The sequence below is a fragment of the Benincasa hispida genome, chromosome 1 (genome assembly GCF_027475165.1).
Source record: "Benincasa hispida cultivar pf3 chromosome 1, pf3_genome.v1.1, whole genome shotgun sequence".
In the NCBI taxonomy this organism is placed as follows: Eukaryota; Viridiplantae; Streptophyta; class Magnoliopsida; order Cucurbitales; family Cucurbitaceae; genus Benincasa; species Benincasa hispida.
The window spans coordinates 67163741-67235829 of record NC_143478.1 but is presented as its reverse complement, the minus strand read 5'-3'; the positions used below and the strand labels follow the sequence as shown (position 1 = coordinate 67235829).

Genomic DNA, 72089 nt, shown 5'->3' with positions numbered 1-72089 from the left:
AGTATGGAGGCTTTGTAATGCCATCTTCATGCTCAAAGTCGTGAAGTCGAGCTCAATGCGAAGATTCATTGATGCTTCGTCAAACTCAAGTACGGAGGATTTGCCGATGCTTCAAGCTTAAGTGCGGAGGATTCACCGATGCTTCGTCAAGCACAAATGTGGAGGATTCATCGATATTTCAAACTCAAATGCAGAGGATTCACCGATTCTTCAAGCTTAAGTGCAGAGGATTCATCAATTTTTCGTCAAACTTAAATGCGGAGGATTTGCCAATGCTTTGTCAAACTCAAACGCGAAGGTCTCGTCGATGCTTCTCCATCTTCAAGTTCAGAGGCTCCATCGATGCTGCTCCATTTTCAAGTTCAAGATCGCCGTGCATAGCCCCACTCCCAAATCTAAATCACTAAATCACCAAACTTTTATCCTGAAGCCAAATTATTAACGATAAAATCTCAAATTAAAATTTGGGCATATTCCAAATTTTATCCCAAATCCAAATCATCGAAATTTTATCCTCAAGCCAAATTGTTAAGGATAAAATCTCATATTAAAATTTGGAATATATTACTAAATCACCATACTTTTATCCTCAAGCCAAATTATTAAGGATAAAATCTCAAATTAAAATTTGGGCTTCTTTTAAATTTTATATCAAATTCATCTAAATTTAGGTTCTTATCTCTATTTCCAAATCAAGTTGTGGGCGAGATCTAAAATTCATCCCAAGTTTAAATTTGGCCATATTCCAAATTCAAGTATCCTATTGAGTTTTTATCAAAATAAATTGTGGATAAGAAAAAAAATATCAATTGATCTTTTATTAAAATTTGGGCATATCCCAAATTTTATCTTAAATCCAAATCAAAGCTCAAATTTTTTCGTAAATTTGGCGATATTTCAAATTTTATCATAAATTCAAGTTAAACTTATGTACTAAATTCATAGTTTGATTGACACATCAATTTAGGTCAAATTCAAGAACAAATATATTTGGATTTTCATTCCAACTTTATATTTTTCGAGATTCATCCACCCATATATGTGCATAAATCTCGGAAGGGGCATTTGTTGAATGAGAAATTTTAGACCAATCACAAGTTGCCACGTCATTTACTAAATTAATGACGAAATTCCAAATCATTAAATTTGGGCTCAATTAGGAGTTGACATATGTTCTGAATTGAAGTTGAAGAGAAATTTCGATGACGCCATGTGGTTTTATCATGATCGTTGAATAAGATAAAATTAATTTGGCTCAATTTGATATTATTATTTGGATTGTCATTAGAGAAAATTCCTTGTTTGAAAACTATGCTTTTGCTACTGATCTATCAGAGAAAGAATCACATTTTGATGTAGTGTCTATCATGATGATTGACGTAATGACTGAGTCAACCATGGCAGAGATGGAGGTAAAGATAAATCTCCTAATGAAAGCTGTAGAGGAGCGAGATCATGAAATCGTTGCTTTAAGAGATTAGATACAGGCTCGAGACACTGCTGAGTCAAGTCAATCCCCAACTACAAAGCCAATGACAAAGAAAAGATTGTCTTGCAGGAAAGTCGGCCACCACAATCCACCTCTGTTGCCTCCCTGTCAGTCCAACTCCAGGATATGATCACAAACTCCATAAGAGCTCAGTACGGAGGACCGCTGCAAACTTCCTTTTATGTACTCCAAGCCATACACCAAGAAAATTGATAATCTGAGAATACCAGTTAGGTATCAACCTCCAAAGTTCCAGCAGTTTGATGGAAAGGAAAATCCAAAACAACATGTTGCACACTTCATTGAAACCTGCGAAAATGCAGGAACCAAAGGAGACTAGCTAGTCAAGCAGTTCGTCCGTACCTTAAAAGGAAATGCTTTCGATTGGTATATTGATTTGGAGCCAGAAGTGATTGACAGTTGGGAACAACTAGAAAGGGAGTTCCAGAACTGCTTCTACAGTATAAGGCGCATTGTTAGCATGATGGAGCTGACGAACACCAAACAGTGGAAGGGAGAGACAGTCATCGATTACATCAACCGATGGAGAGCTTTAAGTCTGGATTGCAAAGATAGACTCACTGAATTATCTATAGTGGAGATGTGCACTCAAGACATGCACTAGGAGCTTCTCTACATCCTATAAGGGATAAAACCTCGTACGTTTGAGGAGCTGAAAACACACGCTCATGATATAGAGTTGAGCATCGCCAACAGGGGAACTAAAGATTTCCTAGTCCCTGAAGGGAGAAAATACAAGAATGAAACCAAGGGCACTGAAAAAGATCGTGGATAGTGCCACAAAAGAATCTATGGTTGTTCATGTGACCCCCACTAAGATTTTCCTCCAAAGGAAAACAAACAAAATTTGAAAGAAGGCACAATGAGGGCGAGAAGTGTCGTCCAACTCTTAAAGAAAGACAAGAGAAGATTTATCCATTCCCTGATTCTGATGTGGCAGATATGTTGGAGCAACTACTAGAGAAGCAACTTATTCAGCTGTCGAAATGCAAGTGACCAGAAAAAGAAGGAAAAATAGATGATCCTAACTACTGTAAGTATCATCGAGTCATTAGTCACCCAATTGAAAGGTGCTTCGTGCTGAAGGAACAAATTCTGAATTTGGCTCGTGAAAAGAAGATTGAGCTAGATTTGGATGAAGTAGCTCAGACAAATCACGCTATAGTAGCGGCGACTTCAAGTGTTCCAACACTGTCTGTGTCCCATGCTCAAAGACAAAGCTTGATTCAGTTTGGAGCATTCGAGCCTATAGTTGTTTGTTTACAACAAGAGATTTAAACAACAAATTCCAAAAAGAAATATGAGCTCGTTGAAGATGACAACGAAGGGTGGATAGTTGTGACTTATTGAAAAAGAAGATAGCCAAACTCCACCCAAAAAGAGTCGCGTTTCTATCGAAGCTATAGAAGAAGGAACAAGACTCATAAAAAGAAAGGCAAAAAGATGACATGGAAGCCTAAGCCTGCTAAGAAAGAAGACAAGTACTTCCCTCAATTCCAATGGCCAGCAACTTTGATAGAAGTTATCCCAAGAAGCTTTCTCAATAATCATCTAGAGAAAGTATCAGAAGTTATTACATGTCACACTGTCGGCATAGTGGAAGTCAACAACAATCATATAACTACGGAAGAAGTCAACGACTCAGAAGAAATGAAGCAAAAAACTTCTATCTTCGATCGTATTAAACCTTTAAGTGCTCGATCTTTAGTCTTTCAAAGATTGAGTATGGCCATGGTAGGAGAAGAAGACCAATGTCCAATAACTACTGCTACTCGAACTTCAGCCTCCAAAAGGCTAAGTATATCCACATCAAAGAAAGATCGATCTTCAGCATCTGCTTTTGATCGTCTCAAGACAACAAGCGATCAACATAAAGGAAGGATGAAAATCTTGAAGGCGGCGTCATTCCGTGAAGAAAACAACGGCGAAAAGATTCACAGTCGTGTCTCTTCATGCATGAAGAGGAAATTTTCTGTTGACATAAGTACATAAGGTTCCTTGATAGTGAAGCCAAAACTCATCATATTGACGAATTCTACAAATGAAGAAGATGATCAAAACCATGATGAAATAAGAGCTTCTGAAGTTTAAATGTAGAAGCTCCTCATCACAAGAGCCTAAACTGCATGATGCTCCTGGCCCGCATGAGCTTAAAATGTGAATGGCTCCCAAAAAAAAAAAAAACTTTGTACGAACTACATTACGACTTGATCTCTGTGATTATAAAGGGTACGTAGGCAACTTAAAGAAATTTAAGTTCAGTCATGCATAAAAAAAACATTCTTTTTGAACTACATTATGACTTGATCCCTATCATTATGAAGGGTATATAGGCAACTTGAAAGAAACTCTAAGTTCAGTCTAGTTAAAAAAAATACTTGAACTATATCATGATTTGATCCCTTTCTTTAAGAGTACGAAGGCAACTTAAAGAAATTTAAGTTTAGTCCATCAGAAAAGGTACCACAACCACCTAAGTATGATACTATAAGATTGATGTTGATCATCCCCGTTAAAGAATGACACTCCAGATTGAAGAAGTTCATCCCTATTTGGGGCAACAAAATAAATTGAAGATGTTCATCTCTTTAAAGAGCTAACACAGTAAACTAAAAACACACACTTGGAATGGCACTTCGATTCCTCTTCAGAGTCAAGTTTGGAGGCTTCGCCGCTTCATCTTTGAAGTCAAATTTGGATGTTTCATTTCTCCCTCTTTGAAGTTCAAGTTTGGTGTGACTTCCCTTGCTTCCCCTTAAAAAAATATATTATTACCTGCAGCTTCGCTCCTTTTCTAAAAGTTGTTGCAGTTTTGCCTCATCTACAAAGATGTTGGCGCTGCTGTTTCTTCATTTTCAAGTTCGAGGATCAGACTGCTGCTTTGATGGTTGCACCGCTATTTCTCCATCTCTGAATTTGATGGTCGCACTGCTGCTTCCCCGTTCCAAGTTCAAGGGTTGCACTATTGCTTCTACAACTCTAATTTTGATGGTTTCATTGATACCTCTCCATCTCCAAATTCGATGTTTGCATTGTTGCTTCTTCGTCTCCAAGTTCAACGGTTGGATCACATGCCCCTCCATCTTCAAGTTCAAAGGTTTCATCGATGCTCCATCTTCATGCTCAAGTTTGGAGGCTTCGCAATGCCATCTTCATGCTCAAAGTCGCAAAGTCAAGCCTACTGCCAAAGATTCATTGGTGCTTTGTCAAACTTAATTGCGAAGAATTTGTCAATGCTTTGTCAAATTCAAGTGCGAAAGTCTCGTCGATGCTTCTCTATCTTCAAGTTTAAAGGCTCTGTCGATGCTCGTCCATCTTCAAGTTCAAGATCAGTGTATAGGGCCCACTTCCATCTTCAAGTTCAAGATCAGTGTGCATGGCTTCGCTTCCATCTTCAAGTTTAAGATCGGTGTGCATGGCTCCACTTCCATCTTCAAGTTTAAGGTCAATGTGTCTGGCTTCACTCCATCTTCAAGTTCAAGGTCGGTGTGCATGGCTCCACTCCATCTTCAAGTTCAAGATCGGTGTGCATGGTTCGACTCCATCTTCAAGTTCATGGTCGGTGTGCATGGATCGACTCCATCTTCAAGTTCATGGTTAGTGTGCATGGATCGACTTCATCTTCAAGTTCATGGTCGGTGTGCATGGTTCGCCTCCATCTTCAAGTTCAAGGTCGATGTGTGTGGCTCTACTCCATCTTCAAGTTCAAGGTCAGTGTGCATGGCTCGACTCCATCTTCAAGTTCATGGTCGGTGTGCATGGATCGACTCCATCTTCAAGTTCATGGTCGATGTGCATGGATCGACTCCATCTTCAAGTTTATGGTCGGTGTGCATGGCTTAACTCCATCTTCAAGTTCATGGTTGGTGTGCATGGCTCAACTTCATCTTCAAATGTCTCCATCTCCAAAGTATGGCGTGGCTCACTTCATCTCTAAAGTCTTGCGTGGCCTACTTTATCTCCAAAGTCTTACATGGCCTGCTTCATCTCCAAAGTCTGGCGTGACCCGCTTCATCTTCAAAGTCTGGTGTGGCTTCATCTTCAAAGTCTGGCGTGGCTCGCTTCACCTCCAAAGTCTGACGTGGCTCGCTTCACCTCTAAAGTTTGATGTGGCTCGCTTCACCTTCAAAGTCTGGCGTGGCTCGCTTCATCTCCATAGTCTGGTGTGGCTCGCTTCTTCTCGATAGTATGGCGTGGCTCCGCTTCATCTCCATAGTAAGGCGCAGCTTCGCTTCACCTTCACAAGTCAAAGCGTGGCTTCTCTTCAACATCACAAGTCAAGGCACGACTTCGCTTCATCTTCACAAGTCAAGGCGCGACTTCGCTTCATCTTCACAAGTCAAGGCACGGCTTCGCTTATCTCCACAAGTCTGGCGTGACTTCACTTCATCTCCACAAGTCAAGTACAGCTTCACTTATCTCCAAAAGTCAAGTGCCGCTTCACTTCATCTTTAAAAGTCAAGTGCGGCTTCGTTTCATCTCCAAAATTCAAGTGCAACTTCACTTCATCTCCAAAATTCAAGTGCGACTTCACTTGATTTCCAAAATTCAAATGTGGCTTCGCTTTGGAAGAAAAAAAAAGAAGAAAAAAAGGTGAAAAAATAAATAAATAAAGATTAAAAAAAAACGTTGGAAGAAGAAGAAAAAAAGGAGAGAAATGAAAGTGTAGAAGAAGATGAGGGGATGAAGATAATGGAGGGGTTTAGGGTCCTATTTATAGAGGTCCCTATCCTAACAAGTTAGGAAATCTAAATCAAATTAATATGTTTTAAAATATTAGATTTCCTAATTTGATTCTATCCTAATTTCAAATTAAAATAATAAAAAAATTAAACAAATTCCCTATTTAATTTGATTTTGTCCTCGGATTTATCTTCAACTAAGATTTGGACATATTCCAAATTTTATTTAAAATCAAATTTAAATGGTGGATAAAATCATGAATTAAAATTTGGCCATATTCCAAATTTTATTCAAAATCAAATTGTTCATTATTGAGAGTAAATGGTAAATAAAATCTCAAATTAAAATTTGGGCATATTCCAAATTTTATCCCAAAATCCAAATCATCCGATTTTTATCCTCAAGTCAAATTATTAAAGATAAAATCTCAAATTAAAATTTGGACATATTCCAAATTTTATCCTAAATCTAAATCACTAAATCATCAGACATTTATCCTCAAGCCAAATTATTAAGATAAAATCTCAAATTAAAATTTGGGCATATTCCAAATTTTATCCCAAATTCAAGTTAAACTTATATACCAAATTCATAGTTTGACTGACACATTCAAATTGAAGAACAAATATATTTGGATTTTAATTCCAACTTTATATTTTTCGAGATTTATCCACCCATATATTGCATAAATCTCGAAAGGGGTATTTGTTAAATGAGAAATTTTGGATCAATCACAAGTTGCCACGTCGTTTACTAAATTAATGATGAAATTCTAAATCATTAAATTTGGGCTTAACTAGGAGTTGACATTTGTCCTGAATTGAAGTTGAAGACAAATTTCGATGACGCCATGGTTTTATCATGACCGTTGAATCAAATAAGATTAATTTGACCCAATTTGATATTATTATTTGGGTCAAAGTCCAACTAAGCCCAAAACTAGGTTGAATTTGACCCCAATGTCAAATTAGGCCTAAATCCGATTAATTGGGCCCAAAGGCCAGACCTATGGACCAATCAAGCTTAAGTCCAACTAATTGGGCCCAAAGGCCAGACCCATGGATCAACCAAGCCCAAGCCCACCTGTGAACTCTATAAATAGAGAAGCTCTCCTCATTTGGAGGGGTCAACAATTCTATAAGCTTATATGGAATTCTCTACAATCAGAAGACTTTTTGACTCCTGAAGCTGACCACATCTGAAGGCTGAAGTCCTTTGAAGATACAAGCCTTCTGAAGACTGAAGTCCTTTGAAGATACAAGCATTTTCTACATTCAGAGAGCCCAAAAAGAATTCATCAACAAGTAGAAGACTCCCAAGACTCCTGAAGCTGCACTCCTAGAAGACAGAAGATCCTTGAAGATCCAAAGACTCTCCTAAGACTTCTACTTCAAGAACGTTCGGTGTTTTTCTTCTTCAAGTCAAGCACATTCACCCAACCGAGAGAGAATCAGAGGATCAAGTACTAGAGATCGAACCACATCGCATCAAATCAACTTCAATATCAACAACAACTTAAGTTCAACTCCACGAAACAAGTTTCTCCAGAAGCCTCGTGCGAACACTAACCCTCCAAGAAGATCAACAAGCCTAAAGGCCGATCATCCAAAAAGATCATCAAGCCCAAAGGCCGATTACCAAAGAAGATCAAAAAGCCCAAAGGCCGATCGTTCAAGAAGATCAACCAGTTTAAAGTTTATAGTTTATTTTGAAAGCATCAAAATACTATGTATTAGAGATTGTATTCACTTTCCACAAAATTAATACAAATACAAAGTTCAAGTTCCACAAAATAAATTTCTCTTGAAATCTCATGCCAACAAATTGGCACGCTCGGTGGGACCTCTCTACCTCTCATCTCTCTCTCGTCATCCGAGTCAACAAATCTACAAATGGCACCAAAGAAAGTTATATCCAAAGCTACCGTCGCAAGCGATACTTACATAAGCTCTGTCATCACGGAACAACTAATGGAATCTACTAAAGGCGAGATCGTTATTAGAGAAAATCCCTTTTTCAACGACTATGTTTCTGCTACTGATCCATCAGATAAAGAATCTCACTTTGAAGTAGTATCTGTCATGGTGACTGACGTAACGATTGAGTTAACCATGATAGAGATGGAAAGGAAGATAAATTTCCAAAGTCTATCACCTGAACTTATGCCTAAATACAAAGCCCATACTAAATTAACTTAGAGATCGAACCACATCACATCAAATCAACTTCAACATCAACACCAACTTAAGTTCAACTCCACGAAACAAGTTTCTCCAGAAGCCTCGTGCGAACACTAACCCTCCAAGAAGATCAACAAGCCTAAAGGCCGATCATCCAAAAAGATCATCAAGCCCAAAGGTCGATCATCCAAGAAGATCAACAAGCCCAAAGACCGATCGTCCAAGAAGATCAACAAGCCCAAAGGCCGATCGTCCAAGAAGATCAACAAGCTCAAAGGTCGATCGTTCAAGAAGATCAACAAGCCCAAAGGCCGATCGTTCAGGAAGATCAACCAGCTTAAAGTTTATAGTTTATTTTGAAAGCACCAAAATACTATGTATTAAAGATTATATTCACTTTCCATAAAATTAATACAAATACAAAGTTCAAGTTCCACGAAATAAATTTCTCTTGAAATCTCGTGCCAACAAATTAGCACGGCCGGTGGGACCTCTCTACATCTCATCTCTCTTTCGTCATCCGAGTCAACAAATCTACAAATGGCACCAAAGAAAGTTACATTCAAAGCTACTGTCGCAAGCAACACTTACATAAGTTCTATCATCACGGAGGAAAACTGGGACTAACTAATGGAATTTCCTAAAGGCGAGATCGTCATCAGAGAAAACCCTTATTTGAAAACTATGCTTCTGCTACTGATCTATTAGAGAAAGAATTACATTTTGATGTAGTGTCTGTCATGATGACTGACGTAACGACTAAGTCGACCATGACAGAGATGGAGGTAAAGATAAATCTCCTAATGAAGGCTGTAGAGGAGTGAGATCATGAAATCATTGCTTTAAGAGATCAGATACAGACTCGAGATACTGCTGAGTCAAGTCAATCTCCAGCTATAAAAGCCAATGACAAAGGAAAGACTGTCTTGCGGGAAAGTCAGCCACCACAATCCACCTCTGTTGTCTCCCTTCTGTTGTCTCCCTGTCAGTTCAACAGCTCTAGGATATGATCACAAACTCCATAAGAGCTCAGTATGGAAGACTGTTGCAAGCTTTCTTTATGTACTCCAAGCCATATACCAAGAGAATCGACAACCTAAGAATGTCAGGGTATCAACCTCCAAAGTTCCAGCAGTTCGATGGAAAGGGTAATCCAAAACAACATGTTGCACACTTCATTGAAACCTGCGAAAATGCAGGAACCAGAGGAGATCAGTTAGTCAAGCAGTTCGTTTGTACCTTGAAAGGAAATGCTTTCGATTGACATTGCATCAAATCAACATCAACATCAACACCAACTTAAGTTCAACTCCACGAAACAAGTTTCTCCGGAAGCCTCGTGTGAACACTAATCCTCCAAGAAGATAAACAAGCCCAAAGGCCGATCATCGAAGAAGATCAACAAGCCCAAAGGCCGATCGTCCAAGAAAATCAACAAGCCCAAAGGCCGATAGTCCAAGAAGATCAACAAGCCCAAAGGACGATCGTTCAAAAAGATCATCAAACCCAAAAGTCGATCATCCAAGAAGATCAATAAGCCCAAAAGCAGATCATCCAAGAAGATCAACAAACCGAAAGGCCAATCACCTAAGGAGATCAACAAGCCCAAAGACCGATCGTTCAAGAAGATCAACCAGCTTAAAGATTATAATTTATTTTGAAAGCATCAAAATACTATATATTAGAGATTGTACTCACATTCCACAAAATTAATACGAATACAAAGTTCAAGTTCCACGAAATAAATTTCTCTTGAAATCTCGTGCGAACACTCTTCATTTATCAAACTCCATCTCTACACCTAAAGTACTTTCTTTCCCCTTTTTTATGAGTTTTTGTTTTTTCTCATCTTCTTAAGCTTCTTGACATACTCTTTCTTTCTTTTAAAAACACACTTCTTTAACAAAAAGAAGGGGAAAAAGTTTCTCATCAAGGGTATGTGAATTTTTTTCTCAGTTCTAGTACAAACATTTTTTTTTATCTTCTTTTTAAACAATATTACAAAATTAAAAGAAAAACAAATAGAGAAGGAGATAAACATAGAAGAAGACAATAAAAATATCAAAAATAAAATAGCACAAATAGAAAAATAAAGCAAATGCATATAAAATTAGATGAATGTTATATGATAAAAAAAAAGAACAAAACAAAATAAATGAAAATAAACCATAACATTTAAGGGGAAAAAAAAAATACCTCTATTCTCCTCTTTTTATGGTGCACAAGAAAGAGGAAAAGAAAAAGAAAAAGAAAGGTAGGAGATGGAATGAAGAATACGAAACCCACTAGTTATTTGAGATGCGGATCCTCGGGATCAAGTTCTACCAATTGCAATCTCCAACTAAATTTGGGTTTTCATTGTGCTTTCTCTAGGGTTTTGTTAAGAAAATGAGACTTTAGAAGAGGGGAGGTGGAGGCTAGCTAGTTTTTTTTTTTTTTTTTTTTTTAATTTTTAAAGAGAAAAGAAAAAAAGAAAAAGGAAAGTTTGTTGTCTCCTTAAGTCTAGTGTTTATGGAAGAAAAAGAATGGGTTTATAAAACCCAAAATATTTCCATATTTGTAAATTTTCTTTCTAGTGGCTTAAAAGTCAATTTGTAATTATGCAAAAGTTAGCTAATGTTAAAAAAAAGGTTGGAGCCTTTTTGGGAATCAAATCTCAAATTGAAATTCGGCCTCTTTTGCTTTTTTTTTTTTTCATTTATTTTACCTAACTAAGTTACTTCAAAATGAAATCACCAAAATTTACAAAAGAAATCAATCTAATTAATAAATATTAAACATCTAAGAATATACAAATTCACATGTTAATTCAAATTCACTAAAACAAGGTTGAACAACATTAAGTGACTACAATGATGTTAAATTTGTCTTATACATTTTACATTTACAAAGTTGTTGTTGAATGTTCGATGCAATAGCTTCAGATGGAATGATAATGTATCATTCTACAGTGAAGTCGATATGTCTAAGGAAAAGTTTCTTAAGACACCTCAACTGTTGACGAGATGTAATTACATGAGAATTAATTATTATTTAACATACAATTGGTTAATTATATTAGTTAAATCAATAGTATAATCAAAGAGTTTGAAAATTAAAACTTATGAATAGTGAGACATTGATGTATAAAGTTTAAGATTTATCTTTTACAAGATATCTCATGAAGAATTTAAAGAAATCTATGTTTTATCCTAAGTGGTGCAAATTGTACTACAAGGCAATATTTTTGCTTGTGAAACAATAATTTGCATAGTCATGTATATCCTAAAATATTTGAAAGTTGTTTCAAATATGAATTAGTCTATCAACTTTATGAGATAATGTGGTGTAAGGACTAAGTATGATGATATTTATAAACACTACGTTGTAGGTATAAAAACAGAATGAGAGAAACATCATAGTGGTGATCTGATGGTATTTATTGGCATAACGATTTTGAATTATATAAAAGGATTCTCTAGACTAAAGTGTGAGAGGATCTCCTAGAATGTCTAGGACTACGAGACATGTCTCTAGTGCGCTAGGACAAGTAGGCGAGCATGTTAGGTATATAGTATGCCCTAGGATACATGTCTCATCAACTTTAGAAATGGGAGATTGTTGGGATGTATGCCCTAAAGACTTCATAGTTAATATGTTATTGAAATAATGATTGATTATTTTATATGTGCAAGTATCCATTTAAGAAAGATCCAAGGTTATTTTATGAAACTTGAACAGTATGTAGTAAACATACAAGTGGATTATGTTCAAGTGATAACCTAAATGGTTTGTAGTATACGGATAAGATTAGGTGTCTTATCCTGGTGACACTATGGATACAACTCATTTTGTAATTATTTCAAGAGTTGTAAAATGTTACAAAAAATTTGATCCTGATCATTCATGTGGAGACATGTGAGTGAAAGTATCCTATACAAAGAGTTTGTATAAGACCAGACTATGAAATGATTAGTCTCTCTCTTTATGACATCGTTAATTGAAGATATTAACATTTCATAGAATGACCGTAGGTGACTCGATCTCAATTCTGAATGAGTTATGAATTCTTGTCTATGAAGACGGTCCTTTAATTTGTATGAGTGAGAGTGGCCAAATTCGCCAACTTAATATGCCTATCATTTTAGGGATTTGTTCGAGTAGTGAGATTAGAACATGGCTACAGAAGATAGAATTCTCTCTTTCCCATTTTTAGGTAAGTAGATGAATTGCTCCCTTAAATGTTGACTCCGAGTCTTGAACAATAAGGCACATCCCTTTGACTGGCACGAAAGGGTTTTGTTCATAGTAGGACTATAAACAGGTTGTTCATTAGAGGATCGGTGAGACTTAAGAAGTTAGATGTAATTATAGGGATAAAACGGTAATTTTGACCCAGCTGTAATTACGAATTGTGAAGAGTTGACTTACTGTTGATTGGTTATATTCGTGGACATAAAAATATATCTATAGTATGAAGAGTGCAAATGCGGGTTTTTAGTGGAGTGACTTGTTGTTAATGAATGCTGATTAATTTAATTCAAGAATTTAATTAATTAATCTCTATAATTGAAGCTTCTAATATGTAGGTCCATTAGGTCCCCTTGCTACCTCATTAAGGGAATTAGATTAATTTAAATTAATTTAAATTGTTCAAATTAAATAAAAAAATTAATTATATGAGATACAATTAATATAATGTATATAGATACATTATGATATAAAGTTAATTTTGAACAAAATTCAAAATTATACTTTATTTTATCCAAGAGATAAATGTTTGGATAAATAGCCTCCATTTGGTTCAATTTTGATTGATTTTTTCACTAAAAAATCGGTTCAAACCAATACTTTTTTGTTTTCTCCAAATACAAACCAACATTCCCAATTTTATACTAAAAAACAAACCAAACGTGAATCGTTTTGAATAGGTTCGATTTTTCCGTTTTTTGGTTTTTTTTGTTGCACTCCTATGAATAACTAACTTTTACACATATACTTCTCCTATAATAATAGTAACATCTGATAAACTTAAATCAAACTTGTGAGGACGATAAACAAAAATTTTAACATACATCAACCTAAAAAAAAAAAAAACAAAACTATATTTATATGATCACAGACTGGCCATTAACTACCCGACAGTTCCTTCTTACTTCCCCTGGGCGGCCAGACTGCAAGTCACCCATCTTCAACATACCCTCCACAAACGCCCTGAAAAATGCCTTTTGATTTTTGCTAAAGAATCTCACATACCTTCTAGTTTCAGCAAATGTATAAAGAGTTTCATCAGAATTCAAGAACCCTCTCCCACCAACCAAGTCCTTGAAGTACTGATTGTCAAAAACATAAGGTGTGGAATCAAGGTTGACTGTGACATTTTCATCCCCACCTTGAGGGCATCGCTTGAAGAGCTCTTCTCTGAAGCTCGGCTCGATGGCTGGGTCCGGCTGCCCCGTGCCTGACTGGTTGTAGAGTCTAAACATGACAGAGAAACACCGGCCTTGGCCGATCGAGTGTGAACCCGAAAGAGAGACCAAATCTTTAACAGAGAGATTGTATTTGTTGAAAAGGTCAATGAGATAAGTTGCATTGGCTCTTGGACTTGGCATGATATTGTTCGAGTCCTCTTGGCTTGCTGTTAAGCTATCCAGCCGCCCCAATCGCACTGCCCAGTTGGGCCCGCCCGTCTGAATAGATGCAAGAAAAGATGTCATTATAAAATAAAAATATATTTGATAAGATAGGATTTAATCTCAAAACCAACTTACGATAATTTTTAGAGCAGATTCCAATTTTTGTTTTTCAATCAAAGACTTGTTTAGATTTAACGGGCTCTATCCCATATTTGATAAGATAATTGCTTTGATAAGATAATTGCATTGAAGAGAAATTTTAAGGAATTGCAAATATAACAACATGTATCTCCTTCTAGCGATATAGTCTATCATTAACATACCCCTACTAGCGACATGTCTATCACCAATAGATTCTCAAAACTGAATCTAAATTTTGTTATATCTACAAATTCTTTTGCATTGTGCTATATGTACTAATACTTTATGCCTGATTGCTATATTTAAAATTGATATCATTTGATAACTTGGGGTTCCATCTCAAAACTAATTGATAATGAGAGAAGTAGTCCATCTATTATCTTATACAATCTATGAAGTCTTTATTTTTTCAATATAGGATCTTCAACCAAATGAATAAGAGGATGAAATTTGGAAAGTAGTTGAGCTGGTGGACAAGAAGGGACCAATTTGTTATGAATTTTTGGCAGCATTGTTGGTGGAGCTTTTAAACCATGGAAGTTGCTTCCTTATGTAAGGGTTACTGTCCAGCTCTGCTTTAATAATAAGCTACTATATATTGCGTACGTTACTAATTCAGTACAAGGTGCACAATAACTCTCTAGAATCAATTTATGAACCATACAAATATTATAAATTAAATCATCTATTTTGATTGATTTTTACGTGTTCATAAACCTTTCTTTTACGTCAAAACATTTTTCTAATTATTTAGGCTTTATTTGAGTTTTGGTTTTTGAAAATTAAGCTTATAAACATCATTTACACCTATTGTTTATATGTTGTCTAAGTTTTAAGAGTGTTTTCAAAATTGAAGCCAAATTTTGAAAACTAAGGCCCCATTCATAACCATTTCGTTTTTTCATTTTTTGTTTTTGAAAATAAGTCTATTTTCTCCTTATTTCTTACAATGATTTGCATTTTTCTTAAGTACACTGGTTGAATTCTTAGCCAAATTTTAAAAACAAAAACAAGTTTTTAAAAGTTTTTTTTTGTTTTCAAAATTTGGTTATGTTTTTTAAAACTATTGATAAAAAGTAGGTTACTAACAAATAAATTTAGAGGTATAAATAGTGTCTATATGCTTAATTTTCAAAAACAAAACATCAAAATTGAAATAATTATCAAATGAGGATAAAAATAGTTTTCAAAAGCTTGTTTTTGTTTTTTTAAAATCGGGTAAGAATTCAAATGTTTAATATAGAAAAAAATAGCACAAATTTCAAAACCTTATAAATAAAAAATAAAATGATCACCATCCGAGCTTTAAAAAATCAATTCAGATAGGCCTTAAACCAAGATATGTAGTTTGAATAGTAATTCTACCTAATTTTGATTGACTGGATGAGGAAACATGCAGATTTGATTTCTCGTTCGAAGAATAAAAGCCCTACATGTCTTCTAATAATATTCTCTAATATATTTTAGCTTGAAAAATCGCTGCAGCTCTGTGCCGGTCTCATTTGCTATATTTAAAAATCACCATCGTAGTCATATTGTGCCGACTTGAATGAAAACAAATTCCATATCAAATCGTTATTAAAAATACCAATCCGCTCTAATTTCAACTGTAATTTGTTTGGGCAGACAAACTAAATTAGCAAATGTTTACTCGGAGTTAACAAAGATTACAAACGATTAAGTGTAAGACTGGAATTGAAAAGTTAAATTTCAGGACTAAATTTATAATTGAAAGGTAGTGTTGGATCATTCTTTTTTCTGAAAATTTTTTATTGTGATGTTTGTTCTGTTTTCAGATTTCGATTGGGGATTTTAGCAGAAGGATCGACAGTGAAAAATGAATCAAAGAAGATAAAAATCAGGAAAAACAAATCTCAGCTCCAAAGAAAATTTCCTATCCATCCAAAACAGAGCTAGAAGAAACGGAAGTACTAACCAGAGCAACGGCGTCTCTAGATGCCATAATTATGATATCTGCACAAGAGACGATTCCAGGACAGACTTTCTCCAAGGCCGCTTTCACTTCATCGACGACTTCGTAAGATCTAAGCGAATTTATGTTAGAAAGAGCAAGTTTCTCTCCGAGCATCGTCGGCGTATCATCTAGCAACATAGAAGCATCACAGCCCTGAATTTACACAAAGGAAACGCCGATTCAGAAGCCAGACAGGAAAAAGGAACAGAGAGAGAAGGGAGTTGAAGATCGATTACATCAACGAAGCAATCGTGAAACTGGAAGCGCATAACGGAGGCGACGCTGCGAGGCTCTCTGATGAAAGCTTTGTGCATCACAGAACGGACGATGGATTCCGCCTGAGGGCATGAGTTGGAGTAGAAATCGGGGCGGAGTTTGGCCGGAGAAAGGGATGGAAAGTGGAAGAAGAGGAAGAGGAGGAAGAGAGGGAAGATGCTATTGGCCATTGGTTGCGCGTTGGGAATATAATTCATTCAATTTTCACCAAAAAAAAGCTGTTTGGCTTTCGGAAGCTTTTTGTAGCAGCACAATCGCATTCGGAAATTCTAGACGACAGCTCAGTGGGCTAAGGGTCGCCAATAATGGCGATATTTTGGTCCTTGCTCCTTTTATGAGCTAATTCCACTCTCCATAACCAATGGGAAAATTTCCAACACCGCAGCACGAAAATTCCATACTACACTCAATGAGTGCACTGTATCAAATTGTTCTATCATAATTTATCATTCTAAAAAAATTTGTTATATCATATTTTAATTATTATTTTTGTAGTTAGAGTGAGATGTATAAATATAAGTGCACCTTGAACTAGATTTGTATTGCTCTTTATTTATTGTGTGTCACTCTGATACGTTTTTAACAGTAAGGTAGATCTATAGATAATAATGTAGGTCTACTAGTATTTATGAATGTGTGAACATAGGGAATATGATATTTTCATAGTACTATAAATTTTTGTTGGAATTGCTACCCTCCGATGGACAGAAGATGACAGCAACGAACAGTCACGAATGACAGTCGTCATAAAATAGAGCCTGCAAAAAAAACTCATTTCAGGTTGGGTCACGGATCTCACTCTCTTTAAAACGTTTCGCGACTTTGCCCAAATATGCAAGTAGTTCTACAGAGTTGTCATGTCGTCCCCAAAATAAAATAGCCTAAAAGAAAAAAATTATCTCGATCGGAGTTGCACAGTAACCGATCGGAAAACTCACACCCTTCAGGACTGATATGCTCAGAAAACTACACACGTGAAGGAAGGAGGAATTGAGAGAGAAAAAGGATTTTGTGAAAATGTGTTGTGAAAAACTGATGAAAAGTTCGCACCTTTTATAGGTCTCGAGGACCAACTGCAGTGCGAAACTAATGTGGAGAGAAGTGCGCACAGCCGTGGAACGTGCGCGAGGACCACGCGTGAGACGTGGGAAGTTCCATGGATCACGAAAAACTGGAACAGTTGAAGGACCTTTTCTTATATTTATAAAAAAAAAATAAAATAAAATAATTATTATTTTTATAAAAAATAATCACGCTACACTCGACCGGATGGTAGCACTTGGGATGTCCACCGTATCCACATTAGCATATCTCCTCACTCCCTCTAAAACATGGGTACCCCTTAGGGTCCAAACCCATAACTCAAAATGGAAATGGGAGTATATAAATGAGGTCTCATTTCCCAATCTTAGCAATGTGGGATTTTCAAACAAGCTTTTTTTTTTCATTTAAAACTTAAATTTTTACTACAATCCCTCACTTGAAAATTTAAAATCATAAAAAAGTTATTTTCCATCAAGCAATATCAGTCTGTACAATACTGTGCATAAGCAAAGATTTCTTACGACTTAACCTATAGTGTAGATAATTCAGAATATATTAGAGTAGCTCTTGGTTTTTAACTCTATTTCTAACATCTCATTGTAACATCCCGCGCCTTTTTATTTAATAATAATGTAATTTTTCCCTTTTCAGTAATTATCCTTAGTGGAAGGGCACATTTGGAATTTTTGAATTTAAAGTATAAGTGCGAGGATTTAAGTGTTGGCGTGGAAATTATTCAAATTCTTTTCAATTGTCAAACTCAATTTGAAAATTTATGGCAAGAAATTTTTTTTCTTGGAAAAGGAAAGAAATTTAAATGGTATAAGGTGGAATAAGGAAATGATTTAATTGTACTATTTTCCTTTTATTATTATTATTATTATTATTATTATAAAAAAAAAAAAGAATAACCCTCTCCCTCATGCCTCACTTTCATGCGAAACCCCCCCTCGTTTTTCTTCCTCCTTCAGCCGCCACCGCCCAGATCGGACGCTAAACATCCGCCGCCAGCCACGAATCCCAACCGCTCGCCGATCACCTCCACCGCCCGCCTCTCTCTCTCTGACCCACGAATCTGTAGCTTTCCGCCTCTAGTTGCGAGTCGCTGCTGCCTAGGTTGTGCGACTCCACTCCGACACCACCGTTAAGTAGGATGTCGTCACCACTCATTGGATCTACTAGTTTAGGTGAGTTTTGTTGGGAATTTGAGGATTTATGGTTCAGGTTTTGAATAACCAACCAATTATGGGCCTAATTACTGGATTAATTGTGATTTTGGATTTTAGATACAAAGTTTGGAGGCATTTTAAAGTCTTTTGGGTGCTACCGACAAGATTATGAGTTCCGTCAATTTTGGTAAGTTTTGGGTGAGTAGTTGGTTTGGTTCCCTTTTTTATTAAGGGTAATCGTTGAAAATTTAGTTATTATACTTTGGTTTTGATTTAGGTTCAGTTTGGACAAATAATAGAACTTTGGAACTGGCCTCGAACCAAGCCGCGACTTCGGTAAGTTAAATTTGTGGTCATTTGATTTAATTTGGTTAATTGGATTTAAACCCCAAAGATGAGTTTAAAACTTTGGATTTATTATTTTTGGACTAGGGGTGCTAAATTAATATTTGTAATGTATGTTATAGGGTGGATTCAAAGTCGTCCAAAAGTTGTAAAAAGGTTAATTACTTGGGTTAATTTGGGACCAAATTTGAGGTAAGTAATCTTACCACTGGAACTGCCCAGGGGTCACGCTCTAGTTGTATGCTAGCATGATAAGTGTATGTTATGGTCAATGTTAGCATGTTGATTGATAGTATGACCTGAATCAAAGTATGTTCTAGCACGAATTCTGATTTGTTTACATACACACCTAAGTACTTGATCGTTAGTATGTGATAGTATGTGTTTTCATATGTCGATGTCTGATCTGCTGGTGTTGAGGTATACTTGCATGTCGTGGATTTATGATGTAAGTTATACATGGATGATGTATAATATGTTATTAAGAATTATGTGTATGTGATGAAGTCATGGTATCAAGGATTTTTATGTATGTTTTAGAACTGTACAATGTTGAATCTTAGCACGTTAAGACTGTGTGAATATCCTCATTGATTAGTTAGATGCTCACCAATTTGTGTTTCCTTCGGGATTCACTAGTTGTGTTTCCTTCGAGATCCACCAGTTTTGTGTTTCCTTTGGGATTCACCAGTTTGTGTTTCCTTCAGAATTCACCAGTTTGTGTTCCTTCGGGATTCACCAGTTTTGTGTTTCCTTCAGGATTCACCAGTTTGTGTCCTTTGGGATTCACCAGTTTTGTGTTTCCTTCGGGATTCACCAGTTTGTGGTTCCTTCGGGATTCACCAGTTTTGTGTTTCCTTTGGGATTCACTAGTTTTGTGGGCATACTTAACTACAATAGGATAGGACTCAGTCTCTTGTCTGTTACATGTATTTATGTGCCATATGCGGGTATCTAGAGGACATAGATGTCTAGCTTGATCCCAGTGGTGGGGCTACTTACTGAGTATTTCATACTCATTTTTTCTTATGTTGATGTTTCAGGTAAGGATAGAGATGCACCGGCGATGGCGTAGCAAAATTCATGATCGAGCCACTGGGACTAGTTTTTACGCTTCTACATCATGAAATTTAGAATCCTTATTTTACCCTCATTTTCTAGTTTTACTGTTTGAAACTTATTACGAAGGATTGTTACTTTTATAGTTTAATAGTCTTTACGAATTATGGGTACCCTATTATTGTTTTAAAAATTGCATTTAATAAATTTCTTTTGAACTTCTCTTGTCTATTTAGCATTTATTTCAACATTACTGAACGTCGTTTCAAATCCTATGCATGTATTTATTTTAGTAACGACCTAACCTAAGTCCTAGGGGGTCGGGTCGTTACAGTTGGTATCAAAGCCCATGTTTTGGATTTTGTAGACTGATTTACTATGTAAGTCTAGATTATCCCTGTGGCCCATGAACGGATTCCTCGTCATCGCCAGGTACGTCCTATCAATTACAAGTTTTATGATAGTTGTGCATTAAAATATTTGTTTAGCTTAAATGCACCAGTTATGTTCTAATGCTAGGTCAGTGACTCGTTTGAAGTTATTATAAGAGGATTATTAAGTACGACACTACAAAAGGAGAAAAGTAAAATAGAGTAAATTATGAGGTCACTTGGCACTAGTTTATCTCATAGAAATTATGTTAGAAACGAATAAATACATATACCTCAGTTCAGAGATCTTAAAGTTTGATGAAACTATATAGAGTTATGACAGTTTAGAAATAAAGGTATGTATATGTTTAAGCCTAGGAATAAAATTGTCTTGACAAGAATTCATTAAGGACTAGTGTTATGTTTTGTGGTACAATTGGAGACATTATAAATAAATTCCTTCACATGGAACATTCTCGAAAATAAGGTTAAAAAAATTGCTTTATGGATATGAAGGACAAGAGGAAGAGACGATGGATTTATTAAAGGTTTTAAGATATTAAAAACCCAACATTTTGAAAAGAAATTTAGAAAGGATTCATAAGTCGAAGAAATTTAGAAAGGATTCATAAGTCATAATCACTTGGATAATACTACTACTTGATGGAGTAGATAAAGTATATGTGGTGATATGAAGAATTATTTTGGAATATTTAGCTAAGTTGATGTCACTAAAGGAAGCTAAAGTAGTTGGATATGACCTTGGACTTAAAGGGGATAAAGTAAGGTGTTATTTTTTTAGGTCGAAGGATTATTCTATATACCTAGACGAAAACCAGAGCCTTGTTGTGTTGAGAAGATCCAAGTTAGGCAAATTTGAAGAAACAAAAGTCTTTTGGAGTTTAAAAGTATGCAAATTGGCAAAGAAGAATTCTACAAGATGGAAATTCTTAGTGAGAGATAAATGTGAATGAGAGGAAAGTATCCAAGAAAGTTTACTCTCTTGGAAAGAGAGAAATTTAATGTGTTTGAAACTCCTAGTTAAGTATGGTTTGAAGGCTTGATAAGAGGGGTTACAAGGTATTGGTTTTGGTGTAAAAGAAGAATACCTCATTATCATGTGGAACTTTAGGACAATATGTGTTAGATAGAAAGATAGCTTAGGTAGGTGATTGGTATGGAACTTTGTTTTAACACAAGAATCTGTTACCGAAATAGAAGGTTGAGAAGGGATAAGTTAAAAGGGAGTTAATGGTAACAGTAGATGTTCGAGAACTATTGATATGGTATGTTGAGGCTTCATTAGTTAAGACGTAAAACATTGAACTATGATGCAAATGTTGGGCATTAGTAAGATTTAAGGGATTTTGACTTTGTGTGCAAGTGTTGGAAACATGAACTAGCAAGACCATCAATTTGATTGAGAAAAGAAAATAATCCAATTCGAGGTAGACAATAATGGTATATGCACAAAAGTAAGTAAGTTGGACCTTCCAATATAACTATTGGTATAAGGGATAGACTTGGCAATAAAGTTGAGTTGATAGTAAGAAGTTACTAAAAGTGGGTTTGGAGCATTACAAGATAGTATGTATTTTCTTGCATGGGCAATGAGTTAACTAGCTTTAGGGAGTACGAGTAATCCAAGCTAGGACTTATGAATCAAGAAGGTTTTTTTCGTAAAAATCGACTTCAGGGATCAATTATGGTTATTACGAGGTTATGGAAACGTGTTATCAATTGACTAGCGCTTTAGCATCCAGGGACTTCAAAACCTCATTTTTTTCAGAGGGAATTTTAGACTCATCCACAACAAGGTCTAAGTAATGATATGTGATTGTTTTAAAGCTAAAGAATAATATGAGGATTGGCCCAAGCCAGTTTTATAGCCCACGATAGTATAGAGCCTTATGATGAGTTTCTCATGAATGTAAGGCTTAATTAGACAGAGTTATTCTCAGACATGTAGACCCTAAGAAAGACATCACAGTTGGCGCTTCTAGAGTAGAAGCAGTTTTTAGTTGACCAGATTTGTTCTGGTACGTATCTTCAGATGACACATTATATCGTATGATCAGTTTCTCCACTACACCTATGAAGTTTTCCTTGTGACAGAATGGTAAGCTCAGATATCTGTTTTTAGTATATAAGACTTTCTTAACTTCATGACCATTTTCACAGTTCTCAGCTCGGACGTGTAGAAGTGTTGTTGATTTTTCAACATCTTAAGTTTCATAGTTATTTATGGAAGGGGTTGTTACACCTCTTTCGGTACTAGTTTCAGCTATGTCAAACGATGACCCTTGTTTTGCATCTAGTTTTTTTTTAAGAGTCTCCAGTTAGCATCGAGTACTCGATTGGATTTTGGTACAATTTTTCACCCATAGATTGATGGTCAAATAGAACGTCTGAACCAGACATTGGAAGATATGTTGTGCGCTTGTGCACTAGAGTTTTCAGGGAGTTGGGACTTTCACCTGCATTTAGTGGAATTTGCATATAATAATAGCTATCAGACTGCTACTGGCACATTGCCATTTGAGGCCCTATATGGAAAGAGTTGCGAGTCTCCAGTATGCTAGGGTGAGGTTGGTGAGAGGAAATTTCTAGGACCTAAGCTAGTGCAAACCACGAATGAGGAAATATAGAAGATCAAGGCTCGTATGCAAACAACTCAGAGCAGACAAGAAAAAGCTATGCCAATATGAGACGTAAGGACCTAGAATTTGAAATTGGTCATAAAGTGTTTTTGAAAGTAGCACCCATGAAAGGTATTATGAGGTCTAGCAGGAAAGGAAAGCAAAGTTCGAAGTTCATTGCGACTTTCAAGGTCTTAAAGTGAGTTAGCCCTATAGCTTACCGATTGGTATTGCCTCTAGCACTGTCTTTAGTTCATAATGTCTTCTACATTTCGATTTTGAGGAAGTATGTGACAGATTCGTCCCATGTAGTCAACTACGAGCCCTTGCGATTGAATGATAACTTGAGCTACGAGGAGAAGCCCATAGAGATCCTTGCTAGAGAAATAAAGACATTGCGCCGACGGAAAATTGCTTTTGTGAAAGTTTTGTGGCAGAATCACCAGTTCAGGGAGGCCACCTGGGAGCGAGAGGATGAGATGAAGGCCCAGTACTCGGAGCTTTTTCAAGGATAAACTTTCGAGGACGAAAGTTCTTTGAGGGGTGAAGAATGTAACATCCCGCGCCTTTTATTTAATAATAATGTAATTTTTCCCTTTTCAGTAATTATCTTTAGTGGAAGGGCACGTTTGGAATTTTTGAATTTAAAGTATAAGTGCGAGGATTTAAGTGTTGGCGTGGAAATTATTCAAATTCTTTTCAATTGTCAAACTCAATTTGGAAATTTATGGCAAGAATTTATTTTTCTTGGGAAAGGAAAGAAATTTAAATAGTATAAGGTGGAATAAGGAAATGATTTAATTATAATTATACTATTTTCCTTTTATTATTATTATTATTATTATTATTTTAAAAATAAAAAGAATAACCCTCTCCCTCACACTTCACTCTCATGCGAAACCCCCCTCGTTTTTCTTCCTCCTTCAGCTGCCGTCGCTCAGATCGAACGCTGAACATCCGCCGCCAGCCACGAATCCCAGCCACTCGCCAATCACCTCCATCGCCCGCCTCTCTCTCTCTGACCCACGAATCTGTAGCTTTCCGTCTCTGGTTGCGAGTTGCTGCTGCCTAGGTTGTGCGACTCCACTCCGACACCACCGTCAAGTAGGATGTCGTCACCACTCGCTAGATCTACTAGTTTAGGTGAGTTTTGTTGAGAATTTGAGGATTTGTGGATCAGGTTTTAAATAAGCAACCAATTATGGGCCTAATTACTGAATTAATTGTGATTTTGGATTTTAGATACAAAGTTTGGAGGCATTTTAAAGTCTTTTGGGTGCTACCGACAAGATTATGTTTTGGTAAGTTTTGGGTGAGTAGTTGGTTTGGTTCCCTTTTTTATTAAGGGTAATTGTTGAAAATTTAGTTATTATACTTTGGTTTTGATTTAGGTTCAGTTTGGACAAATAAATAAAACTTTGGAACTGACCTCGAACCAAGCCGCGACTTCGGTAAGTTAAATTTGTGGTCATTTGATTTAATTTGGTTAATTGGATTTAGACCCCAAAGATGAGTTTAAAACTTTGGATTTATTATTTGTGATCTAGGTCATAGGAAGGGAACTCTGTGTTTTTTAGCATGATTCACTTCATATCACTTGTGATCAGTTATTACCTATTGAACCCGTTTCTTGGGATCTCTAGTCTACAAGTTTGGTTTTCTTCACATGTGATTCATCTTTCTATAGGCATGAGCCTCATCCTTTCTAAGATTTTTAAAACCTTCTCTCTGGCCAGTTCTTTCGTCAAAGGATCTACCAAGTTTTCATCAGTCTATATATGATCCACTTTAACTGCACCAGTAATGAGGAACTCTCTAATAGTATTATGATTACAATGTATTTGTTATCTCTTTTCGTTGTAGTAACAATTCTAAAGTTTTGTGATTGCTGCAGTACTATTGTAATGGATCAATATGGCTGGTACTGCCTTTTCCCATAGGGAAATCTCTAATAGCAGACTTCTAAGCTAGCCTACTTCTTCATTAGTTGTTACTAGTGCTATAATTTCTGACGCCATCGTAAATTGAGCTAAAATAGTCTGTTTCTTGGACTTCCAAGAGACAGCTCCGCCTGTTATATTAAAGATATAGCCAATTGAGGGAGTTTCAGTCAGCATCACTGAACCTTTCCAAGATAAAGGGAAACTTCTGTTAATGTAATCCTAGGTTTTAGGTTTTCTTTATGTACCTCATAACCTTTTTTATAGCATTCCAATGCTCTATACTAGGTCTGCTTGTAAACCTAAAAAGCAATCCTACAACATAAGCTATATTAGGCCTAATACTATCAGTAGCGTATCTGAGACTGCCTATGATGCTCGCATACTCAGTTTGATTAACATTGTCACCAGTGTTCTTAAACAACTTAACACTAGGGTCATAAGGAGTACATACTGATTTACATTCAAGTAATTATATTTCTTTAAAAAAATTTCTACATAATGAGATTGATCCAAAGGAATTCCCTTTTCAGACCTAGTCACTTTTATACCAACGAATACACTCGCTTCTCCTAAGTCTTTCATATTGAAGTTCACCCTCAACATGGATTTCACATCATTTATAACATACAAGTTCTACACAAAGATAAACAAATCATCTACATACAAACATAAGATCGTGCAAAGATCGTTTTCAACCTTGTAGTAGATGCATTTTTCAATTTCATTGACTTTGAAACCTTTAGATAAGATTAGGTTATCAAACTTTTCATGTCATTGCTTAGAGCTTGTTTCAGGTCATAAAGAGATTTACCTAGCTTACAAACCTCATTCTCTTGACAGTTGACTATATAACCCTCAGGTTGTTTCATATAAATCTCTTCTTTAAGTTCACCGTTTAAGAAATCATTCTTTACGTCCATTTGATGTACTACGAGGTTATTTAAAGCAACTAGAGAAAACAGTACACGGATTGAGGTAATTCTAGTGACTAAGGAGAAGATATCAAAGAAGTCTATGTTTTCTCTTTGTCTAAAACCCTTTGTTACTAACCTGGCTTTAAACTTGTCAATTGTTCTATCAAGTCTAAGATTCTTCCTTATGATCCATTTGTAACCTATTGCTTTGCAACCAGGGGGTAGGTCTACCAAATGTCAAGTCCTATTTGACTCAAGAGAGTCCATCTCATCATTTATAGCTTCTTGCCATAAGTTGACATCTATAGAGGATAGGGCAGCTTTTAGGTCTTTAGGATCTTCTCATACATTATAGGTCTGGAAGTCATCCCCAAAATCCTTGATGGTTCTAATTCTTTTTCTTATTCTAGGTAGAGTTAGACTACTGGATCTCGAACCCCCACTATTTCTTAATTTAAAGGAAAATCTATCCTCAAATAAGTCGACATCATTTGACTCAATGATCACTTGCTTTCTAGGTCATAGAACCTGTAGGCTTTACTATTTATGGTATAACATATAAAGATACACTCATAGGCTCTACTAGCAAGCTTTTTTCTTTTGGAGTCTAGAATTCTTACAAAGTCTAGACACCCCCAAGTTTTAAAGTATGATGACTTTGATTTCTTATTCTTAAGGGCTTCATAGGATGAAATTGTATTTTTAGATTTTGGTATTCTATTTAGGACATAACACACGGTAAGGATGATTTCACCCCACTAATAAAATGCAACTCCTGAATTGAGTAAAATAGCAACTACTAGCTCAACTAAAGTTCTATTTTTTCTTTCGATTTTTCCATTCATTTTAGGAGAGTAAGGTGCAGTATTTTCATGTATTATTCCATGTGAGTTAAATAAATCATTAAAACTTTTTGAGTCGTACTTAATTCCTCTATCATTATGAAGTTTTCTAATCTTTTGATTATATTAATTTTCTACTTCAGTTACAAACAATTTAAAAGCATCAACACACCACTTTTGTTTTTCAATAAAATATACAAAGGTGAAATCATTAATGAAAGTAATAAAATATGTTTTACTGTTCCTAGTCAAGATGCCATCAAATTAACATAAGTCAGAATGAATTAAATCTAAAGGCTCAGATTCCCCAAGTACAGATTTATACGAAGTCTTAGTTATTTTAGTCTAACTACAGTATTTGCATTTATCAAATTCATTCATGGATATGTTAGGAATCATTTCTAACCTACTCAGGTTACTAATTATCCGTTTATTTACATGACAAAGTCTAGCATGCCAAATATTAAATGAACACAACATATAAACAGAAGATTTCATTTTATTCATTTTAAGGTTAAGTTTAAACATGTCATCAGTTGCATAGCCTTTTTTTACGACAACATTATTCTTAGTAAGAGTATATAGATCTACCCCTATAGTCTGAGTAAAGCCGGCCTTGTTGAGGAAATAGCTCAAGACTAGATTCTTCCTTATCTCCGAAGTGTGCAGGACTTTCTTCAGCGTGAGAGTCTTCTCGGAGGTAAACTTCAGCTTCACTTTGTCGGTTCTAACAACTTTCATTGAGTGACGATCCCCCAACAGTATGTTTTATCCTTAGTTTCAGTATAGGTTTTAAAAAGACTAAGACCATGACAAACATAGCACGTAGTGCCAGTATTTATCCACCATTCCTTAGAACCACCGATCACATTTACTTCTATGATCATAGCAACTAACAGTTCTTCTGTCAAGTTCACCTGACCAGTAGGACGACACCTATTCCTACAGTTCCTAGTCATGTGTCCAGGTTTATTACAGTTAAAGCAAAGAACTGTACTATTTCTCCCGAGGGGGTTTGTATTTCTTTTGATTGTTCTGGTTGCTGGATCCACGATTTTGACCTTTCCTCTTAGTTTTCTTTAACTTTTGGTCAGGTTTTATCACGATAGAGGCAGTTCTCCCAGAAACGATGTTCACCTCCTCCCTTTGGTCTTACTTCCAGGCTTCCTCTTCAATCTTCAGGCGAGTGATCAGACTCTTCAAGGAAAACTCCTTGGTCTTGTGCCTTAAGGTGTTCTTAAAATTCTTCCACAAAGGAGGCAATTTGTCAATAATAACGACAACTTGGAATTGCTCGTTTAGGGTCATATCTTCACTTATTATTTTGTGGGCTATCTTCTGTAGTTCATGGGATTGGACCTTTACAAATTTATCATCCGTCATCTAGAACTTTAGGTAATGGCTAACGACTTGCTTTTTCGACCTGGCCTCCTCGGTATCATACTTCTTATATAGAGCGTCCCACACATCTTTTGATGTCTTTACTGTAATGTAATAATCATACAAATCATCAGTCAAACCGTTTAAAATAAAATCTTTACACAAGAAATCCTTTTTTCCCGATCAGCTGCATCTTTTATATGTTATTCAGTCGGATCTTCCTTTAGGAAAGTTGTATTTTTCGTATTACAAACATCAGTAACCTTCTTGACTATAAGGAAAACAACATCTTCTGTCTCTATCGTTTGAAGTTTGCTCCTTCAAATCGGAATGGACGGTTGAGGTCGGAGGTCATAATGTCGTTCTGATTTGAAAAAGCCATCACAACAATGATAGATGGAAAACATCTTTAAATTATTGGAACTTCTACCCTCTAATGAATAGAAGATGACAGCAACGAACGGTCACGAACAATAGTAGTCAGAAAATATAACCTACAAAAAAGAAACCCGTTACAGGATGAGTCGCGGATCTCACTCTCTCTAAGATGTTTCACGACTCTGCCCAAATGTATAAGCAGTTATACAGAATTTTCATGTCGTCCCCAGGATAAAACAATCCAAGAAGAAAAAAAAATTGTATCGATTGGAGTTGTAGGGTAATGGATCAGAAAATTCACACCCTTCAGGACTGATGTGCTCGGAAAACAACACACGTGAAAGAAGAAGAGGAATATAGAGAAGAAGGATTTTGTGAAAATGTGTTGTAAAAAGTTGATGAAAGACTCGCACCTTTTATAGGCCTCGAGGACCAGTTGCGGCGTACAACTAACGAGGAGAGAAGTGAACACAGCCGTGGAACGTGCGCGAGGACCATGCATGAGATGTGGAAGTTCAACGGACCACAAAAGACTGGAACGACTAAAGGACCTTTTCTTTTATTTAACAAAAATTAAAATAATAATTATTTTTGATAAAAAAAAAATAATAATCGCAACATACGCACCTTGCCTCGCCACGCCATGCCTAACTGACCGAATGGATGGTGGCGGTGGTATGGGTATGGGATGTTCACTATACCCACATTAGACTATCTCCTACATATATATATATAGTACTACTAGTGACAGAAGTACAATACTCTTTCTATACACATTATAACTTTGTCTTCATAAATACTAGTAGTTCTCACATTAATGTCATTGCTTTTTGCCCTTTTAAAAAATATGCTCATGCCAATACCTCATGGTTTGAGGTTCGATTCTCCCACCCCACACTTTAATTACAATACCTTTTAATATATATATATATACACACATATACATATGCTCATATGGCACATAATATATGGAGGGAGTGTGAAATTTGTTTTCTATTTTTAAAGCCCTTGGTAACCATTTCGATTTTTGTTTTTGGTTATTTACTCATTTTCTTATCATGGTTTGCATTTTTCTAAGTACAAGAGTTGAATTCTTAACCAAAATCTAAAAACAAAAACAAATTTTTAAAAATTATTTTTTAAATTTTTTAAATTTTGGTTTGACTTTTAAAATATGAATATAAAGTAGATAACGAAATAAGAAACTTAGAAATAAAAGGGATGTTTGTAAATTTAATTTTCAAAAATTAAAAATTAAAAGCCATAGGGTACTAAACCGGTCTGAATTTTTTATACTAGAGATTATCCTATATATAATTCTATAGATGAATATTAAAATTGAGGTTCCATTTACTTTTCTCCAATTGTAATTATGGAATTGATTAATTGTGGGATTCTCCATTATAATTGTGAAGGTGTTAATCTTAATTGATATTTGCAATGGTAATGGAATGTGGCCCCCACAAATTTAGGTTAACTAATCTCAGATTATTGTAATTTTTTATCGGACTTCCTATAAATTTAAAGTAATAGTTAGAAACTTTACATAGAAATTTTTTTTTTTTTTTTTCAAAATTTCTGTCGCACTCACCTAGTATGAGTAGATCTCTAGTAAAAAATAAGCTTAATTTAGTTATATTGACATTCATTTCGATCTAAGAGATTCGAGGTTAAATCTCCTCCTTACATGTAAAAGAAAAAAAAAAGCTTATCATCTTTAAATAAAATTAATGACTATATATTATTGAAAATTTTTTACAAATAAAAAAATATCAAACTATTTACAAAAATGACTAGAAAAAATATTGACAGACACTAATAGACTTCTATTAGCATCTATTAATGGTAGACTTCTATCAATTTCTATTATTAGTAGACACTGATAGACTTCTATTCGTCTCTATCAAAGAAGATTAAAATTTTACTATTATATGTAAATACTTTCCCTTATTTTTTATTTTTGAAAATTTTCCTATATTCTTCCTATTAATTCCTATGAGAATCCTATTTAATGAGAATATTCTTAAATATTCAAATAAAAACAAAAGAGTCTTTTCATATAAATCATCTAATATCTATACATAGATATGTGTATAAAATTGTTTGAACATACGGTTTTCACACATCATACAATCCATACGATATCTCATTAAAAAGTTTTGATTCATGTCTTATTTTACAAATTTTTAAATGGGTTATATTTTGATGTCAAAACTTTTAAAATGTTTATTTTGATTTTTAAATTCTTAAATTTGTTTTTGTTTTTCCTCCTAAGCTTTTGAAATATTTGTTTTAGTTTTTAAACATTTAAACAATTTTGATTATTACTACGTTACTTTTCTATTTCAAATATGATTGGTCTAATATTTGTTTCTAACTCATTTAGCTTAAAACCATATTCTTATTTACATATTAGTACACATAATCGAAACTATATCATTAATTTTTTTATTTTTTAAATCTTGAGGACTAAAATACACATTTTAAAAATTTTGAGAACAAAATCATTTAGAAAGTTGAAGGAACTAAAACAGAAAAATAAATATATAAATAAAGTTGGAAAGCTAAAATAGAATTTAAATCATCTAAATTTTAAAATTTATATATAGTACTATATAGAAATGGGACAAAGACAAAAACAGGGACAAAGAAATTTCGCTCACGAAGATTTTTCTCCCGCTCATGGCCAAAAAATGTTTACAGTACTACTGTAGTATGGGGAAGTTTCTAATTTTACCGTAATTTAATTTATTGTTTATCACATCAACGTTTTTCTTAAAAATAGTTTGAAAAAAAAAATATATAATACTCTGTAGTTAGAATTTTTTTCATTCATGGTATCCAATTCTGTTGTTCCTCTACCTAATCAAGGGGCTCTATTGTTGCTTAAGAAATTTATTCTGCATGAAATAAAATATATTCAAACTTGTGTTTTTACCCAAAATGAATTATTAAAAATGGCATATATGTTTTAGTTTTTAAAAGTTACTTATAAGATTTTCATCCATTTTTTTTCTTAAACTTTCAATTTCATTGTACTAACCTTAAATTTAAATATTTGTTATAATTTTTTCACTAAATTCACCCACCAATTTAAAATTCTTTTAAAACACAACAAATTCAACTAATTTTGTCCAAAATTGAGTTAAATTGACGACTTTACTGCAAACGATAAAATAAATCTTTCCATTCATAATTTTCAACAAAAATTTGGTCTTAGTATATTTTTGTTTGGAACTTCATTAGTTTTGTATAAAACAAAAATTTATATCCATGAGATACATATAAATAAATGTCAAATTTATCAAATGGTGGAGATTACAACACTTATTAAACTTAAAGTATATTTTGATGAAATTGAAAGTAAATTCCATAATTAACTATACTTTTAAAATCAAACATAAAGAAGAATAGGAATATTATAAATACATAAAGGTAGAGATTTTAGTTTAGAAGTGTGGAAGAAAGTGAAGTTTGTTGTAAGTGAAGGAAGCATAGCAAAGCAACTGGGCAAAGGAAATTAATGGGAAGTGGGAAGAACCATAATTCACATTTCATGGTAGTGAGTTGATGTGATGTCCACTTTCAAGATTCCTTTTGCCTTTATTGTAAAGGTCAAGGACGATCACATCGGAGTCTAAGATATAGGGCAATAAGTAATATTTACCTTTATACCTAGGTGTATATACTCACCTATACATTTTATGGTGTGTTTGGTGCGTGATAAAAGTAGAGAGTTTAGTTGAGTTGAATTGGTAATTATTATTCGAAAAGTTAAATTATCTGGGGGAGTTAAATTATCTGTGTTTGTTTACAGAGTTGAATTGAATTGGTAATTATCTGTGTTTGTTGTGCAGAGTTGAGTTGGGAGATTTGATGTAGTTTTTTGTGAACGAGATTAGTTCTATTTTTTTCTGTTTGTTTTTTATTTCATTCTTTTATTTTTTTTAGTTTTATATTTTGCAATATTGATTAATTTTCAAATATACACGTATTTTCTCAAATCATTTATGACATAAACTGGACAATCTCAATTTTTTTTCTCAATTTGTAGAACATAATAGATTATTTTTCATATATTCTTTTCAAAAACTGTAATAATTCTAATTCTCTTCCATCTATAAAACATACAAACAAAATACATTTCATATTGTTGCTCAATTAATTAGTATATTGTGTATTGTATGTATATATATTGAAGGTAATTATCTCAATTACTAATTGGTATATTGTATGTATATATATTGAATCTTGCTAACTTAACATTATTATTTCACATATCATACAGTTTATTTTTATATAATATGGATAGTATATTTGGAATTGAAATTGTACATAGGATAATTACCTTTCATTTGATTATGATGATGAGAATGTGATGTAGTACAGTAACATTTTTCATAAGATCACAAAAATAATATGAACCGATCGAACATGTGGCCGTTTCCAAAAAAAATTCACAAAATATATGTTCTTTTCGATACTTATAATATCCGTGTCATAATACAAATACAAAAATTACATGTCATGATGTATGCAAAAATTATCATTCTTTTGACGATAAAAGAAAAAAAAAAAACAGATTTGGGGAGAATCCAAATGGCAAAGATGAGGGAAGAGAGAAAGAAATGAAAATATCACTGGTTTTTAGGGTTAATTTTGAATGGGTAAAAAATGTGGTTTTAATAACCCACAGTTTTTCTTTATAGGCTTAACAAACATGGGTAATAAATACTCACCCAACCCAACAACTTATACCCATTTATCAAACACTCCCTTAATGTTAAGTTTTAACACTATTCGTATGAGGTTTCAAAAAACAAATTGTTTCGTGGAGTGAAACTTGTGTTAATGTTGATGCGATATGGGTCGATCTCTAATACTTGATTCTCTGATTCTCTCCCAGTTGAATCCGTACGCTTGACTGAAGAAGTTGTGCACGTGATTTTCTTGAAGTTGAAGTTTTGAAAGAGTTCTTGTATCTTCAATAGACTTGTGACTTCAAGAAATGTGCAACTTCGGGAGTCTAGGGGGTATTCTAATTGTTGGGAGAATTCTTTCTAGACTCTCTGGAATTTAGAGTTGTTGATCCCATAAATGAAGAGAGCTCCTCTATTTATAGAATTCGCTAGTGGGTTTTGTGGGCTTGGATTTGGTTGCTAACACTTGAGCCCAATAAGTTGGACTTGGACCTACTTTGGCCTTTGGGCAAAATTAAACTCATTTTTGGGCTCAGGATTTTAGCCTCAATTATAATATCAAATTGGGCCAAATTAATTTGGTTCAATCCAACGTTTGTGATGAAAACACGTGGCATCATCGGACTTTGTCAACATATGTCTTCAACTTCAATTTGAGGACACATGTCAACTTCTAATTGGTCCCAAGTTCAATTATTTGGAGTTTCGTCATTAAATTAGTGAATAACATGATAATTTGGGATTGGTCCAAAATTTTTCTTTCAACAAATGCTCCATTTTCGAGATTTATGCACATATGTGGGTGGATGAATCTCGAAAAATATGAAGTTGGAGTCAAAATACAAGTTATTTGCTCTTGATCTAAACTCCATTTGATGTACCAACCAAATTATGAATTTTGTACTAGAATTTAGGATAAAATTTGCAATATGGCTAAATTTTAATTTGAGATTTTACCTCCAATTTGATTTAGACTGAGGGCAAAAGCTAAACTTGATTTAAATTTGGGATGAATATAGCCAAATTTAATTTGAAAGGAATTTTAGATCTTGCCTGTAATTTGATTTAGAAATAGAGATAAGAACATAAATTTGGATGAATTTGAGATAAAATTTGGAAGATGCCCAAATTTGAATTTTATATCAATTTGAGACTTTATCCTTCATTTAATTTTACTTGAGGATAACAATGTGTAATTTGAATTTTGGATAAATTTTGGAATATAGCCTAATTTTAATTTGAGATGAATTTGAGATAATATCCCTAATTTAATTTGGCTTTGGCCATAGGAAGCTAAATTTGGATGATTTGAATTCGGGGATGAAATTTGAAATATGTCCAAATCTTGCTTGAAAATAAATTTGAGAACAAAATATAAATAAATAAACCTTGACAGTGGTAGAATCCTTAATTTGATTTTTTTTTTTAAAAAAAATTAATCTGAAATTATGATAAAATTAAATCAGTAAGTCTAATAAAATCTAATAATTGAGACCAAATCTTTATCTCATTTGATTTCCTAATTCGTCATGGAACCTGGTGAATCCTCTATAAATAAGACCTCAAACCCTGCATTCCCAACTTAAGCATCTTTGCACAAAGGTAAAGAAAGAAAAACTCTTTTGTTTTTTCTTTTTTTCAATTTTTTCTTTTCTTTCTTCAATCTTTTTTTTTTCTTAATTTCTATTTTTCATCATTTAGAATTTATTTTTTTTTACTAACTTACCCCCATTTTTTTTACAGGCTACTCGTAACTTGCATTCGAAGGAGTAACTTTTTTTTTAATCATGCCAACTCCTTTTTTCTTTTTGCAAAGAGTGATTTTTTTTTTTATGCAGCAATGCCCTGAATGTGACTGCCGCCTTGACACACATAGGGATGACCTCGAAAAGGTCTAAACAACCCTATTATATTGCCACTTCTTTATCAACATAGGGATGATCCCAGAAAGGTCTAACAACATTATTTGATCAACATAGGGATGACCCAGGAAAGGTCAAAACAACCATATTACATCACTTCTTGATCAACATAGGGATGACCCCGGAAAGGTTTAAATAACCCTATAACATCACTTTTCGATCAACAGAGGGATGACCTCGGAAAGGTCTAAACAACATTATTACATCGTCATTTCTTAATCAACATAGGGATGACCCCGGAAAAGTCTAACAATCTTATTTGATCAACATAGGGATAACCCTGGAAAGGTCTAAGCAACTTTATTACATCATCACTTGTTGATCAACATAGGGATGACCTCGAAAAGTTCTAACAACCCTATTTGATCAATATAGGGATGACCCCAGAAAGGTTTAAACAACCCTATTACATCGTCACTTTTTGATCAACATACGGATGACCCTATAAAGGTCTAACAACCCTATTTGATCAATATAAGGATGATCTCGAAAAGGTTTAAACAACCCTATTACATGACTTCTTGATCCACTATTATATCATGGTTTGGTTCACATAGGGATGATCCCATAAATGTCTAAAAAATCTTATTATGCCACTTCTTGATTTGACTTTGAAGATGAGGCAGATACGCCATTAAGTTTTAAAGATGAGGTGGATAAGGCATCAAGCTTTGAAGGGGAGTTGGGTAGATTAAACTTAATCTCGCATATGAGGTAGAGTCAGGCATACCATACTTAATCTCGTATATGAGGCGAAGAGGCAGACCAGACTTAATACCACATATGAGGCACAACCAGGCAGACCGGATTTGATCTCGTAGATGAGGCAAAACATTACAAACCAGACTTAATCTCGTATATGAGGTAGAACCTAGCAGATCAGACTTGATCTCGCATATGAGGAGGATCTAGTCAGTCTAGACTTGATCTTGCAGATGAAGTAGAGCCATGTAGACTTGACTTAATCTTACATATAAGGTGGAACCAAGCAGACCGAATGTGATCTCGCATATGAGGCAGAACCAGGCAGATCAGACTTGATGAAGTAAAGTCACACCAAACATGTCTTTCTATCAGTTTGCATCAGACGTGATTTTCCACCTTCCACATCGATCTTGACTTTTTGCCTTCCACGTTAAGCTTGACTTCGTGACTTAAGCATATAGATGGCATCACAAAGCCTCAAAACTTAATTATGAAGATGGAACATGGACGAATCCTCCAAACTTCAGCTTGACGAAACATCAGATAGTCCTTCTCACTTGAACTTGAAGAAGCATAGAGGAATCCTTAACACTTGCTTATTAAGAAAGCTTCAGCGAAATCTCCGAGCTTGCATTTGAACAAGCCTAGATGAAACCTTCAAATTTGAATTTTAGGAAGCATCAATGAAACCTCTAAACTTGATTTTGAAGAACTTCTAAACTTGAAGATGAAGTGTTGATCTTTAGTTAAGCAATTCCCTTATAAGCATCTAACTTGTAGTGTCTTGCTCCTAATGCTGCACTTCTTTGATTTTTTGGGTTGCCCTCAATAAGGATGGACATCTTCTATTTGTTGAATTACGTCTATTAGGGTCGCCCTCAATTCTCAGTGACATTCTTTAATACAGATGAACATCATCAATTTTCTAGCATCACACTTTAGGTGGTGACTTATATAGGGGCACGATGAATGGTTCGATAAGCCCACAATGTTTTACCAATATTCTCTTGCCAATCTTTCTTTGACTTAGAGACAATTTTCTTCAATAGGTTTCACAACATTTTGTTGAATGCCTCTGCCAACCCATTGACAGCAACGTTGTACATGGATGACTTGAACTGCTTGAACTTGAGCTTCTCACACAACCTGTCCATCAAGCCACTAGAGAACTGCTTTCCATTATATGTCACAATTCGATAAGGGATACCGTATCGGTAGATGATGTGAGTGTGGATAAATTCCACCGTGTTTTCTTTCTTCGCTTCTCTTAAGGTGATGGCCTCAGCCCACCTTGAAAAGTAATTAGTGGTTGCAATGATGTAAGAATGTCCTACTGATGGCTTAGGTGTTATAGGCCTAATAAAAACAAGTCCCCACGCTTTAAAAGACCACGAAGCTATAGTCGGATGTAGAGGTTTGGGCGATTGATGCATGAAGTTTGCATGGTATTGACAGGCCTCACACTTCTTTGCATACACCATCAAATCTTTGATCATTCTTGGCCAGTAGTAACCCATCCTTTTTAGTTGGAATTGTAGCTTTGGTTCATATTGATGTGCGTCGTAGACGCTTGAATGCGCTTCTTCTAAAGCCTTTGTTGATTCCTTTTTTCCAAGGCATCAAAGAAAGAGTCCTTCAAGGGAGCGACGGTATAAAATCCCTTTGTAATAAATGAAATGAGCAGCTCTTCTTCGGATCTCAATTTTATGGTGGGGGTCATCCGGAAGCCTTCCATGCTCAAGGTAATTTATAATGAATTGTTGCCAATCTTCATTATCAATTAAGCAAACTATTATCACATTTATTTCTTCACATTCAGTCTTGACCGGAGGTATAACCCACCTTCAAAAAAGTGATATACTTGGGGATACATCATCTAGAACTGTCAGGGCAGTATCTAAGTTTGCCAAGGCTTCCACCTTCTTATTTTCTGACCTCGGGACATGCTCCAATGTCATGCTGTCAAATTTCTCCATCAACTATCTGGCATAAATGAAGAAAGGCTTCAAGTCATCATGTTTCACACCATACTAGAGTGAGAGCTGATTGATTATCAACTTTGAGTCATAAAAAATCTCTATGCATGATACCCATCTCCAAAGCCATTTGGAGGCCGATTATCAAGGTCTGGTATTCAGCGACATTGTTCAAGCATAATTCAGTAAGTGTACAACTATAGGGCATCAAGTGTTTCTCCGGTGAAATGAGGTTTATGCCTATCCCCGCACCACTCCTTCGTGTTGCACCATCGAAAAACATGATCCAAGGTTCCGTGATTTCTGTGAAGAGAACTTCATCATCAGGCAAGTTTTCTCGCAACTTCCAATCTGATGGAATTAGGTGATCTGCTAAGAAGTCAGGCAATGCTTGTCCTTTGATCACCTTTCGTGGCACATAGACAATGTCGTATTACTAAAGCATGATTGCCCATTTGGCCAAATGTACAGAGATGATTGGCCTAGATAGGACGTACTTGATGGGGTCAACTTTCACAATTAGATGAACAGTGAAGGCCTGCATATAGTGTCTTAGCTTATCAATAGCGAAAAAGAGTGCAAGACAACGTTTTCTCAATAAGAGAGTAATTGATTTCAACTCCAGTCAAAGTTCTGCTTAGATAGTAGAGAACACGCTCTTTTCCCTTTTCCTCTTCTTGCACCAACATTGCTCCCAATGATCTTTCTTGTATGGCAATGTACAATATCAATGACTTGCCTACTACGGAAGCGCCTAAGATAGGAGGGCTAAGTAAGTACTTCTTTATGCTATCAAAAGCATTCTAACAGCCCTCATCAACCAGCCAAATTGGAAATAAACCTTTGGATGTAAGCTAGATGTCCCTGAAGACTTCGTAACTCATGTAAATTCTTTAGCCTCGACATCTTCTGAATGGCATCGATCTTGGATTGATCTATCTCGATCCCCCGATGCCTTACAATGAAACCAAGAAACTTCCATGAGGTTACACTGAACGTGTACTTGAGAGAGTTCATCCTCAACTTGTATTTTCACAGGAGATCGAACACAACTTTCAAATCCTTCAAATGATCTTGTTGTTTTTTGAACTTGACCACGAGATCAGCAACATAACATTCTACATGTTTGTGCAACATGTAGTCAAACACCTTATACATGGCGCATTGATAAGTAGCGTTAGCATTCTTCAACACGAAGGGAATTAACTTGTAATAATATATTCCTTTTGGAGTTCGAAAGACCGTCATTTCCTCATTAGCGGGAGCCATTCATATTTGGTTGTACCCAGACGATCCATCCATAAAAGATAGGGCCTCGTGCCCTGCTGCTACATCAACCATGATCTCTGTGATGGGCAATGAAAAATCGTCTTTTGGGCATGCATTTTTTAGATCACAAAAGTCTACACAAACACGAAGTTGCCCGTTCTTATTTCTAACAGGGACAATGTTGGCTACCCATGTTGGGTATTTGACTTCACAAATAAACCCTACTTCAATCAACTTATTAACTTCAGCTTCAATCTAGAGAATAAGTTCTGGTCGAAAGCATCGTTGAGCTTACTTAACTGGCCGACACCTCTGTTTGATTGCGAGATAGTGAATTGCTACCTTTGGATCAAGCCCTGACATTTCTTTGTACTACCAAGCGAAAACGTCCTTGTATTCTGTGAGAACACTCATATATTTGCCTTATTTCTCTCCAAAGAGAGCTGCACTGATGAAAGTCAGGCCTAGCTCCTTTACTGTTCCAAGATTCATCTCTTTAAAATCGTCCACCGTGGATTGACCACCATCCTCCAAACCTAGTGAAACATTTTCCACCTCCTCTTCGATCATTTCATCTTTAGACTCTTCGATGATGGTAATGTGGTGACATGAAGTTTCACCTTCCTTATGCTCTAAGCTTCCATTTTGAGGGTTAGTGAAGACAACATCGTGCCTCTTCATCTTTAAAAAGATTTTTCTCTTCATTCGTGAAGGAGCGGTACTACAAAGTTCCCTATCACTTCTTGCTTTACAAGATGATTTCTCACCTAATAGACTTTCAGTATCCTTATGGTTAAAGCACCGCCAGGTAGAGATGTTCAATTTTCCCATAGGGACGGGGCCTTGCCTCGAACAGAGTGGGGATTCCCTGATTAGACAAGGAATGTGGGAGGGAGTGGGGGAAAAAATTCCCCGTGAGCTAAACGGGGACGGGGAATGCATTCCCCGTCCCCGCCCCCGACCTTCGCCCCGTCCCGTTCCTCGTCCTCGTCCCGATTAACTTTTATATATTTATTTAGTATAACTATTTAATGTTATGTTATTATTATTATTATATAAATATTACATTTAAATTTCAAATTTGATTATTTATTAGGAAAGATAATGAATATGTTTAAATTTAGATTATACATGTGAATAATTTAATTTATATTTATTTCTTTCTACTAAAAAAATTAATTAGCTTTTTTAGGCCAAAATTTGAGTAATTTATCTTTAAATTCAATTGTCATATAAAAATAACCATAATAAAAAATTTAGTGATAAAGTTAATTATTTAATACTCACATTAGTAATTTAAATTAATTGGCTTTTTACAAAGAAAAAAAAGAAGGTAACAGGGAAAAATTCCCTGTGGGAAACTCGATCCTTGCGAATTTCCCTCGGGGAATCCTCACCCCGATCCCCGTGGGAAATTTTACGGGGATGGGGAATGAAATGAGGAGCGGGGATGGGGATGGGAATGGCATCCCCGGCCCCGCCCCGCCCCATGGACATCTCTACCGCCAGGTTGACGCGTGATCGACTTTTTCTTTCTTATGGCTATATTGGGGATGACACTGCAAGTTTCTCCTTTAACCTTTATCTCACTAGAAACACGCTTGCTGAAGTGATCCTCAACACTCTCATGCTTAAGGTGACAAAAAATGGACACACGAGATTTTCCTTCGCTTTTCTTTGAAACTCCACCTAATCTTTCAAAGGTTGCATCACTACCAGAGATTGAAAGATGATTTCCTCTTCTCGTTCGTAAGGCAAAGTCAACCTTTGAAAGGCTTAGTGTCAAGTAGATCCAAGGGTCGTGCGTAGAATTTCTCTTTCTACTTCCGCCATGCTTAATCTCTCAAAGACCAAAGCACGCGCGACAAGCGGTCTGATACAGTCGAAGGCTAAGGTTCTTTTATCCTTGCCCTCATTTTCTCCTACATCATCGACTTCTTCTGTAGTTATATGATTGCTATCGACCACCTTTTCCTTCGGCCTTCTAGTTATGCGAACTGGCTCTAACGACTTATATCCAAGTCCCTTTTCGATGCAGGTACAGCATACCCTTCCCGCAAAAGCTTATTCTGGGTCGAAGAAAGCTCGGGTTACTCATAAATCCTCAAACTCTTAAATTCAGTGTGAGTTGTGAAGTCATACCCTACTTTTTCCAGCAATTTGTAAGCTTTAGGATGGAAGCCGTCTTTCATTTGTGTTTTGGGCAGATTTACCTTTGTCAAGTCTGCCTTAGGTTTATGGATTTCCTGCTTCGTTATCGGCGTATATGATGTAACGAAACTTTCTTTTAAGATCTTAAAATCGGTGTGTTTGTAACTCTGGTGGATGCCTCACCCCCTTTCAAGCTAGAGGCTCATGCCTTATCGCTTGTTTCCTTCCCTGCATCTGCTTGTGATTTCGATTTGGATGCTCCTCCATCCTTTATTAATGAAGTCTCCACAGGCATTAACTCATCAACACCCTCACTCTTCAAATAAAACTTTGGATCTGCAAAGTGAGACTCAACTTCTAAAAAATGGATTAAAGTATGCTTCAACTTTCTTAATCCCGTCTTAATAGAACTTGAAACATTGATGTTGTGTTGACGTTATCACCCCATTTCCATGAATCTAAGGACGTCTCAACAACAACTTATAGGTGGTCTTCAAGTCTATGACATGAAACAATGTGTTGGCCTTCAGGTCACCGATAAAAAGGTCTAAGCATATCATACCTATTGCCTTTTGACTGCCTTGATTAAAATGTTGAATTACCAACTTGCTGTTCGACAATTCTTTCATGAGGATGCCCAATTGCTTCATAGTCCTCTTAGGCATTATATTGATGGCTGATCCATTGTTGATGAGAATTCGTCCAACTCTCTATTCTCGAATGTATCCTGAGACATACAGAGACCTATTATACAGTTTTGATCCCAACAGTAGATCCTCATCTGAGAAATTTATGGACGTACAATAAGAGGCATACACACACGTCGTAAAGTTTGACACACTAGATGTGTTTGATACGATGTGTTGGACACTAACAACGCGTCGATGAGAGTCATCTTAGTTGCTTGAGGGAGTGACAACAGGTCATCTATGTTGGACGATAGTAAGTCTTTTGATTCTTCCATCACTTTCAATAAACTTAGAGAAGTATCCTCTTCTTCTGACGTGCTGACGGCGTGACATGCAACAACCTCTAGTGCTTTCCTCGAATAGTGGTCGTAGAAGTTCTCTGACAGGAAATCTGCTAACGTCACCTGTCGCCTAGGTTGAGGGAAGTCCTCATTTTCCTCCTCAACAAGCTTGGGCTTCAAGGCCTTCTTTTTTCCTTTCCTTTTTCGAGTCTCGTTCCCTCTTCTGTAACTCTGATAGGAGCGCGAATCTTTTTGGGTAGAACTTGAGTTTCTCTTCTTTCGACGTGTTATGAGAGTCCATCACTCATCATCGTCATCATCAACATGTTCTTCTTTATTTTGAAAGTCTCTCATTCGGACCACTTGTTGAAACTGAACGACTACATGTTCAAATGTCCCAAACTGGACTAAACTCTCTTTTTCATCATAACACACATCCGATGTTGGAGCACTCAAAGTTACTGCCACTGCAACATGATTTTTTTTAGCAACCTCGTCCAAATCCAACTCAAATTTTCTATTACGAGCCAACCTTAGAATCAGCTCCTTCAACAAAAAACATTTTTCAATCGAGTGGTTAACGACCTGTGATACTTGCAATAGTTAGGATCATCCATTTTTCCAGCTTGCTCCTGCCGTTTGTATTCCAGTAGTTGAATAAGCTACTTTTCTAGAAGTTACTCAAGCATATCTACAATAATGAGTCAAGAAATGGATAAAATTTTTCCTGCCTCTCCTTCAAACTAGGCAACATCTTTCGCCTCCATTGTATTTCTTCTCAATTTTCTTCTCTTTTTCTTTCGAAGAAAATTTCAGCGGGGTCGTATTAACGACCATTGATTCCTTCGTGATGCTTTTTACAATCTTCTCAGCATCCTTTATCTCTTTCTTGTACTTCTTCATTTTAGGGATCAGGAAATACTTCGTCCCCCTATTGGTGATGCTCAACTCCATATCGTGGATACAAGTTGCCAATTCCTTAAATGTACGGGGTTTTATTCCTTGCAAAATATAAAGAAGTCTCCAGTGCATATCTTGGGTGCACATTTCTATAGCAGACAGTTCGGTGAGTCGGTCTTTGCAGTCCAAGCTTAGAGCTCTCAATCGTTTGTAATCGATCACTGGTTCTCCTTTCCATTGTTTGGCATTTGTCAACTCTATCATACTGACAGTGTGTCTGGTGCTGTAGAAGTGATTCAGGAACTCTCTTTCCAGCTATTCCCAATTGTCGATCACCTCAGGCTATAAATCAGTGTACCAGTAAAAAAACATTTCCTTTCAGGGTTCTGACAAACTATTTGACCAGCATATCTCCTCTGATTCTCGTATTTTAGCATGTTTCAACAAAATGGGCAATGTGTTGTTTCGGGTTACCTTTTCCATCAAATTTTTGGAACTTTAGGGGTTAGTACCTAGCAAGCATCCTCAAGTTGTCAATTCTCTGAGTCGTACGACCTGGAATACATAAAGAAAGTCTGAGATGGGCCTCCATACTGAGCCCTTATGAAGGTCATGATCATATCTTGCAATTGTTGAACCAATAGAGAGGCAACGAAGTTTGATTGCTACAATTGAGCTTCTTTACGCTCTTCCCTTTATTGTTTGCCTTGATAGTAGGGGTTTGACTTGACTCAGTGGTTTCACGAGCCTACACCTGCTCTCTTAAGGCAGCGACCTCATGATCTTGCTCCTTAACAGCTTTCATAAAAAAATTTATCTTTCTTTCCATTTCAGCCATGGCTGCCTTGACTGTCATGTCTGCCATCATGACAGACATCACATCCAGGTATGATTCCCTCTTCGACTTATTAGAGGCAAAAGTAGAGTTGTCAAACAAGGGATTTTTCTTGATGACAACCCTGCCTTTAGAAGACTCTGTCATTTACTTCAGAATGTTATACGCGATGATGGAACTCTGCTCTTGTCCCTGTAAAACCTCCTTTGAGCTATTGCGGGTGATAGGTCCCATGTAGGAGTCACTTGCAGAAGTTACTTTGGATGCAACTTTCTTTGGTGCCATTGATTTGTTTGGATGTTGAAAGGGAGATGAGAGGTAGAGATGTCCCACTAGGCGTGTCAATTTGTCCACACGAGGTTTCTGGAGAAACTTGTTTCGTGGAGTGGAACTTATGTTGATGTTGATGTTAATGCCGATGGATTAAACAAGCATAAAATGGAAGCAAATAGAATTATTAAGTACTCTAATTATACTTAATTTGAGCTACAAAAACATGCTTAAAACAGTTTCAAGGGAAAAAGGGTTTCATATGATGTATACCTTTGAAAAATCTCTCTTGATCCTTGTTGTACTCCACGAATGTATCCTTCAAACCACTAGTAGATCACCAAGAGAGTATTCTCTACTATTCTTAGCCTTGGGTTGAGCGGTGGAAACTCTCAATTGAGAGAGAATTGAAGGGGAAGGAGAGAGATTGAGATAATTTCACAAATTCCCAGTTTTTTCAGAAAAAACAGCATGCAAAACTTACATCCAATATGAAATTGAAGTCTTTTATCAAGCTAAAACATGCAAGAAATCTTTGAGCTAATTGACACCTCAATTAGCACTAAGTGAGTGGGCAATGTATCAAAATATGGAAAACTTCATTACCAACTTCAAAGTTGGGTTTTTCCATTTAAAATAAAAAATCAATTTTTAATTTATATAATTTTAAATCTAATTAATTTTACTTTAAAATTAATTTAGATAAAATTAAAATTCAATTATAAAAATTTAATTTTCATAAATTAAAAATGATTTATTAATTAACTAAACATATTTAATTAATTAAAAAAACAATAATTTAACATCAAATATTAAATTAATAAAACACCTAATTCAAACCTGAATCCTATTCATGTACTAAATATTTAAATATTTTAAACTCTCCAATTATTTTTATTTTGATAAATTTAAACGTCAAATTATATCGAATATAATTATCCAAACCCTAAATTGAATTTGAACATTTCAAATTCAAAACCTTAATTTTGAATTTTGAACACTTCAAATTCGCTCAATTTTTTTAATCCTAGGTGTAATGTTTTATGAGCTAGTAGAGGGACCTTATGGACCTATAGATCATGAGCTCCAATGATTTGAGATTAATTGGTTAAACTCTTTAACTCGAGTTAATCAATATTCGTTAACCACCAAGACATACAGACCATGGCTCGATGGTTACACTCTCCTTGCTGTAGATATATTTTTATCCACTTGATTTAACCATAATTAGTAAGACGATCCTTCACAGGTTGTTCATAATAACGGTTGGGTCAAATGTTGTTTTACCCCCGAAATTGCATATTTCTCCTTAAGTCCCACTGATCCTCTAATGAACAATTAGTGTGTGATCCAATAACTAAACCGAGTCCCTCTCGGGCTAATGAGAGGGTGGAGCCCCTTATTTAAGACCTAAAATCAATACTTAGAAGAACAACCTATCTACTATCCCTAAAACGGGTAGGAATGAATTTCATCTTGCATCCTATGTCCTTAGCTATCTACCCAGTTTTACCCCTAAAATGGGAGGTTTATTGAGCCGGCGCTATTGAGCCAACCCTCACCTATACAAATATAAGGATAATCTCGAATAAATTGGAGTTCATAGTTAGCTCAAGATTTAGGTCGAGTTACCTAGGTCATCTATTTGAAACAGTTAGTCTTAAACAGTAAACAATGTTATAAAGTAAGAGTGACTTATTTCTTGGTCCTAGTCTTATACAAAATCTTTGCATAGGACGCTCCCACTCGCATGTCTCTACATGAATGATTTAGGATCACATCTTTTGTACTATTTACAAAGTGGACCACATTTCATAGTGTTATCAGAACAAGGTACCCAACCTTATTTATATACTATAGACCGTTTTAGTTATTTACTTGAACTTGATCCATCTTTATGTCTCCACATAAAATTTAAGTATTCATGTAATAGCCATGGATCTTAGTTTATTGGATTTAGTCTATGCAAGCACAATTATCTATTCAATAACAATTGAATAAATGTCAATAATATCTTTATTGTAAATAGAATATGTTTAACACTAAAACTACGAGTTTTAGGACATACAACCCAATAGATGCGATGTGGTTTGATCTCTTGTACTTGATCCTCTGATTCTCTCTCAGTTGAATGCGTACGCTTGACTTGAAGAACTGGAACATGTGATTTTCTTGAAGTTGAAGTCTTGGAAGAGTTCTGGAAGAGCCCTTGTATCTTCAGGCTCTCTAGGCTCTTTGGAATGTAGAATTGCTGACCTCTACAAATGAAGAGAACTCCTCAATTTATAGAGTTCTTTAGTGGGCTTCGTAGGCTTGGGCTTGGTTGGCTTATGCCCTGGACCTGGACCTACTTTGGCATTCAATCCAACGTTGTGATGAAAACACGCGACATCATCGGACTTTACCAATTTATGTCTTCAACTTCAATTTGGAGACACATGTCAACTTCTAATTGGTCCGAAGTTCAATTATTTGGAGTTTCATCGTTAATTTAGTAAATGATGTGGTAATTTGTGATTGGTCCAAAATTTCTCCTTCAACAAACACCATTTCGAGTTAATATTAAATAACTAAGTTGATTCCCTGTTTGTTATTCTTATTGTTGGTAGTCAATACACATTTTTATTGTTTAGAGATAGGTTTTATCATTTTTCCTTGTTTCATTGCATATGTTTTATTTATTCATTTATTTATTATTAATTTTTTTTAGTACAAATTAGGAGTGAGGATATGAACCAGGGATTTCTTGGTTCTCAATACATACATATACTATATGAGCTAAGCTCTTATTAGCATGTATTTATTTTTATTTGAGTTTAGGGTTCTATTGGCCTACATGTCAAAACATTCTACAAGTCTTCTGTTTAAAGTATATACTCATATATCCATTTTATGTTACCATTAGTTGTTCCTAGCTATAGATGTCACTTTCTCAATGATTATTGTGAACGTTTCTTTTAGCACAATAATCATAGTGAACGTCACAGGTTTGGTTCTAAAATGAATATTAATATAAATATCCACTTTCACTTAATGTTTGTTATTTAAATTAATTTGTATCAATTTTTTTCTTCCCACAATATGAAATTACTCCCCTAAAATTTGAAATTATATTGATTTAAATCCCAAACTTTCACAAATGTATTAATTTATACTAGTTTCTAGGTTTTCTTCGATCGATATTGTGTAAAACTTATGATTTAAGTTAATTGAACTTCTAAATTTGTAGGATCGTATGACAATACTAGATGTGGATGAATAAGGTTGCTTTCAAAAATTAAAATGAATAAGACTTTTAATTGAACTTCTAAAATCTTTCAAAAATTAAATTTTTTTCGGTAAATTTAATACCAAAATAAAGCAATTTAAATTAATGAAATAATTAGGAACACAAATAAATAAAATTGCATAATTTGAAAGAGTAGAGACAAAAAATGACACCCATAATTTTTGTAGTAGTTTGTAGTAGTTTAGAATGTCTACTCTACTCCTCAAGCTCATTCTTGGATATTTTACCAAACGGATTCTCTTACGGGGGAGAACCAAATTGATTTACCATTTTTTACGGGTTCAAGATTCAAACCATAACCGATTTTTTTGAAGGTTTAGGATCCAACCTATTTCAATACTTTTTGACGGGTTTAAGATCAAACTATTACAATTTTTTTTCTTTTTCAGGTTCAGAATTAAACGATTATGCTCAAATCCTTTTACATATTTAGGATTAAACTACTACGCTCAAATCAAAGTTACACCACACCTTATTACAAAATCCCAATTTGAATGTGTGAAATTGAGAAGAAGAAGAAGAAGAACGGAAAGTAGCCGTTGGCCAAGAAGAAGAAGAAGAAAACGGCCAAGAAGAAGAAGAAGAGAAAGAAGAAGAAGAAGAAGAAGAAGAAGAAGAGAGAACGGAAAGTAGCCGTTGGCCTTTCTTTCTTTCTTTTTTCTTTTTTTTTTTTTAATTATTTTTTCATTTGACCGTTGGTCGAACTTTTCAAAATTCCTTTTCTTTAGTTTTCTTTTTAGAAAATCAATTCTTTTGATTTCTTTTTAATTTTAAAAGGAAATATATGGTTGGTGCCACGTGTCACAATTCCCTTTGGACTTTGATTAATTTGATTCTTTCACAACATGCACACATCAATGTTGTCGATTTTTGTTTTCTGATTGGTCCACGTATGTCGCATCATTGTTATATAGAATTTTTCTTTCAAATATTCTTTTAATCACAACTTCTTTATGTTAAAGTCGGATTTGAGTTATTCAAAATATGTTGAAATCGTCTCTTCGAGTTCTATAGTCTGAAAACTTTAAAAATACTAAAATCATCCGTAAATAAATATTTGTTACCATCAAAACATATGGTAAGATTGGAGCCCATAAAACTAACAAAACTTTCATAAGCCAATCAATTTAAATATTTCATTACGATTACCTCTGAAAATCATCTGACCATTGATTCTCAAAATGTTTGCAGACTTCTTCAAATGTCAATTTTACAAAATAAACAATTATAGTAAATACAAAGATGAATCTACAAGAAAATTTCAAACAAAAGTTTAAATTAATCTATTAATGAAGCATAATAAAAAGTGTAAATTAATATAACTCAGGGTGTAAATTAATATTTTTAGTGGAAAATAAACCTTTTTTTAAACTGCAATACTCTACTAATTTGCCACCATCATTATGCCTAAATGGGCCGCTGAATGTTGTTGGGCCGTGAAGTGGAGTAACGTTTAAGGGCCCAACAATCTGATTCGCTGCAGTTCTACGCATCGAACGAGGAGATTTCTAGAAACGAATGCGAAATTGTGAGTGAACGAGAGATGGAGGAAGAAGAGCACGAGGTATACGGTGGAGAGATCCCAGTTGAAGGGGAGATGGACGGAGACGTTGACATGTCCGGTGCCGACGACGACGCTGTCAAGGTTTCCATTTGTTCTTTCTCTTTCTGTTTCTCGTGCTTGAGTGAAAATGAGAAGAAATGATTCTTATGATTCGTGTCTCTGTTTGAATTGTGATCGTGTATGTGTTTCAGGAGCTTGACGAGATGAAAAAGCGCTTGAAGGAGATGGAGGAGGAAGCAGCAGCTCTCCGAGAAATGCAGGCCAAGGTTGAAAAAGAAATGGGAGCCGTCCAAGGTAGTTTTCTTATGATTTTGTATTATTGTTTTCGTTTATAAGCATGTGGTAATGGAATTTTAAATAATCCATGGAATTTTCTGAATTGAATTGGTTTCGTTGCTGTGATATTTTAAGCGATGGTTTTGTGCTTGAAATTTTGATGTGTTGTTGTGATCTATCTGCTAATATTACCATGTATTATGTTTCTAGCATTAGAATTGTGCATTAAAAAAAGTGGCTACAATATACTGTTTCTGCATAACAGATGCAGATATAGTTACTGTTGCCTTGACATTTTGATTCATAATTGTTAATTTAAATTTTAGAATAGGTTTAAGCAGGGAAGTTTAGTTTTATGTAACCTTCGTAAGCAATAATCGTTTGTGCAAGTGTTTACCTGCCATAGTTTAGCCGATATGGCAAAACAAATTATGATTATGGTTTTTGATAGAAACCAATATTGAATTATTCGATCATGTTGGTTGAAAGTTTCTTAAACTGGGTGAATTTCAAAGTACGCTATCATAGTTTTTTCCTATAACTTTTCTCCAATTTGACCTATTTTATTTATATCTATGGCTGTTATGTTTGATGCAGATCCTGCTGGTACATCAGCTGGTCAAGCAGGCAAGGAGGAGACTGATTCACGATCAGTATTTGTTGGCAATGTGAGAAGACAAATGTCCCTACTGATGTTCTTTAGATTTGAGAAAAACCTTTTAGTTGTTTGATCTTTGAAAAGATGTTATTGAAATGAGGATTTTCTGCAAAAAATTCAAAAAGAAGAAGAAAAAGGAAGAAGAAAAAAAGAAAGAAAAAAAGAAAGAAAGAAAGAAAAAAGAAAATTGTGAATGATAGTTGAAGACTGGTTTAACCGGAAAAAAACAGTGAGAAAAAGAAAGAAAAAAAAAATCTGAAATATCAAAAACCATTAGTGAATTGTTGCATTTAGAAAATAAGGGCCTGTTGCTAGTTGAACTTATGTTGCTGAAAGGCATGCGCTTTTGGAGGCTGGGACCATTAAATGTGGAATAACGATGTCGATGGCTCAACTACAGTGTGCTAGGGGACAATTCAAATGTCTCCGAGGAAGCCAAGGCAAGTCAATTGCATGCAATTTTAGTTGCAGAGCCTTGTCAATGCTCGCACTATTGTCATTTGTGTCTCACAAATGAGACATAAAGAAGGAGGCGAGGGTGTAAGATAATCGCTTCTTTGTGGCATTACTTTCTAGTTTGTGCTTCATTTGACCCAGTTAGACCAACGATTGGATTTTAATGCATGCATTTTGCCTTAACCAGTGACCTCTGAAAGAACAATTGAGCCTTTTCTGCATATTAAGAAAATTTTACTAGATTTACTTATTAATCTAGACTTTTTCTTTTAGTTAGAAACTCAACCTGTCAACTTCCTGCATAAAGTCTGCTTATTTCATTGTGATAATTAGATTGCAAAACTATGTGAACTAGTAAGATTAATGTAGGAAATCCTCTATGTTGAAGAAGAAAAACCTCATTTTCAATCATATCTAATGTAGAACTGTTTTCTACTAGTTGTAATTGATCTCTTAGCAGAGGGAGGCATGCTTGAAAATGCATCTGCTATGTGATTCTGATGCCTCTGATTGACTGATATTCAATCTTACATATGTTCATTTAAACATGAGTTAGATCTTCGTGGTGATTTGGTAATTTTGGTTGGAGTTAATTTTTCTTGGCATAGTTTATGATTCTCTTGCCAGCCCATTGGAAGTTTGTTACTTCTCAATGTTGCTCTGGTGTATCTCATCCCCAAGCTTTGTTGATTAAGTGTGATGAAGTTTGCTTTCTTTTTTGTTTTTGTACAAAGCTTCTTGATATAAAACTTTATAAAGAAACCTAACAATTGACCGAACCATTGGTTCATACTAAAAATGTAGGTAGTATTTATATTAAAGCCAAATGACAATCATAAAACATTTTTCTTAACCATAACGAGGGATATAATACTAGCTTAATTATTGCTATCTGATGTTTTCTCATATGAATTACTTATAAATTTATATAAAGAACAGAGAATACACAGAATTTTCTATTCATTGTTGATAGCACTTTACTATTTTATGCTCAAAGCTCTGCTTCAACAATAAAAAATATTTGTTTTGAAGGTTGACTATGCATGCACACCCGAAGAAGTGCAACAGCATTTCCAATCATGTGGTACTGTCAACAGAGTGACTATTTTAACTGATAAATTTGGTCAGCCGAAGGGCTTTGCCTATGTAGAATTTCTTGAAGCTGAAGCTGTTCAAGAAGCCCTCCTTCTGAATGAATCTGAGCTACATGGACGGCAACTGAAGGTGTGTCTTTCATTTTTCTCGGTTTTCCATAAAGAAAGAAATGGTGCATCAAAAAGAAGAAATTTCTAGGAGATCCTTTCTGATTCATTTGTGTGGTATGAATATAGGCCACATTTACTTTTTAATCAATCAAGTGTAATATGAAAAGTGCGGCCATTTAAATACGTTCCTAAAAGATTAGTTAATAATATTCTGTGAATTATGAATGGTAAAAAAAATCCATTATGATTGTAGCAATTTTTTATTACGGAGTAGGGCATAGATATCAAGCGAACTTCAATGCCACTCTAACTATATTATTTGCTTGGTTGCTCCATACCAGGTTTTGCCCAAGAGAACAAATGTTCCTGGTATGAAGCAGTATCGTCCCCGTCGTTATAACCCATACATGGGATTTAGAAGACCTTATGCCCCACCGTATTTCTATTCACCTTACGGCTACGGGTACAGTTTCTAGTGTCTTAATCTTGCATCATTATGAAATTTTTGAGTCTGCTAATATATTGATCCTTCAATATCCGATGACAGGAAGATGCCTCGGTTTCGAAGGTCGATGAGGTACATGCCGTACTATTAGATGCTAACATTGTTCAGGTTTAATAAATTTTTCCTGAAAGAGTTGGCACATGCGATCCTCGAGAGAATACAGAAAGGACATATGTCTATATTTATGATATCTGCTATTGTTTTTACTATCTCGGATATTTACCATGATCAAATACTTTGCCATTTCAATAAGATTTTGCCCTATGATTCGTTCAGAATACACCGTCCAGTTTTTAGTCAATTTGAGTTTTAAGATAGACGTTTGAGAATGATTCTTCTAAATACTCGTACGAAGAGGTTGGGCCATTTTCTCAATGCATATGCCTATCTATGCTGAAGAAGTTGGAAATTGAACCATAAAATAAGTTTTATGTTTTCATTTATATCACAGCATGTGCACAAGTCTACCACATTTCCATGAAGAAAACTCGTAAGATTCAAAATTTCAACTAATTTTACAGGCTACTTGACCACATTTTCATCCAGAAAACTCATAAGATCTAATTTATTTTATTTAAATTGGTGCTTATTGATCACTATGCCAACATACCAGGGTTGCATGTCTGGTAAAAGGGTTTTTAAATTTCCAAGTAAATTAGGTTTTGTTAGGTACTTAAGCACCTTGGAGAATCACACCTCAAAAGCTAACTATTGAGGTGGGAGAGTCAAATCACTTAAGTATCATACCACATCGATCATCCAATTCTATTAAGTATGGGATAAGACATCTCATACTATCTTGGTTCATAACAGTATCCCATCCCTGAAAAGTTGACGTCTCGATAGATACTTTGATAGTACGTCACTTGGCCACACCTAGTCAGAATTCTCTGTCGATTCTACTCTGGAACGTCAACAACCAACTTTGATACCAAAATAATAGAATTTGATATTATACATTCACTATTTAGGCAAATTAGCCAAGAAAGTTGAGACTTCCTCCCTCAACAAGCTCTCTAAGCTATACTTGATACAATGCAAAAAGATAATCATTCCCCTCCCCCTATTCCTATTTAAGGGAAGAAAATAAATCTAATAACATAAACGATCACAATAAACCCAATAATAGAAAGATCCCTGATCCCCACATAATTCTCTATTTTCATTCTCACGTGGCATCTTTGCTCATTCATCATGCATCACATCATCTTGCCCATTTTGCCACTTCCTTTGCATATTCTTCTTGCGGATGCAAACCTTATTGATTGGGGTTCTTTCACTAGCCGCCTCCAAAAAACCACCTTGTCCTCAAGATGAAAATCAGAGAATTGCTTAGCAATAAGCATGCCATTCTCCCATGTCGCTTGATTTGGTGGCATGTCATCCCACTGAATTAAAACCTCAAAATTGGTAGGAGAGACCATAGTAGTCCCAATCTTACGAATGCCTAATATCACGATTGATTGCGGGGGGGGGGGGGCTACGATCCTTGGTAACACAGATCCACTCACCTATAGTAATCGAAACACATGGAAAACAGGATGAATATTCACGTGAACTGACAGATCGAGTTTATACGCCTCGGGACTAACTCGTTTAATAATCTGGAAAGGGCCTATGAAATGAGGGGCCAACTTCAGATGTTTATGGATAAACAAAGTGCTTTTCCGATACGGTTTTAGCTTAACATACACCTAATCAGCAACCCAAATACCACCTCTCGTTGCTTAGCATCTGTGAATGATTTCATCTGTTGTGTTCGTTCCAGCGTGGGTTTCAAATTTCGCAACATTTCATCTTTTTCCTTAAAAAGAACATCAACCTGGGGAACTAGCCGTCCATACACCACTTCATAAGGTGATTTTTTTTTAAGGAAGTATGATAGGATGTATTGTAGTTATATTCCGCCCAAACCAATCATTTTGACCATTTAGCTGGGGTGTCCATTGCAAAACACCGTAGATAGGCCTCCAACCCTATTGACTACCTTCGTTTGGCCATCGCTTTGCGGATGATACGAAGTGCTCAATTTCTGTTGTGTCCCCATCAACTTAAATAATTCTTCCCAGAATATGCTAGTAAATACCTTATCTCTATCCAAAAGAATACTTCAAGGTACTTTGTGCAATCCAAATATCTCTTGAAGAAATACTCCAGCCACAATAGTTGTCGTGAATGGATGTCATAGTGCGATGAAATGAACATATTTTGATAATTGATCCACCACAACTATTATCGAGTTATATTCTTCTGACTTTGGTAGACCATCAATAAAATCCATACTAATGTCATCCCAAATCATCTCAGGTATGGGCAAAGGTTGCAAAAGCCCCACTGGTGCTAAGGACAGGTATTTAACTTACTCACAAACTGAGCAATCTCCCATGAAGGAACATACACTTGGTTTCATTCCTTTCCAAAAAAAAAAAAAAAAAAAAAAAAAAAAAAAAAAAGGCGTCAATACATTTTGACCGTTCCATTATGTCCCCCCATCGGGTTGTTATAGAATTCTTAAAGTAGGAGGGGAATTGTAGGGGATGTCGAAGTTAGCACCACTCCTTGTTTATAGTAATAATTCCCCCTTCATAGCATTAGGAAATGGTTCAACAACCACAATAGCCCTTTGAATTTGTCTCAAATCCCCGTCTTGATCAATTTGGCTAAATGAAAACTACTAGATTAACACCGTGTACACAACTCAACACAGTCAACTCCATTGTTGTCGATACATGAGATAGAGCGTTTGTAGTTGAATTTTCAATCCCTTCTTGTATTCAATCATAGAATCGTATCCAATCAGCTTAGCCACCAATTTTTGATATTATATAGCGATTATCCATTGTTCTAACAAAAACTTGAGGTTCTTCTAATCTGTGCACACTATGAATCGACGCCCCAGTAAGTAAGACCTCCACTTTGCCATAGCCAACATAATGGAAATTAATTCGCGCTCATATACGACCTTCAACTAGTGAGTCAAGGGCAAGGCATGGCTAAAAAAGCAAATGGACGACCTTGTTGCATTAATACAACCCATACTCCCATGCCGGATGCATCCATTGTTAGGATTAGTGTCCTAATTCTCCCGAAGTCTCGTAGTTTGTAAACTTTGTACACATTGTTATTGATAAAATAAGTTATTTTATTTTGCATTTACTCATATCCAATAAACAAAGATCCGTGGTTATTGTTGTAAACTCAAGCATGTATATGAGATATACAAGTCATACATTAAATAATAACTTAAAAGGTCTGTAGTATAAAGATAAATAAGGGATACCTTATCCTTATGACACTACGGATACGACCCACTTTGTAGAGTTTTACAACTGTTGTGAACTACTACAAATGGTCTGATCCTGATCATTCATGTGGAGACATGCGAGCGGAGATGTCTTATACAAATAAAGAGTTTGTATAAGATCGGACTACGAGATGATTCGTCTATTTATATAACGTCGTTGATACTTGAGACTTATATCTCATTATAACGTCGTTGATACTTGAGACTTACATCTCATGACCTTAATCTTGAGTGTTTTGGGAACTCTTGCCTATGAGAGCGGTCCTTTGCTTAGTATGGATGAGAGTGGCCAGATTGCCAACTCAATAAGCCTACCTTTTTGGCGATTTGTCTGATTGGGGAGTTGGAAAATAGTTACACAAGATGGAATTCACTCATTCCCCAAAGCAGGGGTAAGTAGATAGATTGCTCCCTTAAGGGTTGATTCCAGGTCTTGAACATAGTGGTCTCATCCTCTCTTCCAAGAGAGGATCCAATCATAGTTCATTAGAGGAATTAATGGTACTTAAGGAGTTAGATGTAACTATAGGGAAAAAACGGTAAATTGGCCCAACTGTACTTATGAGCGATCTGTGAAGGATTATCGCACTGTTGATTGGTTGATATGGACATAGAAATACATTTATAGTGAGAAGAGTGCAACTATCGGTCTTTAATAGAGTGCCCGACAATTAACGGATAGTGAATCTCGTGATTAAAGAGTTTAGTCAGTTATTCATGCTATAGGTCCATAAGGTCCCTTTAGTAGCTCAATGGATTCAAGTTGAGAATAAGTTCTTGGGGTTAGTTTGAAGTATTCAAATTAACAAAAGAAAATTCAATTATATATGATATAATTAGTGTGATGTATGAGATACATCAAGTGGAGGAATGAATGTAAATATGATTTACATTAAGTACCATAAAATAGAAAAAGAACTATGGTTTGTATGTTTCATGAGATGAAATATTAAAACTATACGTTATAAATATAATATGGTAAGTTGGTTATCATATTTATTTATAATATATTAATTATATGATAATTAATTTCTTTTTCTCTAATAACCGATTGAGTGTGAGGTTATTGGTGGTTTTATGATAACCGTGAGATAAAAAGGAAAATTATTTTCCCAAAATTAGAGCGTTGCCTCATTCAGAAAGAGCTCACAGATAAACTATCAAGTGAAAAAGTTTCACTAAGCGATAGTTGTGCAGAGACTAAACAATTGCTTACCTTTAGTCATATGATAATCATTCAGCTGATCATAGCTACATGATCGAGTGGCTAAGTCTATACGATAGGCTACCATTTACTAAACGATCGAGCACATCGTACACGATAGACAGTGTATTATTTCCCACTTGTTCCATCGTCTACTCGATCGTAGACCTCCAGTTTCTTCCTCAAGCCAAGATCATACAGAGTCCACAACTCCTGGATTCTCACATCGAGAATACCAAGGTAACCATTGTGGTGGTGTCCTCACTCAGTTCGTGGATCAAGTTAGACTCGATTGGTTCGTGGAGGTTGTGTTTGTGTTCGTTGGCTGTACCGGTCGTTGTGTTCGAGTGTGTTGTGCTTGGACGCTTGTAGATTGATTGAGAGGCACTTGAAGAATGGTTCTTCAAAGGTATGCATCCTCTATCCCTTGTATCATTGTTTAGCATGTTGTAATTTCTTGTTGTGCATGACCTGTTAGTTTTCGTTTAGACTGTAATTATTTTGTGTTCAATTCAAATGGAATTTGGAACAATTCCTTCCGCTGCTCATAGAAATCCTCGTGCTTGATTTCCTCTATCTATCTCTATCACAAATGGTTGTGTAAGTCTGGCAATCCCAGCACATGAATTTTCGTCATGGCCTTCTTTAATGCCTCAAAATACTTATGAGCCTCATCATTCCAAAGAAATTTATCTAAATTTATCTTTTTTGAGTTTCTCTATGAGTGGGAATGAATGGAGCCGTAGTTGAGCACAAACTTTCAATAATACCCTCTTAATCCAAGGAAGTCTCTCAACTGTTTTATCAAGGTTAGTACTGGCCACTGTATCATAGCGTCAAATTTTAAGGGATCAACTGCTACTCCATCTACCTTTATCACATGACCAAGATATTCAATCTTTGAAGCTGCAAACATACATCTTTTTAAATTGGTCACTAACTGATTCTCAGCCAATAGATGCAGCACCAGAGATAAGTGATCTATATGCTCATGAGCCGAAGAACTATAAATCAATATGTCATCAAAGAAAACCAATAAAAATTTATGCAAATAAGGACGTAAAATATTATTCATTACTGATTGAAATGAGGGGGGCATTCTTCAGATCAAACGACATCACCAAGAACTCATATTGCCCCTTGTGGGTTCGAAAGGCTATTTTTTTAACATCCTTTGATGTGACCCTTATTTGATGATAACCCAATTTCAAGTCAATCTTTGAAAATATTACTACCCATTGGAATGGGATAGTTATCAGGGAAAAGTGCATGATTTAATGCTTAGTAATCGATGCAAAGCCTCTAGCTACCCTCCTTTTTTTTTCTTAACCAACAAAACAGGGCTGGAAAAAGGGCCGATACTCGATTGTATGATTCCCGCTGTCAGCAACTCGCCCACTAGTTGCTTGATTTCGTCCTTTTGAAATCGTGGATATCGATATGGCCATACATTTAATGGTTCCTCCCTTGATTTTGGTTCAATAGAGTAATCATGATGTCGTGTCGGTGGGAGCCCCTCAGTTGGTTTAATCACCGATTGATATCGCTGTAAGACTTCTTTAATTTCAGGATAGCCATTAGCCAGATTATAAATGGGAGATTCTTCTTTTGATTGAACCCCCACGACATTTAGTTCTAGGAGAATTCCTTGGTTCTCTTCCTTTACATATTTCATCATGTACTTTAAGGAAATATGAGATTTCATCAAGTGTTGCCCTTGAGGTGTACCTTCCATTCATCAACTTGAAAGTCCATTTCCAACGAGCTTCAATTACACTCGACATGCCCCAGTGTCATGTGCCGCGCCTAAAACCACATCGGCATTGCCCAGGGGCAAAGGAAAGAAAAATCGTTAATAATAGTCAAATTAGGAAGATTAAGATTGTTTGGTTAAAATATCATATTTTGGTCATGGTACCTTTTTATTGAATAAGATGTTTCTTATTCTGAATCTTTAAGATCCAAATTAGCAATATACCTAGGAAGTTGTTTCAAATACGCACGTTAGTCTAATAAGCTCATGATATGGACTTGTTCTTAATGATTAATGCAGATTACTTGAACTAAAATGGATTATCCAGATTATATATATGTGTATATACACGCTACACTAAAGTGGCAATAAGGGAATAATCTTTGAAAATTCCTATTTTGTCCTCACAACTCTTCATAATGTTTGTAATTATTCCTTAAACGAATACATCTCCAGAAGGAAGGATATCACATCTTTTCGGATTGATGCATCACTTCAATAATAACCAAGTTTTATATAGGCACATCCCTTTACATTATAACTACAAATTTTATAGACATATCCGTTCAAGTTGTAACTACCAGTTTTTCATAGTATAAATACAAACCAAGAAACACAGACACAAACACGGTTACAAGATACGAATACAGACGACGATATGCCAATTTTTAAAAAACTAAAATACGTATATGTTGAAGATATGTTATTATATATGTGTGTGTGTATACATGATAACACCCAATTAATTGTTATAATACTTATTTTAAGTTATATTAAAATAGATTCAAGAAGAGAGTGAAAACTTGAAAAAAAAAATCAATAACATGATTGAACGACTAGAGTAGACGGTAGAAAAAAAGTAGAGGATGAAGATTGAAAAATGAAGTTGAGCATAAAGGGGGTGTAAATCATGATTGGTGTGAGAGAGAAGAATAAAGATTTAATTACGTTTCCGATTTTTTCTTTTAACTTTTTATGTTTTTATCATTTTTAATTTATTTTGTTTTGGATTACTTGATTTAAGTAGACTTTTATGTTTGAGACTGATTTTAAAATGGTTAAAAATCACTTTTGTCATTTTTAAAATCACGGTGAGATATGTTTAATCCTTTAAAACTAATTTTCATGATATGAAAATTGCATTTAGAAGTCTAAAATTGAAAACTAAATTAATGTTGAGCAATTAAAAGTGGTTTTTGAGTGATTTTAAAACTGAAAAAAATGATTTTGATGATTTAAAAATCATTTAGAAACACACACTTAAATAAAATGGGTTATGAGTTAGGCTTTTTAAGTGATTGGGCTTAAATTTGAGGGAAAAAAAAGGACCCAGCTATCTCATTCACCTATTTGGAAGTAGATACTTGTATCTGAAAAGTAAAAAAAAAAAAAAAAAAAAAAAAAAAAAAATCAGATACTTCACATCACGTATTAGACACATCTATCTGGATGTATTCGTATCTGACACGTATATGGATACTGATTCTCTGCACAATTAGAGGTATCTATGCTTCCTAGAATACAATCTTTTTTGTTATTCTTTGGTCCTATTACCATTTTCAAAATATCTTATGATAGAAAGAATTTTAGAATGATAGTATTGAAGTTTTCATTCTCTATTTTAAGATGGCCACAATCCCCCTCCGTATCTTCGTTTTATTGGTTTTTTCCAGTAGATTTTTGTTGTCACCATCACTCAAGACTCTAACTAGACGGTGAAGTTTCTACGGGAAATCTCTAGAGATCTTCCATTCATAATGGAAATTGGTGAGTCTACTCTCTCTAATTTTTTTTTTTTTTTTTTTTAAGAAAGAGAATATAATATATTAAGTAAAAAAATATTGAAAAGATGGAAAATTTTGAGGAGACCGTTTCTGTATATTATTCCATCAAAATTGAAAACAGATAATATAAAAAAACATAGATAGAAAGATCTAAAATACAAAAAGGAAGATACATGTGTCAAGATGACATTTAAATGATAAATAACGAAACAAAAGAAATCAAATAGTACATTAACTATGAAATAGAGTACAAAAGCAACTTTTATACTATGGTTCAACATTTAGAGATCCTACGGTTGGGTGGTTAAAATAAATTTCTACTTTTAAAATTTTTTTTTTTTATAAAAATTTTGATATAGTTATATACTAATATAAAAGAGTTATGAGAAACTGGGGAGAATCTTTACCTTCCTACTTTATTATTCATTTTAAAATAAATACATATTATATCCTCAATTTTAATTGTTTGTACCTTTTCTTCTCATAATTTTATTTTATTTTATTTACATGTATTCTCTTTAAAGGAGAACAAAAGGAGCATCTTTATGTAGCAAAGAGATGAGATGAAGAAATTAATACAATCATAAGATCAAAAAAATAAAATACAATCACACGTACCTATAAATAAAAACAATATGTGTACTTTTTTTTTTTTTTAGAAGATTGCATACCTTTCCGTTTTATTATTTATTGTAGTTGTTTCTTTACTCTTATTCATGTCAAATATTTAAATCTTACATTTAATTACAAGTGTATTCATTTAAAAATCTTATTTTTGCGTTATCCATTATGTTTCAAAATTTTGTATCACATTTTTTAATTTATATTTTGATTTGAGTGAAGAAGAAATAGTTATATTTAATTTTCACAATTTTACTCTTTTGTTTTAAAATATAGAATCATTATTAGTGGTTATACAAATTATATATATATATATATATTTGTTGTTTTCACCTTCCAATTTATTGAACCAATGATTCGATTGTTTTATTTCTAAGTTAAAATAAAATTCTTGCAAAAATTACATGATATAAATTTTAATATATATATTGTACAATAAACAATAAATATATAATTTTACATTCACAATAAATATATAGTTTTAGGTATTTTTTAAACTTTATTTGATGATAATTATTTACTCATAGAACTCAAAGAAAAATAAATTCTCAATCAAAATTTAAATTTTATCATATGTCAAAAACATTATAAATATTTTATGTCATAAACATTATAAACATTTTAAGCCACGTACATCGCACATATCTCTAACTAGCATATATATATATATACACACGCACGCGCGCAAACACACGTATATATGTGTCTTTGTAGTTTATAAACACATCCTATATATGTGTGTGTATGCACGCACGTATATATGGGTCTTTGTAGTTTATAAATACATCCGGTTTTCAATTAATTTCTTGAACTACATAAATCTTAATATTTTTCATGATAAGATTATAAAATTTAAAGTATCCAGACTAATTCATTACAAATTAGGACATCAATTACCTAAAAGTTTCAAATTTTTTGATGCTCTATCATTTCATTGCAATTATTGAGCTAAAATAAATAAATAAAGAAGAAAATAATTAGAACTAAACAAAGATGTAGATGTAGATGTGATAGAAATATTGAAGTCTTAATTCAATGAAAATGTCAATAGAGATAATAAATATTTTTTAAACAAGTTAACATATTTATTATTTATATTATATTTACATTAATTAGTGATATTTTGTTTGGAAAATTGACCCAAAAACCAAAAACTTCCCCATGATCGAACCTCTTCTTGAAAACATATATGTTTGTTTGTTTTTACCATTTTTACATGTGAAATACCACTTTTATCCTCAATATTAAAGATTTCCCTTCTCTCTATTTCCTATCTCTCTTTTGCTCTTCCCTTTCAACAAAAAAAGGAAAAAAAAAAAAAAGAAAAAATGAAAATTCAATGCGACACCAATATTTTGTCCATTTTCTATCAATATTTATTCTAAACCAATATCGTACCATCAACATACAATATTATTGATATCAAGCATGGGACAAGTAATGCAAGATCATTTTCAGTTCTCCACTTTCAGTTAAACACTCTCACTTTTTGCATTGCTTTCTCACTTTCAGTCGATTTAACATTTTCAAGTAAGGGAAGATGTTTTAACATTTTGCTCAATTTGTTAGCATGGTTGAAAAGAACACCAAAAAAACGTATGAAAACGAATGGTCATTTAACTAAAACGGAGTTGTATTAGCAAAAATATAACTAAAACAAAATTATTGTTCGCGTAGCAAAAGTGTGTGATCGCCGATCTTAGGTGCATCATCTTTGAGTTCTCGCTTTGAAATTTTGTTTTGGTCATAATTCCCTCAATAAAATTATGTTTTGGCTAACTGACCACTCGTTTTTATATGGCTTTTTGTGTTATTTCCAAAAATAGTCCTTATAAAAAGAGCAAAATTTAAAAGAATATTGAATATAAATAGTCTTACAACGTTTAAACTTAGATATAATTTACTTTTGGAGTACTAAAGTCAAATATTTTTTAAGTTTTTATTCCGTTTACAAGCATGGTTGGAAAGAATACAAAAAAATGTATGAAAATGAGTGGTCATTTAGCTAAAACGAAGATATATTGATGAAAATATGACCAAAACAAAATTGTGAAGCGAGACCTTAGCAATCATGTCAACAATCATGCACTTGAAGTAAGCGATTGTGCACAGAAGGTCAACGATCGCATACTTATTCTACGCGAACGATAATTTTGTCTTGGTCATATCTTCATCAATGTAATTCTGTTTTAGCTAAATGACCACTTGTTTTCTTTTTTTTTTTTTTTCGTGTTCTTTTTAACAATATTTATAAATTGAGTAAAATGTTAAAGCACCTTTACTTTTCAACCACTTTCACAAAATTTAAACTCAAACCATTCTTTGGTATGTGATGTTTTCGTAACATAAGAAGAAAGAATCTGAGGGAGAAGTGAAAAGAAATTCATTTAAAATGGGTATTTGACATCTTCAAAAGGTCAAAAAACAAACCTCTTTTAAAAAGGAGGTCAATTACATATAATTTTTTTTTTAGAAATAGCCTCTTCAAGTTTTCACTTTACAAAACTAGTATGCTTTTTGAAAACTCATTTAATTAGTTTTTCTCGATCCATCTCGGCCAAGATCGACAACGAAGCTTTAGTTAAAAAATCAATTTTTTTCTAATTTATCGATTGATTTGGATCTTCTTGGTACATCTCGGTCATTACTCACCAAGATCCAATTAATCTTTTCAAATATAATGTAAACTTCCTAAATCTTATATTTTTTCAAATATTCTCGTATGTAGCTTATCTTTACCAACAATTATAATGGAATTTTTCAAATATTTAGCTCAATTTATGTTTCCACGATTACATGAATTTTCAAATTTTCAAATGAATTTACCAATTATACAAATGGATCTCAAGTGGTTACATTTTAATTTTTCAAGTTTTGGGAAAGATTAAATTTTGAAAAAGAAATGGTATGATATGGAAAATATATAAAATCTCGGTATTAATCTCGGGTAGATTAATACCGAGGTTTTATGTATTTGAACTTTCTCGGTGAATTCTCAGATAAATTAATACCAAAATTTTGTTTATTTATCGTATTTTACTTCTTTTGCAAAATTTGATTTTTCCCCTCAAAATTTAAAAGAAAATTGCAATGAGTAGCAATTTAAAAGCATGGTTTTACAACCGTATCTTCAATATTTTTTTATTTAGCATATATGGCAAAAACGTCAATTTTAATCTTTCATTTATCCACTTTTCCAAAATTGTCCCAATAATTTTTTTTTTCTCCAACGGTTTTTTTTTTTATTTTTTTTTATTTTTTTATCTCTTTTCATTTTTGGTAGCTTTCTTGGTCATCTCGCACGATTGTTGATCTATCATATTCATCTTTCCGATTTCGTTCTTGCAAGGTTCTTCTTCATCGCCTCTATTCTCGGTGGTTGCAAACATGATGGATGGGTTTTGAGAGAAGAAATCAAAATGATAAAGAAGAAGAAAAATAATTATAAATAAACAAATATAAAAAAAAACGGTGTAAGAACAACAAAGTCGGTTTTGATGTGCATGGTGACTGTACTACCTCCCACTAGTGGTAGAGCTAGAAATTTTATATAGGGGGCACTATATGCAAAAAAATATCTATAAATGAATGTAGAAAAGTATTCATAACTTCATAAATTAACTAACTTAGTACATTACAATTTTCTTTTTCGAGTTTTCATGTTTTGAAATCGAGCCATGATAACTTCAATATCTAACTTATCAAATAAATCATTTTCAATATAGGCTATAAGACAATCATTCATCCATTGATCTCCCATTCGATTATGCAATCGAGTCTTCATAATATGCATAGCAGAAAATATTCTCTCTATAGTAGTTGTGGCGATACGTAAAATCAGCGGCAAGGTGAGTAATCTGTAAACTAATGGATAGACCTTGTCTTTATTCGTCAGGACCATTATTACTGCAAGATCAAATATGTTTTTTAACTCAACAAACTCAATATTTGAACGCATAACAATAATATAATTTTGAAGTTGATCCTCAAGCATAAAGAGTTCAATAGCTAAACAGTCTCTTGGATAAAATTGAGCAAGTTGACTAAACTTTTTTCTATCAAAAGAAACAAATGAATTACTCGGATTTAGACATGCCCCACAGAGAAGCAATTTAGTATTTGTTTCAGTAAAACGATTATTTAGCTCTTGAAGTTGCATATCAATGATGACATAGAAAACTTCCACATAATAATGATGTAAATTTGTAACTGGGTGAGATTTTCACCTTTGTCATCCTCAAATTAGAAGTAGGTCATCCATTTTAAGGACCTCAATATCATGACTACGACAGAAATCAGAACCATACTCAATAAGGAATCCTAATCAGATTTTCTTGTTTTCTGCAATCTTTCTTTACAAATTTTGATTAAATTCATTGCATTCACAATATCTTGGTCTTTTCTTTGTAATGCTTGAGACAAGTCATTTGTGATTCTCAAGATAATTTTCATAAAATGTATATGAAAAACAAAGTCCAAAGATAGAATCGAACTTATTAAAGTATTTGCTTCATATTTTTGTCCTGAATTTGATCCATCTTGCATAATTGTCTCAAGTACATCAACTACTAAAAAGAACAATGTAATCAAACTCGTTAAAGTGTAGTAATGTGATTCCCATCGAGTATCTCCTGGTCGTTTAATCATTATCTCCTGATCCAATCCTCAACCACTTAATATTTCACCATTATTTAAAGCTTCAAAAATTTTCATTCTATGTTTCTCTCGTAGACCATCTCGAAGTTTTGTTGACGTCCCATTACATTTACCATATTTGTAACAATAAAAAACAGACCAATAATTTTCACATAACTTTTAGCAGTAGCTATAAAAGCTAATTGAAGCTGATGAGAAAAACTATGGATGTAAAAAGCACATTCATTTTCTTTCAAAATAAGTGCTTTCAATCCATTGAACCGGCCTTGCATATTACTTGTTGTATCATATCATTGCCTTTGTAAACTAGCAACACTTAACCAATGTTGAGAAAAAAAATCATCTATGGCTTTCTTAAGTGATAGAGAACTTGTATCATTGGCATGTTTGATTATGACAAATTGTTCAATCACATGAACTTTATCCATATATCGCAATACAATTTACATTTGCTTATTTAAAGATACATCTTTTGATTCCTCTATCAAGATAGAAAACTATTTGTCACTCATATCTTTTATAACCCTATTAACAATTTCTACTCCAATGGAATGCACTATATCTTTTTTGAATAGATGAAGTCAATTTCAAATTATCTGGGGCATTTTTCAAAGCCACAACTTCAATATTCTTATTATGATTGCATAACCATTGTAACAGTTTTAGAAAATTACTTTTATTCTTTGAATCATCTATCTCATCATGTCCACGAAATGTAAGTCCTTGTCGTAATAAAAATCGAATACAATTAATCAACGCACCTAATCAAATTTGATACGCAACTCGTGCTTGGTCAGACATCCTATTTAAAAAAGTCTCAATATGTTGTTTTTGTTTCAAAAAAGCCTCACATTTACCAGAAGCCTTTTTGTGTGCACTAATAGAATTACTAACATGACTATGTAATTTCTCTTTTTTCTTCCACTTAGAAAATCCTTCACTAACAAAACGGTCACCTCCTGACTCTTCAATTTACTTCTGGTTTGAATAGATAGGAACATAAACAAAATGAGACATGTTTTGAAATTCTATACTCTAGCCAATTAGAATATTCACTAAACCAAGTTGGATTAAATCGTCTTGACTTTGTACCAAATTTCTTAAGTGGAAAAGTATAAGTTCGAGGCTAACAAGGATCTTTTAGCAAATATGCTTTACGAACTTAATCTCAAATATTATAATTATAATAATAAATTTTGGTTCTTAGACCAGGATCTGCGGGTAGTTCTTTTAGATTGAATTTTGTATAAGATTGATCAGAATCCAAAACATTTTTCTTTTTTGAAGTTGATGCCTTTATTGTCTCTATTGTTATTCTTCTTATCTCTCCATATTTAATTTTGAATTAATTCTACAAAAGTTAATGATAAGAATATTACATTCTATTATATATATTTGACAGCATAAAAACTTAAATTCGAAGAAAATTTTAAAACTTACTTGCCAAACTTGTATATCTAAACGAGTGACAACAAATAACCCTCTAACTTGAACTTTGAAATTAATTTTAAAAACCTATACGAGTAATGTGAATGTAAAATAACATGGAAACTAACAAAAATATATAGAGAGTAATGTGAATATAAAAATTATGTGCAAAAAATTAATGACATAATAAAAAATCTCTCCATATTGAATTAGAGTTAACTCTACAAAAGTATTCACAATAAAATATTAAAAACTATTATGTAGATTTAAAAATATAAGAACTAAAATGTCTAAGAAGAATTTCAAACTTATATCAATGATATGATACGTATAGCCTAATGAGTAACAAAGAAGTTATCTTGTACAACTCTAAAACTAATGTATATAACACAAAAATTACATAGGGAAAGAAAAGTAAGCATTACCAATTCAAGAGAACGTTGTTGAGAATTGAGATATAAAAAAGCTTATCTAAATTTTGAAGGAAAAAAACCTTTCACAAAAGATAAAGGAATTGCATTGATTTACTAATTTTTTAGAGATTGATTTACAATTGCAACCTAAAAAGCTAAAACCTACTTTATATTTTAATTTTATATTTAGATTTTTTTTTTTTTAAAATCCCACTTTTATTTCCATCAAATTGTTCTGCAACAAAATGCTCATACTAGGCAATGCAAGGGAAGCCATTGATAAGATACTGAAAGTCATAAAGATTTTTAGAATTGGGATAACTAGTCCTCCCATTTCATCGAGAGAAACCAAACGTATTGTCACATTCCCTCCCAGATTACCTTTTTAATCTAAGATGAGGTGTGAAGATAGCAGATGCCAACCCTCTTATGACATCTACCGCTAATTAAATTAACCTCACATCTTATGAGCCTGTATCATTGTGGGCTTAACTCTGTGAACCTGCTCATCACTAAATCTATCACATAACAAAACTTAACTCATCATCACAATACTCTAATTACAACTTCATCATTCAGGAGATGTCTTATTACAGACCAAATCCTGACTCTAACTTTGTAGGGATTATTTAATTATCGACCACTTCTATGCTAACATCTAACTAACAAACACTCTATTACAGTTGCAGACTAGACCTTCCTTGTCAAGCAACCCGCAATCTTGGAATCCTAGAACTCTTCTGCTACTTGGGGAGGAAGGAAAACAAAAACATTGGAAAGTGTGAGCTGGGGAGCCCAATGAATATCATATTTGAAAAACACAAACGTTTACTATGGAATCCATTTTTTTTCAAACAACTCTCTAAATCATTAGCATGTTCTTCCAACTTTAACTTAGGAAACTCTTTGAAATGCAAATAAAAACATCATACTCTCAACTAATTTAGTGAAAACCAGAGTTCAATTAAATCATAGACTTCCAGACTTAGAGCATTATACAAAACTGAAAGATTCATAATTCAAATACCAACTGAAAACATCCTCATAGTTTCAGGGTTTGGAATAGGCTTTTCATTAAGCTTGTCAAATAATAAAATATCAACTTATAATAATAATAACTTTAAAAACCCTGAAAGCACCCTATGAAGCCATCATATAAAATTCTTGTACCCTTTAAACCTTAGTTTAGTGGAGCCCCTTTTGCTCAACATCCCTAACATCGAAAACCTTAGCTGAGGTGGAATTTTACATCATCAACAACGTCGATAATAATCTTACATGCACGTAGAAATTTTTCCTAGTTATCTTCGTCTCCTTCAGTAATGGGGGCCTTGATACCTTCACAACCTTCAGTATCAAGTTTCATAGCTAGGGTACTAAGACATATTTCTCATAACAACTTTGAAATAACATTCCTCATTAACCCATCATTTTGAGGAAACATCATCAATAAAACACATAGTCATTAGAAATGCACACATTGAATACCTCATACTGAAAACATCATACGGTAAAACATTTGAGTTAACCATTTTTAGAAATCATGTATAAAATTTATGGTTTAATTTACCTTAGAAACATCAAACTCATATAACCTCAACCTTGCGTTGACATGCATGGTGTTTGACATTAAACCATGTGTTTTAATGAACAACATCTAGATTTCTTAAGAAATTCATATTTTAGCTTCCTTTTAAAAACCTCAATGCTTTAGATAAAACATGAGTTTAACACTTAATTTCATATGACTCTCTATGCGTTCAATTTTGACCTTTAGGAAAATATGTATATTTGAGTCCTAATTCATCTAAAACATGTTATGAGTTTATTTATCAAACATACTATATGTGATCATTTTCAAACATGCTAAAACATGAAAACTAGTAAAAGCAAAAACTTTACAATACTTTAAGAGTTAGAAGTCATTCACACTTAGTTAGCTCCCTTTCCTAGCCTTTTAGGCCTTGAGCATCCCTTAGGTCAACACACACTTCTTTATTCTGTAGCATAGTTGGCTAGCACCATTTGGATGCATGGTCTCTTCTTGGACACATGGTCCATTCTTGGACGCATGGTCCTTCCTTGGGCGCATGGTCCTTCCTGTTTTCCTTCATTTTCCAACACTTAAAGCATCAGTTCCAGCTCGAATTGGAAAAAACTTCCATCATGAAACTTGTTATTAATTATCTCAGGAAGCTTACCTCCAAATTGGAGTCTCTAATTTCTCATCTATAGCTCATAATGCTCCAAATACCTCAGCCTGCTCTAGATACTTTGAATTTTGACCTTTATCGATTTCTCTTCACTTTTAGGAATTTTTATGGTTAAATCTTCTCATGGCAACCCAAGGTTATATTCTACACTCAAAGAACTTCAACTTAGTTAAAAATATTCTTCTTTAGCACAAGCCAAATGCTCACACCGCTTGCTTCTTTCAATCCTTAGTCAATTGGTTGCTTCTTCATCACTTAAATCCCAGGTTCAACTTTTAGAACATATAACTCGAAATATATTCGTTAAAATTCAAAACCTCCTTCTATGGACCTCTTATATATTCTTTTAATTAACTTACCTCCAAATTGGAGCTCTTAATTCTTCTTGAAACGCTTGGAATTCATGACCACCCGATTGAACTTAGAATCTGCATTACTTTGATTTTCAACATCAAATTGTGGGAGTTTTCTTTCAGCAGCCCAATATTTTCTTTCTCAATCATTCAACTTTCTGATGGCTTTGAGATAACCTTTTTTTTTTTTTTTTTTTTTTTTTTTAAAGTAAAAAGGGCCATACCGATCTTTCCACAACCCATATTTATAGAGAATTTTGCATGAATTCCAGCTTCCTCAATTTTGCCAAGTAACCTCCCTAGCTAGCTTTTTTCTCATAGCTTATTTCCTTGGTGATTCCTTCCTTTCAACGTATGGTTATTGCACACTTCTCAATGCATGAGGCTTGTTTGAAGTGTCTTGCATGTTCTACTTAGCTCTACTCCTTATGTATCCTTTACTCAATGCACGGTGCATCAATTTTATCCTTTCTAAGGCTTTTTTGGATGCATGGTAGCCCTTTCCATGCATTCAACTTCCCCTATTTTCCTTCTTCCTTAGTTTTTAAACTTTTCATTAATGCATGGTTTCTTTACTTGAATTCAAAGCATAGTTCTTGTGTTTCTCATTGTGCTATGTGTTCAAGTAGGCTATTTTCCTTAGCGTATGTGTTCACTTGGCCTTCCTTAGGATTTCTTGGTGTAACTCCTTCCAAGTGGTTGTCTCATGCTTGTTATGTTCTGAAGACAGCCTTCCCTATGCCCAAACTCCTTGATCCCTACCTATGCATTGAGCATCTTCTTGACCATGCCTTCAATGCATGATTGAATTTTCCTTATCTTTACTTAGCTTAGCCAACCATTTCTTGTCTTTTCCTTGTTCACTACTACACATGGCCTACTAAACTACCTCAAGGTGTGATGCACTCTCCTCCCATTGGACTACCTCCAACACATGGTTGCCCCCTCTTGGCAGAACTTAGCAATTTATTTCCATGCTAAGTATCTTTGTGTGCATCCACCTCTAGAGCATACCTATCCTTGACTTAGTCAACTCAAGCCTACCTCCTCAAACTCTCCCAAGACCAACGCAAGCCTTGCTTCCAAGCACCCTCCAAAAAAAAAAAAAAAAAAGCGTAACACCAATAAATCCATGAGAGATTATTTATAAAATAACTTTATTCAGTCTTGTATCGCTTGGAAACTATTTTAAATTGGATTTTTCTTTCTTTCTTTCTTTCTTTCTTTTTTTTAAAGATAAACCAAAGTTAAAAAAGAATCAAGCAAGAATCAAACTCAAGCCTTGTGCAACTTCAATCAACCCCTTAATCATTGAACTACAAAAGAGATTTGGTAATAAAAGCATATTTACTAATAATATTATTAACTGTTAATTAAAAATACGAAAATCGATAATTTAAGGGGGGAGGGGGGGAGGAGGGCACGTGCCCCTTGATCCCTACATGGCTCCGCCCTGGTCTCCCATGTGCCTTTATTTATCCACACCCTTCTACATTAATTTGCATTTACCATTTACCATTTACCACACTTGAAAAATATCTTTCTATTTTTTTTTTAAATTTATTTATTTTTCAAACTTGTGCAAAATGGTAATATTTTTTAGATTTTTTCTAACACATTGACATAAAATTTACATCTAAAATGTTGTTTGGAAACAAATAGAGAAATTTAGTTGATATAATTTGAAAATGGTATATCAATTAAATTATATACTTAAAATAAAGAGTATGACTTAAATGATATACATAAAAAATAATCTATAATATATTTCATATTAGATGTAAAGACTTCAAAGTTTATCAGTCAAATAATTGATATCCTAACTAAACTAGTTAAAATGAACTTTTATGTATATAATAACCAAAGTGTATTGGTAAGCTGATATATACAATATCAAAGTGTATTAGTCAGCTTATCTATTTATTATGAAAGCATATCAGTCACATAATTGATATACGTAAAGATAGTATATTAGTAGAGCATGTGTGTGTTTCATTTAAATGTATCGAAAATAAAATTTTGTAATCATGATATTCCAAGTCTATCAGTAATATATCAGGTCTAAGATATAGTGTATCAGAAATCAATTAGTAAATACTTGAGGTAAGATATGAGTGTATCAACAGTATATCTAATTTTAATCAACATTCCAAGTGTATCAATTGCGTATATCCAACAATAATCAACATTCAACTAGTAACTTATTTTAAAATAAAGCATGCATGTTTCATTTTATAAGCATAAT

At 34.3% G+C, this 72089-nt stretch overlaps 3 protein-coding genes and 1 long non-coding RNA gene across 4 annotated transcripts; 2 read left to right on the top strand and 2 right to left on the bottom strand.

Moving 5' to 3' along the window:
* Positions 1–13351: 13351 nt before the first annotated feature.
* LOC120070184 (Peroxidase superfamily protein) lies at positions 13352–16740 on the bottom strand. Its single transcript, XM_039022043.2, has 3 exons — positions 16341–16740; positions 16066–16257; positions 13352–14042 (listed from the first exon to the last, which is right to left on the bottom strand). Exons 1-3 carry the CDS (start codon positions 16575–16577, stop codon positions 13461–13463), a joined length of 1011 nt encoding a protein of 336 aa, XP_038877971.1. The 5' UTR covers positions 16578–16740; the 3' UTR covers positions 13352–13460.
* On the top strand, positions 15585–16930 carry LOC150038650 (uncharacterized). The gene is made up of 2 exons (XR_016530605.1): positions 15585–15812; positions 15926–16930. It is a non-coding gene; the product is annotated as an uncharacterized LOC150038650 (long non-coding RNA).
* Positions 16931–36843: 19913 nt separating this feature from the next.
* Positions 36844–37308, bottom strand: LOC150038649 (uncharacterized). Its single transcript, XM_090313998.1, has one exon. The coding sequence runs from the start codon at positions 37306–37308 to the stop codon at positions 36844–36846; it is 465 nt and encodes a 154-aa protein (XP_090170124.1).
* An 11624-nt stretch (positions 37309–48932) lies between these two features.
* On the top strand, positions 48933–52393 carry LOC120075057 (polyadenylate-binding protein 2). Its single transcript, XM_039028249.2, has 6 exons — positions 48933–49096; positions 49207–49309; positions 49889–49959; positions 51438–51629; positions 51952–52073; positions 52158–52393. Exons 1-6 carry the CDS (start codon positions 48995–48997, stop codon positions 52204–52206), a joined length of 639 nt encoding a protein of 212 aa, XP_038884177.1. The 5' UTR covers positions 48933–48994; the 3' UTR covers positions 52207–52393.
* The last annotated feature ends 19696 nt before the right edge of the window (positions 52394–72089 follow it).

What these genes read in the sequence shown, in the direction of transcription:
- LOC150038649 (XM_090313998.1), bottom strand. Translation starts at nt 37,308, where the DNA reads ATGGGTTACTACTGGCCAAGAATGATCAAAGATTTGATGGTGTATGCA.
- LOC120075057 (XM_039028249.2), top strand. Translation starts at nt 48,995, where the DNA reads ATGGAGGAAGAAGAGCACGAGGTATACGGTGGAGAGATCCCAGTTGAA. An exon ending in CCGACGACGACGCTGTCAAG is followed by an intron (nt 49,097 to 49,206) that starts GTTTCCATTTGT and finishes TATGTGTTTCAG; the next exon opens with GAGCTTGACGAGATGAAAAA. An exon ending in AGAAATGGGAGCCGTCCAAG is followed by an intron (nt 49,310 to 49,888) that starts GTAGTTTTCTTA and finishes TGTTTGATGCAG; the next exon opens with ATCCTGCTGGTACATCAGCT.
- LOC120070184 (XM_039022043.2), bottom strand. Translation starts at nt 16,577, where the DNA reads ATGAATTATATTCCCAACGCGCAACCAATGGCCAATAGCATCTTCCCT. An exon ending in TTCACGATTGCTTCGTTGAT is followed by an intron (nt 16,258 to 16,340) that starts GTAATCGATCTT and finishes GTGTAAATTCAG; the next exon opens with GGCTGTGATGCTTCTATGTT. An exon ending in CTAGAGACGCCGTTGCTCTG is followed by an intron (nt 14,043 to 16,065) that starts GTTAGTACTTCC and finishes GCATCTATTCAG; the next exon opens with ACGGGCGGGCCCAACTGGGC.